Below are 70,526 nucleotides of genomic sequence, written 5' to 3' on the forward strand. Positions count from 1 at the left end.
GGTTCATTCACGAACCGAAATTCGGTGATTTTATTTAATTGAGAAATTGTGGAAATTGTTTTATGAAAATAAATATTTGTTTTAAATTATATGGACTTGATCGACTACGGTCCATAGGTAAGTAAAATGTATTTAACTATAAAAAAATGAATTTCTAGATTTTATTGCATGTGAACTATAGTTGGTATTAGTGGTCACTCTTGTGTGGGTGACTACGTATATATATATTTACGTGGAATATATATTGGATGGTGTAATTTACTGAGTTATATTTTGAGCATTACCCTTTGGAATATGTGATTTATCTTAGATGTTGTGTTGTCTATGATAATGGGTAATTGAGTAAAGTGCGATAGTTGAGTCGTTGAGATGAATTAAATGAGGAGTCGAGTGAATTGAGAAAAGCAGTCATTCGTAAGGTGAACCTTGGCCCAGGTGACACTTTACGATACAGTTAGAGCTCTAGTCTGTCTGCCATCATACTGCTTGGGGGATAAACGAGTTATCATATGCCCTTGGGTATGACATGACATACTGAATGGGGTGATTAATATAATTAATCATAAGCCTGTAAGTATGATATACTGAATGGGGTGATTAATCTAATTAATCATAAGCCTGTAAGTATAATATACTGCATGGGATGATTTATATAAATAAATCATAAGCCTGTGAGTATATATTGAGTAAACAGTTGTTTGTTTTTGAGTAGTCATGTTGAGATGTGAGTTGATTGATGCTTGAAGTGACGTTGTACACTTCAATTATTATGCAAAGAAAATACTTGAGTTAAATTTATGCTTGAGTCGATTTGGTTACTTTAAATCGTGCAATCCTTTCATTTACTCATACGAGCTGTCAAAAGCTTACCAGGTTTGTGTTGTTGCAATCCCGGTACACTATTCAAATTGTGTAGCGGGTAATCCTACAGGTCAGGAGAATCAGGACGGTGATCGTGCGGGTTAGAGAATTTGTTATAGTTTTACAGCATTTGTAATAGTGAGGTGAGTTAAGCTCATTGAGCCTTAGAATTTGATTTGGTGAGAGTGTGTTGTAATAATTAACTTGAGGATTTGATTTATTGTAATATTGAGAGGTGTGAAGTGTGGTTGTTTGTGAGAAAAAAATTCAGGACGTTAATTGTAATTGTTATTATTCATGTTTCGGATTTGAATTGATTATTCAAAATTCGGGGCGTGACAGATGGAACCTTCAGCCATTGGTGATTGAACTAAGCTTGCTTCACCCTGATGGAGATCAACTCGGTCACATTTGCAGTGTGTTCAAAGGAGGTGTGGAAAGCTCCATATGGCCGCTGGCCAAAGCTTATGTTGCCGTAAATGACTCTGGAGTTCATCAACTTATCAGTCACTGGTATTACTCTCTCAAACAGTCCTTAGGGAAGAAGTTCATCCTTTCAAAATTTGACACAAGTTCTATCCAACTGTAGAAACCAGCAGTTCACCTACTGTAAGCAATTGCTTAGTGAACATTATGTGGTTTTAACCTTGAGGGCTATTATTAGTGAAGGACCAAGAGAATCAAAGTTGAAAGTCTGAACTGAAGAATAAAGGGCAGAAGAAGACATTGTTCATTTGAAATTTATGAATGTATATTTCGCAGTCAGCAGAAGAAAACATTTTTCATTTGAGTGCTACCAAATCATGACTTAATTGTCAGATAAACATATCTTGAATCATCTGACACAAAATATATATGCAGGAGCTTATCGCTTATGATGAAGAAGAATCCGCAGCAAGAGCGTATGATTTGGCAGCATTCAAGTACTGGGGAACATCAACTTTTACAAATTTTTCAGTGTCCGATTAGAAGAATGAAATTGATCTAGTGACCACTCTAACAAAAGAAGAATACTTGGCCTCTCTAAGAAGGTATTTATTCATCTTCAAATTAATGAGCATTGAGCAATCTACCTTAACTGTTGTAAAAATTATTTAGTTAGTATCCCTTTTATTTTTGTTTATTTACAGAAGAAACGGTGGCTTTTCAAATTTCAAGTGGTGTATCCAAGTACAGAGGAGTTGCAGGGTAAGCTTCATAATTAATCAATGCTTTTGTTGGCTCTGTATTATAATATTCATGTGTGTCTTGAAAATTCTTATTATCATCCATGTTGAGTTTCTTCCCTTCCTGTTCAAAGCCATATTATAAAATGGCATATATAGAACTCTTAGATCTCATTGTGACAGAGTTCCGCCAGAACCATACATCATTTTCTTTTATCATTTTTGCTATGTTTTGTTGACTTTTCATGATGTATTGTGCGATGATTTCTTAACTGTTAATTAAGCTTTAACTCAATTAGTTCAGCTTCCCTGTGGCTATGTTTTGTAAATCAATTTTTTTTTGCTTTCTATCATATTTCAGGCTAAGCAAATGGAATCATACAGAAACTAATGATAATCCGGGCAGCTTGGTATTTGGAAAAAGAGTTGTATGGTTAATGACTAATTTGGGCAGCAAAATTAAGCTGCAAGCAATGCGTGTGTTTATGAGCAGGTATATGCTTGGCAGTTCTTTTGTTTACATCTATTGGCGTTTACTCTCAGAAAAAAAAATGTTTAGCTTTTTATATAGAACAATTCTTATCTCTTTAACGATCGAGTATCAATTGTGCGCTATTCCTTTGTAAATTATTCCTTTGTAAATTTTCATTTCGATTGTGATTTTTGAATTCTGATACAAGCTTTGTGCTTTCAGTACTGTTTAATTGAATAGTGTATTACAATGTAAGTGCAGTTTTAATTAATTGTGCTGAAGTGCTACTTATCATCATGTTGCATGCCTGTTAGACCATAAGTGGAGCAGATAGGAAACATGGTTATGTGTAGGATAGAACCACTCATTCGATATCAAGTCTCATTTATTTAAGCCAAGCCTACAAACTATGAAAAAACCACAGCGAGTGGACAAAGTTTAGAGAAAACAAAAACTTGTTAAATTTTCTCCTTGCCCTTAGTGTTTAAAGACGACGAGACTTAGGCGGATAGGTCTTCCTCAAGGGAACGTTCCATAGTTGCCATCTTGTTCTAACCGTTATACACCTCTGGATAACAAAAGGTGAATAACACCCTCAACCTTGCAAACCTTCCGTTTTCCATTGACAACTTTTGAATCAGAAATATTAAAGCTTAAACCAAATACAGGGAAAAGTTGTTATTCTTTCAACCCATGAGATCGAGCACCTCTCAGCCAGCTGGAAAGAGCATGACATCGTTACCCACATATTCTGATCAAAATGCATGCACTTAACTAGCTATATATGGTAGAATGAGTGAATCAGACTTTAATTCCTCACCTTTATGTGGGTGTGAGGGTCGGACTTTAATTTGTTTCTTTATCACCTATCCCAGAAGCAGTGAGGCTTTTGCTTCCAAATTGTCGCTTTTTCATCACAAATTGATGAAAATTCCATGACAGATACCGATTTTTGTCGAAATTCTGCAACACAGTTTAGTACAAATATATCTACTCGATTAGAGGAATAAGGAAAAAACACACACCAAAAAAATTGGTTAAATAAAGGATTCAACACAATTTAAACTGCTAGTTAATTAGCTAGATAGAATTGATCTCACCTCAAGAACATCTTTAACATATGCATCCCTGATCGTTTTTCTTGTAATCGCCCCAGTTCTCACCCCCTCCAATATATTTTGTGTAATCGCTCCAGTTGTTACCCCCACCAATGTCTCCTGATCCAACAATTCGGCCTTTCGTGCATCAGACTGAAATTTTACTGCTTCCATTTTCTTTATTTCCATCACCTGCAAATAAAACTTATATGCCTTCTTAGCCATTTTATTGGCCCAGCTGCAAAATTAGATAATCATATTTGTCATGAATTTGTGAAGGCTGATCAAGACTGAAAACTATATAGAGATGGAGGTAGATGATTATATTTACGAGTTTAATTTCTTCATGATCTTCCGCCAACGTTTCTTCTGCCTGGCAAACTGGGAGAGAGATTAATCGTTGTTATATATACACACAGTAGTTAACAAAACAGATAGGAGCCTAGGGTGATAATAACTAGAGCAACTAAATTCACATTGATTGTTGAAGTTTTGCCAGACCTCAACACTAAATACTAATGTAAAATTGGGTTAAAAAAGAGTTCTAAAGGCAGAACCCGAGAACCGCAAAACTTAAAATAGACCTTGGTAATAGAACTTCACACAACCAAATAACGAAACAAGCTACGAATCACCTGTAGTAAACAAAACTGGATAATTTACGAATTTTGAAATCAACAGCTAGCATATGAGCCAAAATGTCAAATTTTAACGAACAGATAGTGCATCAATATTAAAATGCAACTAAGTTAGTATTGATTGTTGAAGTTTGCCCAGAATAAAGTGTAATGCATTGCCAAGGCTCAGTGCATATTTTGGTTCAATAAGAAACTGAAAAGTAAACATCACAACTAAAGTTGAGATGGTAACGAATAAACATACACAAAAGTATCCTAACCCATATGATTGAAGAACATTTCCAAATTCATCAGATTTATCAAAATGAACCTCCATTATTGACCCGAAAGGAAAAGAGGAGAGCAAAGAGAGACACGAACTCAAAGAAAAGAGTGAAAGAACCATACATCGCTGAGTTTCTTGAATTCCGAATATTTGACTTTACGTTCTCCCTGATAGAAGAATCCTGTTTTCTGGATTCTAATTGCGTTTAGAGAATAATCAATATCCATTGATCTTACCCAAGCTCACAAAAGATTTCAGGGTGGGTGAACAAGAGAGGAACAGAAATTAGGGTTTATTCGAGGAAGAGAGAACGTGGACTATATATGATTCCTTTATTTTATTTTATTTTGAGAAAAAGTACTATATATGCTTAAACAACTGAAGATTTTTATGATTTCTTTCCAATTTTAATAATAGTAGATTATTAATAGTAATTTGGAAAGAAATAATAAAAATCTTAAGATTGGAAAGAAAATTTAATATAATTAAAATATTAATATTTTTTTTTAAACAACTGAAGATTTTTTTTTTTTAGCTTTCCATTGACAACTTTTGAATCAGAAATATTAAGTAATACAGGGAATTTTTTTTTTCTTTCAACCCATGAGAGCACCTCTCAGCTGGAAAGAGCATGGGATTGAGATTGATACCTACATTTTGTGATCAAAATAAATGCACTTAACTATAGACCAAAATTTTCTAATTCCTTACCTTTGTGTGGGTATGAGGGTCAGACTTTATTTTGTTCCTTTATCTACTATCCCAGAAGTAGATAGGCAAGCGAATATAAGATTACTCTAACAATAATAATGTCATTTCAAGAGCTGAGTCAATTTTTCGTCAAGCATCATGGGCAAAGCAACTTCAGCCAAATATTCAAGGTCGTCATAATAGAGAGCTTCGATTTGTATCTTTTTATTTTCCTCAATCATGGATTTCAAGTCATGGTGATAATCCTTCAAATGTCGTCGACCCATCAATCTCATTGCAGTTTCTTTATCCTTCTCAGTCAACTCCTCGAGAAGTTCTGCAGGTATTTTAAACTTGTCAATATCCGAGTACCGTATGCCCAACAACTGAATATAGGGTGTGGTTAAATTGTCACGGTCATAGGACATTTTCTTAGACCCGTAACGATAAACAGAATAAATCCGCAGTCCATACGGATTGCAGTCCATGAGTGCAAACACAGGAAGCTGTAGCTCAATGCTTATTTTATGTAAAAAGATTCTGGTATCCACACCTGGCATACCCTTTCCGGTTATTATTATGCAATGGTATTTCTCGCAAAACCCATCCTCCGCCAACCGTTCAAAAACTGTATCTTTCTCTACGACTATTACAAAGTAGAGTCGATCCTTACTTCTTATATCACTAATCGAACTAGTGTTTGACGGGATAGTTATTCCTCGACTCCCTCCGGAACGACCGTCAAAATCCAATTCACCCAACTTGAAAGAAATGTCACCATAAACGAGACCTTTTTCACCCGCAGAAACATAGAGACTGTTTCTGGTGCAGCCGATCATACAACATACATCATTAACAGCTTCAGCCACTCTTTCCACATCTTTGTAGAGCTTAGTATTTGAGTAGTAGATTTCACGAAGCAGCATGTGTTTTTTCTTCGTACAGAGCTTATATATCCGAGTGAGCAGAGCGTGAGTAATATTGTATTGTTCACCATCATGTGTGTCTTTGCGCTTGAATTCTCTATTACGTTTTAGAACCCATGATTCGAGAGTGTCGCTGAACCTCTGACTGCTCTCGGCCCTTGATGGCACTGGGAAGCCACGTTCAGGAGCTAAAGCTGTTAATTTACCAATTTTCGACTTTACATCCTCTGGACTCATGTCTACGACCTGAAGGATATTTTGGTGATCTTCTACAGGGTCGTCGGACTTTACATCCTCTGCACTCATGTCTACGACCTGAAGGATATCGTCGTTCTCTGAGGCGGGGTCGTCGTCATTCTTGAAATAGGTGTCACGGTACTTGTTTCGGTATTTCTCGAGTTTTTGGAGTATGGTTTCTGTTTTGACGGACTCCGCATACAGCCAGAATGCGGGAGAGAGTTCTTTTTGGAGTGTTTCGTGCTCCATTTGAAGTTGACATTCGTCTATCTGCTGCTCCTCCTCATCCTTGAAGATTGGTTTTTGTGGTGCGTCTGGTGTTCTTTGTACCAAAGACCGTGTAAAAGGTCGTCTAGCAGGTGTCTTGAAAATATCCTTGCCTGGCCCCATTAATTCGTTCTTGCGGATAAGATGCAAAACGCGCCGATCGAATCGAGAGATAGGTAAGTTGTGTTATGCTAGCTGAGTAGCTGGTGTTATATGTTCACTACATCCTTCTTTTATATTGATATAAAAGTCCTTCTGATGTTACTAGGAAAACATGGAAATTACCTATTTCTGAAAGGACTAAAAATAACCTGTTACAATAGGAAATTAATAATTAAACAACAAAAACCTCTTCTTCTTTTTTTTGAGAATAACAAAACCTCTTTCTTATTCCTTACCTTTGTAAGAAAATATTAACCCCTATTTCTAAAAGGACTAAGAAAAACCTGTCACGGACAATAGGAAAAAATTAAACAACAATCACCTACTTCTTATTCCTCACAAAGGTAAGAAAACATTAACCCCTATTTCTGAAAGGACTACAAACAACCTGTTTACAATAGGAAATAATTAAACAACAAGACCTATTTCCTATTCCTTACAAAGGTAAGAAAACATTAACGAACTTCAATAGGAAATTAAAGAACTGAAACATGAAAGATAATTAGCAAATTCGGAAGGAAAAAAAAAACGAAAAGTAAGGCGTCCAAAACTAGAAGTCTGAGGTATTGAAGCACCCTGTCATCATTTAGAAATGGTAGGAGCAATTATGCAACTTCTCACCAAGTACATTAGCCCCCGCCACTTTACAAGAAATTAATGAAAACTACACTGCTGAAATTTCTTGACGCAAAAGACGATCGCAAAAATATAGGTAAAGGTTATTGCTCCAGACCTGTAGTATCTCAATTTCCTCCGCCTTCAGCCTTGAATATTGTAGTAATTATCCAGGTGCTGGAACCCAAATCCTTATCTATACTATTATTAAGAGAAGAGGGTTTGTTAGCCAAAATCTAAAATTTTGACAGAATTAACCCTAGAAGATTAATAAACTTTGAAAATTAATTAAATCACAAGGATAATTAAGACATTTACAAAATATATTTTTATTAAAAAAATTTGAAAAAAAATATCCACAACCCACTTTTCTCTCTCCCATTTTCTTTTCTCTGCAATAACCAACTTTTTTCTTTTTTATTTTCTGAAGAAAAAAAATTAATAACTTGCACATGCAGAGCATGTGTGGAAAAATGCTAGTGTAAAATTACTGGAAGAGAACCTAAAAGTTAAGCGGCAGTTTGCCCTAATTGCTAAGAGGTGAGTTTGATCGAGATAGGCCTAACGTCCTATTGGTGCGTTTGTACTTGGCAGGCCCAACAAAGGAGGCCCAAGTCCTAACCCATCCTTTCTTAGACAATTCCATGTAAGTTCTATCATCACGACATTGTTTATTGAACCTGCTCATTATGCTACACAACGATTGTTGTAATAACCTCATCTTCCACTTACTAGTTATTGAATTTTCTGGTTTTATCACAAATTTATAGTGGCAAATACTTTGTTTAAAAAAATCGAGGTGTGCTCTTTGTGTTTCAAGCATTAAGAGAGGTAGTGCGACACTAGTTGTATTTTACTCTACATGTTGATAGATGGTGGTGTACCAGCTCCAGAAGAAAAGAAAGAAAATCTCTCACTCTCTCCCTCTCTGCCGAAACCAGCAACCAAAACAGAGCATTCCTTCTCCAAGCTTGTTCTCGCTCCACAGGCCTTTGAATCGACCCAGACCACGTTCCACAGCTTCGCCTCTTCCTTTCGCAGCTGCCGGTAACAGCCTTTCGCCGTCTCGTGGGCCGTACACGGCGGTGGAGCACGAGGCCGGTTTACCCCCGTTTTGATTTCAAGCTTGATATCTCAAGTTACCATTCACCACTCCTCACCAAACTCCATCCACAAGCTCACCTCAACGTCCTGAAGCTCCCAGAAGTGGCCTTGCACGGCGGCGCTACTCGTGGTGGCGGCTGGAAGCCAGACCCGATCAAATCGAAAACCAAAGCTTCGATCGACATATCTCGCGCTACAGGATGTTGTTTTGAGTGTTTCTTGAACTGGTGAACTCAGAGTGAGGATCTGAACAACTTTCCAGAAGGTATCGAGGCCTGAAGTTGCAGTTTTTACGTCGAACTAGGAGCTCACCGGTTTCTGGGTTTTTTCCGGCCAACCCGACTGGTTTGAGGTAATTTCTATCCCTTCCGGTCATCTTCAGCTTACATGCTAGTTAAGAAAATCATTAGGCATGATGAGACGAAGCGGAGCAGCCTGGCCCCGACACCATTGGCGGTGGTCGGCGGCGGCTCTGTCCCTAACTCCGGCGGCCCTTTCCGGCCACCTCCGGGGGTCAAAAATATGGTTTCTGTACATTTTCAGATTCTATATTTCAATACGATCATTTTGATATATTATACGCAATTTTTGGATATCATATGATTAAGTTATGAATTTTTACGTTTCGATCGATTTCGATCGTTTGATTCATGATATGTGAAGTTAGGACCGTCAGATGGACTTGTAGTTTTGATATGATGATCTTATGACTGTCCCAGCGGCTTTGTGTGGTCATGGGCGAAGATCCGACCGTTGGATCTTCGTATAAATGCAAAACAGTGATTAGGAAGGCGATCCGTGAGGATCCGACCGTTGGATCATCATTTAATTTCAATCCGACCGTTGGATTGTCGTTTGATTATGTTTTTGAGTTATTGGCTAAGTTAAGGTCATGTTTGATTAGGTGATCGACAGTTTGATTTGGTGGACGATTCGTGAAAGTGTATTTTGAGCTGTTAAGAAGACGCAGCGGGAATTTAGAGGTGAGTAAACCTCACGTGGTTCATATTACGAACCGAATAAATTTAATTACCTTATTTTGTCGTCATTGTGTGAAAATATTTATGGAATAAATATTTGTTTTAAAATCATATGGACTTGATCAATTACGGTCCATAGGTAAGTAAAATGATTTTAATTATACAAAATGAATTTCACGATTTTCTTGTGTGAACTATAGTTGGTATTAGTGATTATCCCTGAGCGGATAATTACGTATATATATATTTACGTGATTATATGTGAATGGCGTGACATTGAAGAGTGTGAAATTGAGATGATTAAATTATTATAAATTGACATGTGACTTACCATATTTATATGTGATGAACATGATTGATGAGTTCTTGTTAATATTCATGATTTACATTGGAGGATGTATAGAGTCAGAGAATGTAGGGTTCTGAGGATGAGGTGTCCGAAGTTCGACGGTTAAGGATAACCGGAGTGTTTGTGTACTGAGGACGGGGATGTCCAAGGTGCGACGGTTTATTATTAACCGAAGTTGTGTGCTGAGGACGGGGATGTCCAAAGCGCGACGGTTTATTATTAACCGAAGTATATGGTGCTGAGGACGGGGATGTCCAAAGCGCGACGGTTATAGTGTTAACCGAAGTATTTTTGCCGTTGCTTGACCCTAGGCCAAGGTGTCAGAGGTAACGAGGCAGTTAGAGCTCTAACGTGTTATGGGATGGGACCCAAGTGGTGATAGTGTTGTGAGATAGGACCAAAGTGGTGATATTGAATGGGTTTGACGTTTGCGTCGTGGATGTTGAGATTGTTGGTTGTGTTGTTGAGTTATAAGAATTGTAATTTAAAATCAACAGTTCTTTCTTGTTTACTCATACTGGCTGTAAAAAGCTTACCGGGTTTTGTGTTGTTGCAACTCCCGGTACACTATTCAAATTGTGTAGCGGGAAATCCTACAGGTCAGGAGAACCAGGACGGTGATCGGGCTGCTTAGAGTAGTGTTATGTGAATTACAGCATTATATTGTGAGGTTTGTTATGCTCATTTAGAGCTTTGCAATTTTACTTTGTAAGAGTGAATTGTAATAATTAACTCGAGGTTTTCGAGTTTTTGTGTTGAGTGGCGAGTGGTGTGTTTGTTTGAGAGAAAAAAATTCAGAACGTTATTTGTATTAATTGTTTATTCATGTTTCGGATTTGAATTGGTTATTCAAAATTCGGGGCGTGACAGTTTGGTATCAGAGCGTAAGGTGCATATTTGGTGATGTGTCAATACTTTCCGAGTGATGGCCCGTCTGCAGCGGATCCCCATCGTGTGCTCTTCGGTATTGGCTAAGTCATTGGGTATGTGTGAGTGTTAGGAGTCGTTTAGGCCGCTAAGTAGTCTTAGGAACGTGAATACTTTTCTTGTAGTATCGACTTGGTTAATATGGACTAGTATTGACTTATACTATGTTGAGTGTTATACATGTATTAACCAAACATACTATGCTTCCTAGGTAATGGAAATTCCGAGGGGTGGGCCTAGACGTCGTGGTGGGGGTGTAAGAGAAGGTAGAACTGGTGATAGGGACAGGTTCCGTCCCATAGAGGAGCTTTATGATGATGATGTAGAGTCTTCTATCGGTGTACAACCTACTCCGCCCATGGGTGAAATGGCTGACCCTGGTCGTCTGTTGAGATTGGCTAGAGACATTAATCATCTGGGAGCAGCCAAGTTTCATGGAAGCATGGATTACATGGTGGCTGATCAATGGGTCGAGGATATGGAGAATTATTTCGAGATGATGGACTGTAATGAGATCGAAAAGAGGAAGTTAGCCACTTTCATGCTAAAGGGTGAGGCTAGGGTGTGGTGGAATTGTATGCAAAAGACCATTGATGTGACCACCTTGACTTGGGATGGTTTTGTGAGACTATTCCGAGAGAAGTACTTTCCAGCTTCAGTGAGAGAAAAATTGGAACGGGAGTTCCTCTCACTAACACAAGGGAAGATGACGGTGACAGAGTATGAGGCAGAGTTCTCTAGGCTATATAGGTTTGTGAAATCAATGGATGCTGAGGATTTGGCCAAGAAGTTTCAGCGGGGGTTGAATGCTTCCATTGAGCGTGATGTGGCCATTTTGGAACTGAAGGTCATGAAGGAAATTCTAGCAAAGGCTCTGATCATTGAGCAACAGAACTTGATTCATAAGGAGAAGGAAACAGCTGAGAGGGATTTTCAGGGAAAGGGAAAGGCAGTGGCAGGTAACAGTGGATCCAGAGACTTTAGGGGTGGATACTGGAAGAGACAAAAGACTCAGTTCCACCATCAGGCCCCAGCTAGAGTAGCAGCAGCTCCTCTTCCTCCTATTCGGGCTGTACCTGTCAGACAAGTTGCAGCTGCAGCGCCTGTGAGATGTTATAACTGCGATGAGTTGGGTCATCTCTCTAGGGCTTGCACTAAACCCAGGGCTAAGGGATGCTTTCGTTGCGGACAGACTGGACACCTTGCCAAGGACTGTACTCGACCCCGTGTTGGAGGACAGGGTAATCAGCAAAGGCTCTTACCTCCAGTACCAGCTAGAGTCTTTGCAATCGGTCAGAGAGGCACTGGGGTGGAAGGTACTTTATCTGTTTATAACTATCTTGCTAGAGTATTGTTTGATACGGGAGCCTCCCACTCTTTCATATCTAGTTCAGTAGTGGATGTGTTGGGATTGATTGTCATGCCTCTTACTAGATCATTATGTGTTACATCACCTCTGGGTGTGTCTCTTGAGCTGGATATGTTTTGTGATGATTGCCCTATTGGGATAGGTGGTAGAGAGTTCTCTGCATCATTGATTGTGATTCCGGATCACACATATGATGTGATTTTGGGTATGGATTGGTTGAGCCCGAACCATGCATTGATTGATTGCTTTAGGATGATTGTATCCTTCCGTATTCCTGGACAACCGGTGTTTCATTACCGTTGTCTGAGGTCCGACGTTGCCATGAGGGCAGGGATTTTGGCTCATATTGAGTCAGGGAGTAGTATTTCTGAGATTACAGGGATTCCTGTAGTTTCAGAATATGCTGATGTGTTTAAGGAGATACCAGGGTTACCTCCAAAAAGGGTAATGGACTTCTCCATTGATGTGATACCAGGTACTGCCCCTGTATCGAAAGCACCCTATCGGATGGCTCCAGCTGAACTTCAGGAGTTGAAGGTTCAGATTGATGGATTACTGACTCAAGGGTTCATACAGGCTAGTGTATCTCCTTGGGGTGCACCAGTGTTGTTTGTGAAGAAGAAGGATAATTCACTTCGATTATGTGTGGATTATCGGCAGCTGAACAAGGTGACCATCAAGAACAGGTATCCTTTACCTAGGATTGATGACTTGTTCGATCAGCTTAGAGAGGCTACTGTGTTCTCAAAGATTGATTTGAGATCTGGATATCACCAGTTAAGGGTGAAGGATGAGGATATTCCAAAGACGGCGTTCAGAACTAGGTATGGACATTATGAGTTCCTTGTCATGCCTTTTGGTCTAACTAATGCACCAGCAGCATTCATGGACTTGATGAACCGCACGTTCAGTCCCTACTTGGACCAGTTTGTAGTAGTTTTCGTGGACGACATTTTGATTTATTCAAAGTCGTCTGGTGACCATGAGAAGCATTTGCGAATTGTACTACAGACATTAAGAGAAAAGAAATTGTTTGCCAAACTCGAGAAGTGCGATTTTTGGCAGAAGGAAGTCAAGTTCCTTGGTCACGTAGTTTCGAAGGATGGAGTTTCTGTGGACCCTTCGAAGGTTGAAGCGGTGATGAGTTGGAGTCGCCCCACTACTGTTACAGAGATCCGTAGCTTCCTCGGATTAGCAGGTTACTACAGGCGCTTCATTGAGGGGTTTTCTAGTATCGCTTCAGCTTTGACTAAGTTGACACGGAAGGACACTCAGTTTGTATGGACGGATGAGTGTGAGAAGGCTTTCAACGAGCTGAAAACCCGGTTGACTACGGCACCAGTGTTGACTATTCCTACTAGCAGAGGTGGTTTAGTTATCTACAGTGATGCATCTCATCAGGGTTTGGGGTGTGTGTTGATGCAGAATGGTTGTGTTGTTGCTTATGGCTCTAGACAACTGAAGGTTCATGAGCGGAATTACCCCACTCATGATCTAGAGCTAGCTGCAGTGGTGTTTGCCTTGAAAATTTGGAGACACTATCTGTATGGTGAGAAGTTTGAACTCTTTTCAGATCATAAGAGTCTGAAATATCTATTCTCCCAAAAGGAGTTGAACATGAGGCAGAGGAGATGGATGGAGCTCATCAAAGACTATGATTTCACTTTGGAGTATCATCCTGGAAAGGCCAATGTAGTGGCAGATGCTTTGAGTAGGAAGCCCCGAGTAATCATGGCATCGCTTATGGTACAGGAGTGGCTCATGTTGGAAGCTGCATCCGAATTTGATCTTATGCCCACAAGAGGTGGACATGAAATCTTTCTCGGTAGTATGACCTTACAGTCTACCTTGATTTCCAGGATCATTCAGGGGCAGACACTTGATGAGTTTGCCCAGGCGAGGATTGCAGAGATGACTGCTAATCCTGATGTGGAGGGCCCTTCTGAGTGGGCTACTAGAGCAGATGGGGGGTTGAGATTTCGAGGAAGATTGTATGTTCCAAGTGTTGATAACCTCAAGGAGGAGGTCATGCGGGAAGCTCATAGATCTCGATACACGATACATCCAGGTGGTACTAAAATGTATATGGACCTACGAAGACAATTTTGGTGGTATGGAATGAAGAGGGATGTGGCGGAACATGTGTCGAAGTGTCTTACATGTCAGCGAGTGAAGGCAGAACATCAGAGGCCTGCAGGGATGCTACAACCATTACCGATTCCGGTGTGGAAATGGGAAGATATCTCCATGGACTTTGTGACTGGATTGCCTAGGTCCAGGCAAGGTTATGACTCAATTTGGGTGATTGTGGACCGATTGACGAAGTCTGCACACTTCCTTCCTGTGGCAAAAACTTACTCAGGGGATGCGTTGTGTAAGTTGTACGTGAATGAGATAGTAAGGCTGCATGGTGTGCCTGTTACAATTGTTTCTGATCGGGATGCTCGTTTCACTTCAGAATTTTGGCGTAGATTCCATAAGGCATTGGGCACAGCTTTAGCTATGAGCACCGCATTTCATCCACAGACAGATGGGCAAACTGAGAGAGTGAATCAGGTGATGGAGGATATGCTTAGAGCTTGTGTGATGGACTTTAAGGGAAGTTGGGCGGATCACCTACTATTGATAGAGTTTGCCTACAACAACAGTTATCACGCCAGCATCGGCATGGCCCCGTATGAGGCTCTTTATGGTAGGCCATGTAGAACTCCTATCTGTTGGACAGAAGTAGGGGAGAAGGGACTCTTTGGTCCTGCACTTGTTCTGGAGACTACAGAGAAGATCACTACTATTCGGGATAGGATCCAAATAGCACAAAGTAGACAGAAGAGTTATGCAGACTTAAAGAGAAGACCAGTTGAGTTCAAGACGGGTGATTACGTGTTCTTGAAGGTCTCACCTATGAAAGGCGTAATGAGATTTGGCAAGAAGGGAAAACTCGCACCAAGGTATGTTGGACCCTTTGAGATTCTAGAAAGGGTTGGGAAAGTGGCATATCGTCTTGCCTTACCAGTTAGCATGTCTGGTGTACACAATGTCTTTCATGTGTCTATGCTCAGGAAGTACGTCCGAGATGAGTCCCATGTAATTGATCATGGTACGATTGAGGTAAACACGGATGTAACCTTTGTGGTTGAACCTGTTCGTATCTTAGATAGGTCTACGAAGAAGCTTCGTAGGAAGGAGGTTAATCTTGTGAAGGTGCTGTGGAGTCATCATGACGAGGGCGATGCATCATGGGAGTTAGAGTCTGACATGAGAGTGAAGTATCCACAGCTCTTTGGGGAGTTGAGTACTTGAATTTCGGGACGAAATTCCTTTAAGGGGGGTAGATTGTAATAACCTCATCTTCCACTTACTAGTTATTGAATTTTCTGGTTTTATCACAAATTTATAGTGGCAAATACTTTGTTTAAAAAAATCGAGGTGTGCTCTTTGTGTTTCAAGCATTAAGAGAGGTAGTGCGACACTAGTTGTATTTTACTCTACATGTTGATAGATGGTGGTGTACCAGCTCCAGAAGAAAAGAAAGAAAATCTCTCACTCTCTCCCTCTCTGCCGAAACCAGCAACCAAAACAGAGCATTCCTTCTCCAAGCTTGTTCTCGCTCCACAGGCCTTTGAATCGACCCAGACCACGTTCCACAGCTTCGCCTCTTCCTTTCGCAGCTGCCGGTAACAGCCTTTCGCCGTCTCGTGGGCCGTACACGGCGGTGGAGCACGAGGCCGGTTTACCCCCGTTTTGATTTCAAGCTTGATATCTCAAGTTACCATTCACCACTCCTCACCAAACTCCATCCACAAGCTCACCTCAACGTCCTGAAGCTCCCAGAAGTGGCCTTGCACGGCGGCGCTACTCGTGGTGGCGGCTGGAAGCCAGACCCGATCAAATCGAAAACCAAAGCTTCGATCGACATATCTCGCGCTACAGGATGTTGTTTTGAGTGTTTCTTGAACTGGTGAACTCAGAGTGAGGATCTGAACAACTTTCCAGAAGGTATCGAGGCCTGAAGTTGCAGTTTTTACGTCGAACTAGGAGCTCACCGGTTTCTGGGTTTTTTCCGGCCAACCCGACTGGTTTGAGGTAATTTCTATCCCTTCCGGTCATCTTCAGCTTACATGCTAGTTAAGAAAATCATTAGGCATGATGAGACGAAGCGGAGCAGCCTGGCCCCGACACCATTGGCGGTGGTCGGCGGCGGCTCTGTCCCTAACTCCGGCGGCCCTTTCCGGCCACCTCCGGGGGTCAAAAATATGGTTTCTGTACATTTTCAGATTCTATATTTCAATACGATCATTTTGATATATTATACGCAATTTTTGGATATCATATGATTAAGTTATGAATTTTTACGTTTCGATCGATTTCGATCGTTTGATTCATGATATGTGAAGTTAGGACCGTCAGATGGACTTGTAGTTTTGATATGATGATCTTATGACTGTCCCAGCGGCTTTGTGTGGTCATGGGCGAAGATCCGACCGTTGGATCTTCGTATAAATGCAAAACAGTGATTAGGAAGGCGATCCGTGAGGATCCGACCGTTGGATCATCATTTAATTTCAATCCGACCGTTGGATTGTCGTTTGATTATGTTTTTGAGTTATTGGCTAAGTTAAGGTCATGTTTGATTAGGTGATCGACAGTTTGATTTGGTGGACGATTCGTGAAAGTGTATTTTGAGCTGTTAAGAAGACGCAGCGGGAATTTAGAGGTGAGTAAACCTCACGTGGTTCATATTACGAACCGAATAAATTTAATTACCTTATTTTGTCGTCATTGTGTGAAAATATTTATGGAATAAATATTTGTTTTAAAATCATATGGACTTGATCAATTACGGTCCATAGGTAAGTAAAATGATTTTAATTATACAAAATGAATTTCACGATTTTCTTGTGTGAACTATAGTTGGTATTAGTGATTATCCCTGAGCGGATAATTACGTATATATATATTTACGTGATTATATGTGAATGGCGTGACATTGAAGAGTGTGAAATTGAGATGATTAAATTATTATAAATTGACATGTGACTTACCATATTTATATGTGATGAACATGATTGATGAGTTCTTGTTAATATTCATGATTTACATTGGAGGATGTATAGAGTCAGAGAATGTAGGGTTCTGAGGATGAGGTGTCCGAAGTTCGACGGTTAAGGATAACCGGAGTGTTTGTGTACTGAGGACGGGGATGTCCAAGGTGCGACGGTTTATTATTAACCGAAGTTGTGTGCTGAGGACGGGGATGTCCAAAGCGCGACGGTTTATTATTAACCGAAGTATATGGTGCTGAGGACGGGGATGTCCAAAGCGCGACGGTTATAGTGTTAACCGAAGTATTTTTGCCGTTGCTTGACCCTAGGCCAAGGTGTCAGAGGTAACGAGGCAGTTAGAGCTCTAACGTGTTATGGGATGGGACCCAAGTGGTGATAGTGTTGTGAGATAGGACCAAAGTGGTGATATTGAATGGGTTTGACGTTTGCGTCGTGGATGTTGAGATTGTTGGTTGTGTTGTTGAGTTATAAGAATTGTAATTTAAAATCAACAGTTCTTTCTTGTTTACTCATACTGGCTGTAAAAAGCTTACCGGGTTTTGTGTTGTTGCAACTCCCGGTACACTATTCAAATTGTGTAGCGGGAAATCCTACAGGTCAGGAGAACCAGGACGGTGATCGGGCTGCTTAGAGTAGTGTTATGTGAATTACAGCATTATATTGTGAGGTTTGTTATGCTCATTTAGAGCTTTGCAATTTTACTTTGTAAGAGTGAATTGTAATAATTAACTCGAGGTTTTCGAGTTTTTGTGTTGAGTGGCGAGTGGTGTGTTTGTTTGAGAGAAAAAAATTCAGAACGTTATTTGTATTAATTGTTTATTCATGTTTCGGATTTGAATTGGTTATTCAAAATTCGGGGCGTGACAATTGTCACGCCCCGAATTTTGAATAACAAATTCAAATCCGAAACATGAATTAAACAACTTAAACAAATAAACGTTCTGAATTTTTTTTTTTCTCAGAAACAACCTCGCCACTCACGCTCAAATTCAAAACTCGAAGACCTCGAGTTAATTATTACAACTCACTCGTACAAAGTAAATTGTAAAGCTCTAATGAGCATAACAAACCTCACAACTGAAAATCAGAGTATTACAAAGCAGCTACTCTACACGGTTCGATCACCTTCCTGAATTCTCCAGTCCTGTAGGATTATCCGCTACACCGTTTGAATAGTGTACCGGGATTGCAACAACACAAAACCCGGTAAGCTTTTGACAGCCAGTATGAGTAAAAGAAAGAATGGTTGATTTATTATAACACAGTACTTTTAACTCAAGTAACAACCAACAATTTCAACATCCACAAAGAAAACCACAATCTCGATAATCGATCACCAAAATCATTAACTCCAAATCATTTGAAATCACACACAAAGAAATCAAATGAATCACTCATCTCTACTCTTAACAAGATGTCTTTATCCCCACAATACGGAATAATATTTCTCAACTTTCTACAAGTCTCATCCATCACTGCACTTCCCAATTAAACTAATAAGAACATTAATCATGCATAGAAAATTAATTCAGGAAATAACCAACACGCATAAAATCAGAAGTCATAGTAATCCCTGCATATAATTTAGTTCAGGAGATTACATTAAAATTAAACAATAAAATGAAAACGAGAAATAAACGGGAAATCGAACCATAGAAATGATCAAGGAAATAAATAGAGATAATAAACAATATAACCGAAAAAGAAGAAAAGAGAAAAAGAATAGAAATTTAAACAAAAGAATTAACAAGGAAATTAATTAAAAACATCATCAACTCACACTAATAAATCCATCCAAAACTCAACACCTTTTACCAAAAGGACTCTTACAAGTCACATCGTGACAAAATCATAGGAAATGTTAACCTAACAAATCATTATGAAAATCCGGTCCAACCTGGACACGTTGGCAGACAGACTAGAGCTCTAACTGATCGAAATCACTAACCGGGCCAAAGGCGTAATTACGATATATTGCCTGAGGATGCAACCTGCAAACCCCGGATCTTTAGGCCAACCTGACCCTTAGATCAAAACATTTAAGCGAGTCGCACTGGACCCAAAATGTTAAAACAAATCAAACGGAGAAATCACAACCTGTGACTCTCAAATCCTCAGACCACCGGTCGTCAGATTAAAACATTTAAAATGGTCATACCGGACCTGAAAATGTTTCCCAACCCAAAAGGAGAAATCACAACCTGCAACTCCCCAAATCCTCAGACACTTTTCAAAACAATAGAAATACCATTTCCCACGACATATTGTTTCCCGAAAAGTCATACCCAAAAACAATATATGAACTCACTCACAAATATTGTTTGCATCACAACAATTCTACCAATACATATATGTTTCCGACATATGTAAATATTCAATTCAATAATCCACATACCACAATGCCACACCATCCATATATATATTCCACATAAATATATATATACGTAATTATCCGCTCAGGGATAATCACTAATACCAACTATAGTCCACACAATAAAATCGTGAAATTCATTTTTATAGTTTAAATACATTTTACTTACCTATGGACCGTAGTTGATCAAGCCCATATGATTTAAAACAAATATTTATTTCATAAATATTTTCACACAATTACGACAAAATAAAGTAATTAAATTTATTCGGTTCGTAATATGAACCACGTGAGGTTTACTCACCTCTGATCCAGCTGCGTCTTCTTAACAGCTCAATTAACAATCTCACGAATCGTCCGCCAAATAAATCCATCGATCACCTAATCCAATAATGATCTTAACTTAGCCAACAACTCAAAAGCACACATATACGGGAATCTGACGGTCGGATTCTAACTTATATAAAAATCCGACGGATGGATTCTCACAAATCGCCTCCCGAATCACCATTTCTCAATTATACGAAGATCCAACGGTCGGATCTTCGTCCGTGACCACACAAAGTCATCGGGACAGTCATACGATCAACATATCAAATCTACAATTCCATCAGACGGTCTGACCTTCACAGATCACAAATCGAACGATCGAAATCGATCGAAACTTAAAAATTCATAACTTAATCATACGATATCCAAAAATTACGTGTAATATACCAAAATGATCGTATTGAAATATAGAATCTGAAAATGTACAGAAACCATATTTTTGATCCCCGGAGGTGGCCGGAAAGGGCCGCCGGAGTTAGTGGCAGAGCCGCCACCGACCACCGCCAATGGTGTCGGGGCCGGGCTGCTCTTCTTCCTCTCATCATGCTTAACAATTTTCATAACTACCATGTAAGCTGAAAATGACCGGAAGTGGTTGAAATTACCTAAAACAGTCGAGGTGGCCGGAATTTTTCCAGAAACCGGCGAGAATTTGCAGAAACTGGCGAAGCTCCGATCAACGTAAAAATGTCCTCCTTTCGCTTCGATTCCTTCAGGAGACTTGTTCAGAACTTAAAGACGAACTCACTGGTTCAAGAATCACTCAAAACGAAGCTCTACAGCTCGAGATATCTTGATCGAAAGCGTCGGTGGCCGGAAAATTTCCAGAATCCGGCGAGCTTGAATTCCGAAGTAAAAAATTCAATTTCTCGCTTCGATCCCTTCATGAAAGTTGTTCAAAACTTCAATCTGAGTTCACCAGCTCAAGAATCACAAGAAATGATGGTCTGTAGCTCGAGATATCCGGATCGATAGCTCCGGTTTCGTTCTTGGTTGGGTTTGACTTGCAGCCACTGCTACGGGCCACGCCACCGTGTGAGGCTGCTTCTGGGAGCTTCAGAAAGTTGAGGCGAGCTTGTGGATGGATTTTGGTGAGGATTGGTGACCGGTAGCTTGAGATATCAAGCTTGGTTCCAAAACGAGCTCAAACCGGGCGGAGCTTCCCGCCGCCGCTGGTGGCCGTGTCACGGTGCAAGTCTGCCTCTGGCAGCTGCGCAAGGCTGAGACGAAGCAAAAGGAAGTGGTTCGACGCCGTTTGGTGGCCGGTGGAGGTAGAGAGAGACCGAAGAGCCTTTGCTCTGTTTTTCGGTTTCGGTCGAGCGAGAGAGAGAGAGAGAGAATTGTCTGCTTCTTTCAATTATGCAGACATGTATGATGATTAGAACAACCGGCCTTGAATCAAGGTACACCTTACCTTTTAACAAAGGTGTTTGCCACCAAATTGTTTTGAATAAAAAAAACAGGTTATTACAACGATAGATACTTCTAACCACATATAAAGAATGATAAATCGAAGCAGATATTTCATAGCCAAAATTAGAAGGAAGAAGACAAGACATGCATTTTCTGCAGTTCATTGATGAAAGCATTATTAATACAACGAAGCCAAAATCCAAAGTCTTCTCACGGGGTCCCCGGACAAACACTTACCATCCAAATTTCAACGACGACGTTCCATCGTCGACAAGGACCTTTCTGAGATGATGGACATACATAGGCTAGGGCACACAAACACTGATTGAGCACAAGCACAGTAGCTAGCGCCTAGCACATAGTACACAATCTTATGAATCACAAATCCAATCCGACCCGGATTACTACAACAATTTTCAGTTGAACAAGCAAACGAGACCTGGTCTCCATCACTCAACTCCACCGCCTCACCTCCCCTAACCCTAATCCCATTCACAAAAACCCCATTCAACGAAGCCCTACCTACACCAACACCACTCTGACTCCTAAATTGACGAATCAAATCCAACGCTCCATCAACAACAAACAATTTCCGATTCAAAGAATCATAAAAACCTGGCAATACGAACCGACTCCCGACGCGGCGGTCGGCGAAGACGAAATCGCAGCGGTGAGGGCTCCGGGCGATGGTGTAAGGGTTTGGGGTCTCTTCTTCTTAATACTAGGATTAGAGTCATGGCTATGGGGCAATGAATCTTTCATGAAAGCGAATCTGTGATGGAATTTACAGTTTGTGAAAATAATGTGGGTGGGATGTAGGAGGAGGAGGCTTTGCCAGTTTTAATTTCCCTCCAAATTTTTCTTTCCGTTTTTGCGCGGTTCGGCTTTTGGAAAGGCAGAGCGAGGCCCATTCTTTCTTGGACAATCTCATATATCAGGCCCATTTTTATTCTTGTTTTTTATATTATTCTCATTATATAAACTAGATGGCTCCACACACTATGGCCGCGTTTGTTTGCCCGGTTAAGCGGCGTGATAAGGATTAAAAATTTCCTGTCTAGCAGCTGTTTCACCTGTTTGGCAATTTGGATTTGTATAGATTGGAAATTTCAATTCCTATCAGAGTAGGATATCCGATATCTAATCTTATTGAATAGGTGGGATAAGAAGTGGATATAAAATTTGACAGACATTGACCTTATCGCGAAACGCACACACGCCAACAACAACTACTAGCCTTCATCTTCATCACATCTTCATCGACCAATTCCAGTTAATTCCGGCCATATCCGGCAGAACCCAGACATCTGCGGCCAAGTCCGGTGACGTCTTCCTCCTCTTGCATCTCAACTATTGGTTCCTAAACATCATCACGTCCTCATTAGGGCTGTCAATGGGTCGTGTCGGGTTGGATTCGTGTCTGGTCAAGATATTTGTCGTGTCGCAAGATACAAATTCAAACCCAACCCATTTAATAATCGTGTCAAAAATTTAAACCCAAACCCAACCTATTTATTAAACGGGTTACCCGTTTCCAACCCACATAACCCATTTAATAAATAGGTCGTGTCGTGTTAGACAAAATGACTCATTTAAGGGTTAACAATGCAACCTATTTAACTAAAAAAATGCATAAATTGATTAAATTCACTAAAAACTCTACAAGACGAGAATATAAATAATTACATGTAATTCATAACTAATTAAATCCAATAATTATAAAGCAAAATATTTCAAATGATCTAATCCTATGATCAAATACTCCTAACGTCCAATATTTCAAGAAGAAGTATAACATAATCGGGTTATACAGGTTCACTTCGTGTTGTCGGGTTGACCCGTGGCCGACCCATTTATTAAATGGGTCATGGTGGGTTGACCCATGGCCGACCCGCTTATTAATCGTGCGGGTTCAACCCGCTTTATTTCATGCGGGTTTCGAGTCGTGTTATCAGGTCGTGTCGGAATTGACAACCCTAGTCCTCATAGGGAACCTCAGAATGATTGGTCGATTGTGAATTCGATCTCTGCAATTTTTGTTTCCAACAAGAACTCTTCAGCTAAAAATTGGCAATCTCCGCGCAATTTTCGGCCATCTCCGACCTCCATTATAGCTGATTATAGTTGTGTTCTTCTTCTCCGGCCATCTCTGGTTGCCGATGCAAAGCTTAAGCTCATGCTCCATTAACGAATAGGGTCTTTCTAAATGTACCCAGCAAATCTCTTAACACACCCAGCAACTAATTTATTTTAAATATTTTTATATTTTTCTAGCTAACTTCCCCATAATACCCTCATCCTTGTACCCAGCAAATTTGGGTGTTCTTAAAAAAAAACACACCCAACTCATTTATTAACACCAATCTCGCAATCTCACAATCGTGCTCTCCAAGGTGAGTTGGCTAGGGCGAGTGGTTTAGTGAATTTTGCCATCAATTACTGCCACCCTTTCTTTGATCCATCGTTTTTTGTTGGGTGACAATTCTTATTGGTAGAAGGAAACTATTCAAGTACGATCATGAATATTAATCTATAAAACTTTACATGTTTAAGATGTTGTGTGTACTGTTGAGTTTGCAATGTTAATATTATTTTTGTTTGCTGATCAAAACCTTTGTTATCCATCATCTCCCATAACACATGAACTCTGGCCTTTACTCATAAGAGGAGTGTAAGACCATATTCACAAGCTTTCTTTATGAATATGGAGTATAATCATGTCGCATTTCAGTATGTGTTGAATACTAGACCCAAATCACTTAATGAAGTTGTTGTACACCGTGGGTTTGCTTCAGTTGGGTACGCAAATCTGAAATAGGCTTTATTTTCTTTGTAGTGAAGGTGAGGGCATTTTGGGGAAGGTAATTGCTATATATAAATAGTATTTAGAATAAATTAATTGCTGGGTGTATTAAGAGATTTGCTGGGTACATTTAGAAAGACCCTAACGAATATATGCAATCTCCTTTCCTTCGTCTCTGTTTTTTTTTTTTTTCCTTCTTCTAAAATGGATAGAGTTTCAGTTCCAATCCAATTCAAAATCTAGTGTAACAAACGAAGTATAAGGTTAAGGATTTCTTCTCCAATCTAATCTTATTCCAATCTAATCCGTTTATGTATCCTAATCCATTCCTATCTTAATTGGTTGCCAAACGTGGCCTATGTGTGGATATTATTCTCGTTATCCACAGGCTTTCTCTTAAGTCTTAACACCCAGCACCGAGTTAGGACCCGACTCCACCACCATCGTGTCCACCCTACCCTCCATCCTAGAAGGCTTGATAACAGTCAGAGGAAGCATGCTTACCCCATTCATATGACCGGTTTGTTTTGGCATCTGAGAATTCCAATTCTCCAAAAAAGCAGACAAGTTGAAACCTACAAACAAAGCCTAGCTCCCTAGTCCCTATGCACTGCATCCCCCATCACCGGAAGGAAGCGGTGGTAAATTCCTCTCCACCAAAGCCTGCACTCCCTCGATCCCAGGTGGAGCTGGTTCAATCATCTTCAGCAGCCCCGGGTCGGCCTGCTGCGCAACCTCCTCATTCCTAAGCTGTTGCTGATTATCCGACAGAGACAAGCCGGCCAGAACCGCCGATTGCATCTGTGCAAGTATATCATCTTTCTCTTTCGTCAATAGGCTATCACACCCTGCCTCACCATGCTCAAAGAAACCACAGCTTCGACAAAAACCATTCACCTTTTCATAGATAAACGACAGCTCCGGCACCACCACTGGCGCAAACTCAAACAGTTTCCAAACCCATCACGCCGCCGGACGTCAAAAACCAGTCGAATCCTTTGTTCTTCTTCCTTCAGATGTAAGGCTGTTTGATCGAACCTAATTACTCGACCAAGAGTAGAACCTACCAGATTCAACACCAACTTATTTCGAAGCCCCACTGGCAATCCTTTAACTGCCACCCAAGTCTCCACCAGGTTCAATGGGATGTCAGCCACTAAACCAATTCCATCATACGTGCCAAGCACCAGCATGGTACGTATTACTATAAAACCAAGGCCCTGCAATATCTTGATCCGCTCAGCTTCGCGCTCGAATTGAAAAACAAAGCGATCCCCGATGTCCTGAATCGATAAACCAGATTTGATTCTCCGAATTGTGGAGATAGTCCCTTTGAACCTTGGATATTAGGCTTTGGGACCCAGAAGTCTGCCCACCATATACCACCGGTCAACTTGCAGCGCTGCAAGTCCCGCCGTACCAAGAGAAACGCTCCCGAGTCCAGATGTTGAAGCCCTGCCGGATCTCCAGCCTCCATGTTCGCCATGACGCAGTGAGATTTGGTAGTTTTTGTCGAAGGCAAGCAACGAGCAAACCCTAGCAGAGACGGCTATGTCAGTTTTTTTACCTGAACCACAAGAAGTGAAATTACTACTTGGAATGCATTTATGAGGATTAATTTGTTTCCTGTTGAAATTCATCTACTGCAGAGGAAAGCAAAAAAAAAAAATGATTCCAAATTTTTAAGACTATCTTCAAATTAACCCAGCCGTAGGCCCTCTAAAGATTCATAAGATTTATTCATGAAGAAAGGAAGACACTGCAGAATATTTTGTACGCAGAAGAGGAATAGTTGATCAAATAATTGTTCTTCAATTCAATGGAATAGTTGATCAAGTAACTTTTTTTTTTTTTTCCCTTCATCTCGCTGCTTTCAAGAAAATTAATTTTGGTTCTTCAGCAGCTTTTTCCGTCTACGAAATTCAGAAAGATTTTCAGTATGCTTTGCTCAATCATGTTTTAATTCTAGTGGGATTCTTTTGTTGATTGATATATTAGTGATGTCAAATAGACTTACATATGCTAAGCATGGACTGAATAGTTTTTTTGTTATCCTAGAGTGGTAATTTCAGTTCTACTTGCTCTGCTGCATATCCCTCTTTCCTTTTTCTTTCTTTTTGAAAAGACTACATATCCCTCTTCTTTGTGCTGCTAGTACGTACTAGAATAAACATTTCCCAAGAGGTCAGGTCTTTTTTTTCTCTCTCTCTCTCTTGAAAAAGAAGAAGAAGAAGAAAGAGTTTGCATGCAATTCACTGCAATTATATATTGACTGATATTGTTCTATATTTATCACAAAGCAATTAAACATAATAATTGACCATTGGTTAAACATTTATTGGATTTTTGATAGGGTGTTAAATTTTTAAGGAGATGTGAGCAAGGGTTTAAAAGTACTCTAGTTTGCCGCCTTCTACCACTCTCTCGCTCTATCCCTCTCCCTCTCCGTGCAATCAGAATGAGCAACAACATGAACATGTCCGATCTCGGCTCTTGTGGTACTCTCCTCTTCCCCTCTTGTGCTTCTGATACGATATTTTATTCTGAAATTGGTTTTTCACATTCTTGTTTGAATCCTATTGCACATGTTGGGAACGGAGATGATTGACCAGCCCTTAATCCAAGCAAGGTGAGTAGCCTTTACCCCCAGTAAAACTGTAAATAAATTTCACCTGCACGCCCTGCTTTGTTCTGCTTTCTTTCTTGTTTTCATTTCTGTGCAGCTCCACAGGTTCTCACCGGATACCCGAAAGCGCATTGAGCATCTTATACAGATACAGGTAATAGTATTATTGTTATCAGTTCATGAATATATGAATATAGCATTTTATTTCCAAATGAAACGCCTTGAAGCTTTCTCAACTTGCAGAAAGACCGTGATGGATTAAAGGCACAGTTTTACAACGATCGAGGAGCACTTGAAGCTAAATATGAGAAACTCTATCAGCCTCTGTACAACAAGGTATCACTCTAACTAGTTTTTTTTTAGGTTTGGACGACAGTAGTAACCACACACACACTCTCATGCAGTGTATCCCAGCGTAGCCGGACTAATCACTGCACCACAGACGCACGAACCTTGGTGTTTAATCAACCTAGGTCCCTCAAATCTGCTGGCCACGGGGTGGAGCTGAGATTCGAACGCTAGACTTGGGGGTTCCAGACTAGGCCGCTCGACCAACACACCACACCACGTGGTTTCACTCTAACTAGTTTGGATTATGCAAAAAAAATAGTTTACAAAAAAACAAAACAAGTTGAATTCTTTGCAGAGATACGATATCGTGAACGGAATTGGAGTTACTACTGATTCTGAATGAGCAACAACAAATCAAGAGGGTAATGATCACTCTTTCCCCTGACCTTGTTATGCATGTTTTATTTTGTGAATAATTGTTTTATATATTTCTGCAGAAAAAGGGATTCCTGATTTTTGGCTTTATGCTTTGAGAGCCTTCCATGAGATAAGCAAACGGGTGAGACCATAATATAATTTGTATTTGTAATGGTCGTAGTCTTAATTTGTATGTGGAATCAATAGTTTCTCTTCTTTTTTTTTAATTAGATTAAAGACTATGATGAAGGAGCTCTCAAACATCTTGAAAACATCAAGTGGCTTAGGACAGAATGACAGATAACCTTAAGGTTTTCAAACTAGAGTTCTACTTTCGTCCCAACCCCTTCATCAAAAACTCTGTTTTGACAGTGACGTATCATATGATTGATGAAGATGAATCCATTATAGAGAAAATAATAGGGTAAATTTGGTTCATATATACCTTCCTATAATGCTAAACAGTCTATTTATGTTTAGGGCAAATTGCTGGTCACTCCCTCAACTTTTGGGGAGTCGACAGTTCAGTCCCTCGTATCATAATTTTAACAAATAACTCCCTATACATTCAAATCTCACACAATTTGGTCCAAAATGACCATTTTACCCTCACTTTTTTTTTTTTTTTTTTTTTTTTTCTATCCTCTCTCTCACTTCCTCTTCGACTCAGATCAAATAGCAGAGAAGCAGTGAGTGAGGAAATGACCTGAGAAACAAGCCTGTTGAGATTGGTGTAGGTAGGTCGCTCAATGTCAAGCAATCTGCGGTAGATATCATTGATGACTTCATTGTCCAGAAGCACAGCCACATCAGTGTGCTCCCAGAGCGAGCGAGTGGACAAAACACTGTTATAAGGCTCAACAACAGAGGTTGAGACCTGAGGAGATGGGTAAACAGTGAATCCAAGCTTAGATTTCTTCCCATAGTCCACAGAGAGCCTCTCCAAGAGCAGAGATCCAAGCCCAGATCCAGTCCCACCTCCGACGGCATGGGACACCAGAAACCCTTGAAGCCCAGTTCAGTTGTCCGCAAGCTTCCGGATCCGATCCACAATCTCCTTCCCAATTGTGTAATGGCCTCTGGCAAAGTTATTGGCGGCGTCCTCTTTGCCGCTGATGAGCTGCTCGGGGTGGAACAGCCGGTAAGTTCCGGTCCTCCTCGTTGATGACGGTGGGCTCCAGATCCAGGAACACGGCGCGGGGGACGTGCAATCCGGCTCCGGTTTCATTGAAGAAAGTGTTGAAGGCGTCGTCTCCACCGCCGACGGTCTTGTCACTCTGCATTTGGCCAAGCGGAATACCGTTTTCCTTACGGCGTATCTTCTCGAGCCCGTCCATGATGGCGGAGACGGGGAGCGTGGAATGGAAAACCTCCATTTTCTCCGGAACACTTGAAATTGGCGTTGGAGAAGTTGGATTTGTAGGGTCTGAATCACACTTGAAATTATGGCAGATGTGATTCACACTTGATTAATGCAGATGTGATTTCAACTTGATTAATGCAGATGTGATTTCAACTTACGGCAGGTGTGATTCACACTTGATTAATGACCTGAGTCGAAGAGGAAGTGAGAGAGAGGATAGAAAAAAAAAAGAGGAAGTGAGAGAGAGGATAGAAAAAAAAAGAAAAGAAAAAAAAGAAGTGAGGGTAAAATGGTCATTTTGGACCAAATTGTGTGAGATTTGAATGTATAGGGAGTTATTTGTTAAAATTATGATACGAGGGACTGAACTGTTGACTCCCCAAAAGTTGAGGGAGTGACCAGTAATTTGCCCTTATGTTTATGTGCATGGTTGTTTGTATTTAAATCGACTACATATTGACTGGTACCTCACGCTTTGTAGGACTGAAATTGAGTGGACTTCCAAAACTCATTTGAAGAAACGTAGAACAGGTATTTGTAGAAGTTTCTTCGATCTTTTTAGTCCACCTGAAGTCCATAATGACTGTAAAGTAAGACAGCCTTTTTTTAAAGGGTTTATTTCATTTTATTTTAACTATTTGTATGAATTTAGCTATCAGACTGTTGGGATGAAAATGAAAGGAAATTGTGATTCTATTGTTAACCACGTCCAAGCAAGATCGATCACTTAAATTGCAAGCAAAGATTTCCTCTTAATGGACTTATTCTAGCTTCTCGTAACGTAGCTTATAGAGCTTCAGACATAGTAGAGTCAATTTTAAGTCCGGAAGAGTCAAATCCTCTTAAACACTAAAGCCACAACGTCTGTCACAAATTAGTCGCAAACAAAATTTTTCTTACTAATGTATCTAGTTTGTTTTTGTTTACTAACTCTATGATTAAGCTCATACCCTATTTTTTTTTTTTTTTTTTAGAATAGCTCATACCCTATTAAAAGAAGAGAAATTTTGAAAAATGACCTTTTTTTGGTCACCAAGTTGATTTCTAACCTTGTTTTATAATTTAGTTAAAAATGACCATATGAAAGTAAAAGAAGTCTTTATTACCCTTAATGAACCACTCCCTGTCTCGTGGCATGGGAATTTCTTGTTCCTTCTACTTCTACAGTTCTACCACAACAACCAACTTCTAATATAGTCAAAACTTAAACATCTGATGTGGAACAAAATCAAAATTCTTGTTTGTTCAAGATATGTAGATGGATAATCTCTTTATTTTTCTTTTCTAGAATCAGATTATAATTTATTCGTCAAATAAAGGTCCAATACTTGCGATTTTTATTATGGTCTTGAAGATTTAGGATGTAATTTAGGGTTCTTCAAGAGTCTTCAGATTGTTATGCGTCCTTTAGATTGAGATTTCATATTGTTTTCGTCTCCTGAGATGGATAGCTTGTAGAAATAAATTATTTTCTCTAGACTTCTCAAATGTTGGAAAATTTGGTTGATGGATGCTACTTCCGTCACCAGATTTCACCTCCTACAAGATCTCAAAAATACAATATATTAATAACAAATAATAATCATAATATTATTGTCATAATAGATTAAATAACAAGGATTATAGAACTTATCTATTGGATTTATAGGCTTCCGAATGACACATTACTCGAAAAGAGTTTAAGGTTGAGGCATGTAAACACTGCCCTTAAGAGTATATTTCGCCCCTTAGAGACAATGTCTCGGTGTAGCAGGTTTGTGGCGCCTTACCCTCCAGGGTACAACAACCTCGATCCTTGTAGGTGTACACTCACAATACTCAGATCGTATCGAACAGCTTGAAACTTTCTTTTGGAGGAATAGATAAACCAAAGGAAACACATGAATACTTTGAGCTCGGAAAGGAAACAAGGAGATTGAATTTCAATTATTTTGATTTGGAAAGCTAGAGATTATATAGGGCAAGAATGATTAATGCAATAATAATTTGCCAATAGTAATTAAGTTTTGTAACTTATGTAACATAAATGAATATAATGACATTGATTAGGAAGAATCAAAATGGATTTTTCTATTGATCGAGTCTTCTCTGAATTGAAAGTTGAATCCCATCACTTTCTCTCTTCTTAATATTAATTACTCCTTTACACCGACGCCCACGCCTCCCTCATCTCATCTATTACAGCCCCTCCCCCATTAAATAGAGCCGAAACCCATCTCCTCTCTCCTCATCCACCTTCCTTCCATATCTTTTTACTTATTACTATCGTGTCCATCAGTTGATGTATCTGTTAGTTTGAATACGTTGATCTGCAATTCCTTACTCTGGTACTTAAACACCCATCGATGATGTTAAATTATATCGGTGGAAGTATTGGTAGCGTAGACCTGCCAAGTTATCCGAGAGCGATGATGTTCACGCCTCTCTGTTGTTAATTCACATATGTTTAATGAAGCTTTTGGCTGAGTCTTGATGTCATTGCAGTCTTTTCGATTGTACTAGAAATTATACCCGCGCATTGCTGCGGGATTTGTTGTCGTTAACAATTTTGTATGCAAGACTTGTTGATGAGTTCATTCATCCAGTTGAAGCATGGCAATAAATTGAATGCATTCATTTGTCAAGATCAAGACTGGTAATAATGATAACAAATGGCACTCCATTGTACTGTTTTACATGTGACACTGTGCTTCAATATTACAGACCAGATCCAACGATATCATAACAGAAGCTTAAGAACACTACTAAACAGTAATGGTATCCCACTAATACAAAAAATCTTGGATCTGAATCATCTACATGTTCCTTATTTGGTTAAACATTATTGACTAATTTGCAACACAAAGGCAAATTGATCAAGGGAGCTTAAGAAATGAGACATGAGAAATGGAGGTGTGGAGCTGAAATGAAATGGCATTTCCATCAAGCTTAACTTACATGAGAACTTTTATTTAATTACATTTCATACAAAAATGGTACATGAAGCGATGAAACACTACAGAACCGCAATTCCTTGATAAGATTACAAATGGGGCAAGCACGGCCATTTTTCTCTTTCAACTGAAACCTAAACCCACCACCACATCTGGATCGGGGTGCCATTGATGCTGCTTGGATTCATTACTTATTCTCACTTATATGCCATACTATCAAATAAGAACACTATAACGCAGGAATTGTATATACCAAAGAAATCCTAGTCAGACCAGGACCAAAAGGCATGATCTTCCACTGGGAACCCGAAATTATATGAATTTGCAGGAGGGTCTGTATAAACAACATCTTCAAGCTTTGGAAAGATGTATGGTGGCAATAGGGTTTTGCTCAAGTTTTCTTCCTCATCTTGGGAAAGATCAGACTGATCAGGTTCAAAAATATATGAAGAATCACCACGCTCTAAGAGAGGAGTGAACCCCATCAGTGTAATATGGGCTTTCCTTCATCATTTCCTTTTTCAAAACGCATAATATTCTAATGCAGAATCAATAATCTTATGGGTTGGAGAAAGTACAGTAGTATCTTGCTTATTTGTCTTTAATACATAACTTTGAATTGGCAGAAGCATTTCCATGCCAAGGCTTAAAACCAAAACAGAGTTCCACTTCTTGGCAACTCTTACCTTCTAAGTAACATAGTCCAATGTCCATATTCACAACATATTTACTATCAGTAGCCCCATCAAAGTAACAATCTTTAAAAATGATTTTCAAAAGAATGGACTAATTTAGATAAACAAAACATGTGTGTTAAGGAAAAGGACTTTTCACTATAAGTACTCAGTTACAGTCACTTCAAGTGGAAATCACAATGTTCAAGATTCAAAGGAATAAATTATTTTTGCATTATATAAGACCACCGCACCTGGATAATAACTGAGGTCGTAGTGTTTGGATTGAGAGTCAGCATACAGATGCTTTCAAGGTCCTTTTCAATATCAACTCATATTTTCTTTATGTTTTTCCTATATCATGCACAAAAAATCTAGCAAAACTTTGATAGCAATAACATAACTCACCAAAATTAGTTAGCAAACTTAGCTACTGTATGCAAATTACCACAAAGAACAAATATAGTTGCAGAAACTCACCACTCTGGGATTTTTTAGGCTTCCAAATAACCTCAATGCAAGCCTTTCAGGATTTTCATTCTTCTTTGTCCCTGCTTTGGGTCCATAAACTAAGAACTTTGGTATCCCCTATAAAAATCAAAGAACCAATTAGAAAACAAACTCAAATTCAGAGCACCAAGCCCATAAAGAGAGAAAGAAAGAAAATGTTGAACAGAGCGAGAGAAAGAGAGAGGGACAATTTCTGGTGTAAGTCTGCAATGTTATCAAAGTATAATAACAGAGACCAATAGCTGCAGTGATTATTCATTTTATCAATCAAGGAGAAAAACCTTACAAAAATTTCATTGATCTCATATCTGGTGCCAAACTGCAACAAAACATATATCTGGAATATTAACTTTCATAACTGTATCTCCTGATCTTCTGCTTGCTTTTCGTCACCTTTGGTGACCTGCTGAAGGGATTTAGATAGGGTTTAGGTGGGCACGTAATTTTTCTTTTCTTAATACACACACTAAATAAATGAAGAATTATGAATCAATATAAAGAATTACCTGTTGAAGCCCTTCATTGTTCAAAATAAATTGTGATCATAGCCAATCACTATGACATGCAATTGGTTTCCGTACTGGTCGTACAGTAAGATATCCGACTTTAAGATATGGCAGAGGAAGCTGTAGAAAAGGTAACAACATAAAAACAGTTGAGAAATAAACATATACTAATAACAAAAAATATCGAAATCAGCTAACAAATAATCAAAATTCGAAAGGAATTAGGGGAAAAAAAGAAAAGGAAAAAGGTTGAAAATAGAGAAATTAGTATGTCTTTACCTTAGTAGTATCTTCACTAAAAATCAGAACTTAAAACCTGCATATACTGCAGAAAACCCCAAAAGCATTCAAAGTCATAGTCCTCAGTTGATAGTCTGATGAAGAACCTATTATAAAGAGAAAGACAAAGAAAAGTTCAACTTAAAAATGAATGAAAGTTATAACAACGCCTCAGAGCAGGAACAAATGTTTGTCTAGTGATGAAATCAGATATTGAAGATGAACCAACCTTTGTGTTCTATCAATCGCTTGATCAGTCTCATCCATCATTTGGTGTCCATGATCAATAAGTTGCTGATTTGTCATACCTGCAAAATTTGAAAATAGTATTCAGTTCCGAATAATAAATGAACCTGAAATACCCACAATTTCAGTTAACCCTAAATGAATTTTGAGGAGGCTAACCTGAGAGGAAGTTCCAATAACATGCATGAGAGCCATTGGATTGATCAATATCTTGACGGCTTTATCCTGAACCAACTCATCGAACAAAACGATTCAAAGGCTCTGTTCCCAGTCCCCACAATAGAAAGACATCGTCATTGAGCTAGCTAGGTTCCTTTGGGGCATTGTTTATGCCATTTATGCTCTTATTCAATTCCAATTACAAATCTAATAATTTTTGTTGGAGAGAAATAATATAAGATTCTTAAAAGCAAACAAATAATTCTGTCTAAGTAATAAAGAAATTGAACTTTGTGAGATCCCCCAACCTTACCCATTTAATTATTAAACACCTAGAATGCAGATAATTTCTTTCTTATATCTAAATTTTGGGCATAAAGGTTATCACTATTTGTTGTTGTTGAAGGAATAATTTGAAATCAATTCTCATTAAAAGTAAACAACTTTTATCCAAACTCATAACATTATGCTGTTCTTGTTTCCTATGATCACAATTTACATTAATTACTAAGCAACTGTATGTCCAATTATCACTAAACACTATGAATATACTCATTCATTTCAGTTCAAGAGGCAAGGAAGTTGAAACCTTTAATCAAAAACCAAACTTTGATGAATTCCCAAGTGCTGTGAAATCCAAATTACAGTTATTTCAGTTTCTGAGCAGCCAAACAGAGCAATAGAACAAAAGCACATACCTTGAAATGTAAATAAAGAAAGGGAAAAATGGGTATTTACCTCAGAGGGGGAGTTTTAGCTTGGGGAGACTGAAGCAATGGAAATGGAGAGGCCTCTCTTCCATTGCCTGCAAAAACAAAAATATGAAAACCCTTTCAATGACCTATCGAAATCAATAAAATCTCAATCTTGATCAAAATCAAAATCAATTGTGGTCAAAATTTTGATGCTTTATTGATAATTTTGAACCAAATACCCAGTTCTAAAACGGAAACAAAAACACAGCTTCATACCTCAATCAATTTGTTTTAATACCGTGTTCGTCCTCCTCCAATTCCCAAAAGAGCTCAAAAAGAGAAATACATCAAGCCTATCTTGGATCAGATAGGACAGAGAGTAATAATCCCTTATAAAAATAAATAAAAAGAAGAAGATCAGAAACAGACGCGAGAGTTGAAAGTCTAACCCATCACTCACATCGCCGACTCAGTTCTTGATCTCTATAATTAAAGTCGGTGTAAATGGAGGTTTCCCGAACAATTGAAAACAGATATTCGTACAATCATGGCAGCGCCGTAAGTTGAGGGAAAACAGAGGGCAAAAGCGTCATTTCTCAACCCCAAGATGAACAGTGGAATGAATAGTGCAGCCGCTTTAGTATATAGTAAGATATGTTTCTGATTTTTGTCCTCTTTACAATTTTTATAATGTCACTGTATGTTTGACTTAGTTTTGCTATTAAATCTCTTGGTTAATGTAATTATGCTCAATTGTATAATCAAGGGTAATAAAGACTTTTTCTACTTTTATATGGTCGTTTTTCAACTAAATTAGAAAACAAGGATAGAAATTAACTTGATGACCCAAAAAATGTCATTTTTCAAAATTTCTCTTGGAACATGTGACCATATGATTGGAACAAGAGCAAAATGTCACATTGACTTGATTTGAATCCTGTCACATCAGCCTCGTTTGAATCTTCCTATTGAACTTGAAAGATGAAGAATGGTATAATTAAAAAACCAAATTGCTTTTTGGCTCTGTTTCATGTTCTATCTTCTTCAAGAACCGAAGGGTACAAATTTGAAGTATAAACCTTGAAGTGCAAGGAAAGCAAGGAAGAAGAAAGAGGAGTAGCACGACACGTCAACGCCAAGAATCAACAAAGTCAAAACTTCAGTCCAATCACAACGCTGCGATTTGTACTCATCGCATATGTCTGTTTTTCTATTCTACATTCTACAACTGTGTCTTTTGTCTTCTTCAGAAAATAACAAGATTTTTTTTTGAACGTGTGACTCGGCAGAGAGTAATTTGACATGTGATGGGTTCAATTTGATACCCAACTTACTTCTGTTAATTATCAATTTGAGCTTCTAACCCAAAAGAAAATATCAATTTGAGCCCTATGAAAAAGTTTGGTTCGGCATGCAACCTATAACCTAAAGATATCTTCAGAGATCATACTCATAAAATGTGATGCAGAAGGGCAAAGGGGATACCAGTAATTCAAGAAGCAGGACCATTTTCGGCTGACTTTCCAGGACCTGCTTACGTGGCAGGCTAGCAGCTCTTAATCAAAGGTGAAACGACTAAAGGAGCAATGACAGTACCACTCTGCCCGAACATTCTTTCATTTTAGCCTATAATGATCCGACAACTTCAAAGTAGAGGTAGACATTAAGCACTTGCCTTATTCTTTGAAGAGATTCCATTCACTCACAGAAGCAAATCTCATAGACGATTGTCCACCTAAAATGGGCCATTCTCTCACCTCAAGCCAATCCTGGGAAGATTCCTAGTGCAGTGTCCCACGCTAATGATCTGATGAGTTCTGAAACACTACCTACTTCTTGCATAGCACACATCTTCCTGAGAGATGCACTTCTTATAGTATCAAGCATTTCACTTCAGACAGGACTTCAACAGCTCTGAGATGATTGGCTCCAAAAAATCTCAGCGTAAGCCTTCTCATCTTCTTTCTCTTCATCAACATAATCCGTTGCCTCAACAACTTCATCTTCATCTAGAATCTCTTCCATAGCTTCCGCCTCCATCTCTTCCTGTCTATGTTTTTCTCTCTCTTTTTCAGAAAGTTCAGATAGTGCCTGCCACATAGCCAGCCTTGTTGCTGGCCTGTCTCCTCGCTTGTATTTTGGAGCAGGCACCACAAATGGCAAAACAATATCATCCAAGTTTGTGCTCTTTTGATAAGCACTATTGTCTGTCTCTGTTTGGGGAAAGGTGAAAATGATCCCGAGTTCATAATTGCAAATATGAAGCATCTGATCCAGAGAAGAATTGTCATTCCCTCTTCCATTCGTTTTTAAACCAGATGGACTAGAAATTGAACGTCCCCAGGCAGCTGCACTGAAGTTATGTGACCCGCAATAAACCCAACCACATGAAGATGCATCTGTCCTAGACTGGAACCGTCTTCTTGCCACCTGCTTACAGATTAGATAATACTGTTATAATCATATGGCAGTGTATGACAAGATGTCAGATCCTTCAAAATACAGATTAGCCCACAGATGAAAACATATGCAATAACTACGCATAAAAGTTAAGATGAGGGTACTAGATTCTAGTAGTATGAATATACTTATATATGTCCTCGGTGGAAAAGGAAAAGAAAAGGAGCATGTGAAAAAGAAAATATATGAATGGGGTATTTCTTAAGACGAAAGATTATAATTCTAATCTTCTATTATCAGTAAATACGCAGCATAAAGAAGAGGGTTTTGTGATCATGGTTAAAGAGTACTAAGCTTCAGGATTGTCTCATTCAAAACTCTCAGTTCTGATGTCTCTAAGCTCTTTCTATCTCAAACATCCTCTCATTCTCTACTTTTGATTGCTCTAACCTGTTTGGTTTTACTTTCCAGTTTCCACCGACCTTTTCTGCCGCTAACACAAACAAAAATCTGTTTCTCATTGATAAAACATGAAAGCATATAAACTTTCTTCATTGAAAGTGGTCTAAAATCTTTATCTTCTTCGCAGTTTGACATGTATCAGATAAAAATTACTGATAATACCTTGGTATGCATTGGATGTCCTACTCTATCACAGGGATGAGGAATTGCATCATGATACTTCGTCCTCAGCCTTTGCCATGTTTTCTGCAAATCAACAAATAATAAGACGTCGAAAGTAAACTATCCAAATGAAAGAAACTATTGAAAGAAGAAAATATTGTCAATTGCAGACTTGAGACAGCATGAATTTACATTTTACAATCAGTAGGAAGATTCTGTAATATTGATTTATTTATTTTGTTACTATTTAAAATAGGTTTTAATTTGAAATATGGAAAAGGAATCAGATAGGCAAATGCAATTCAAGTACTTTCCGTATGAGCCTACTAACGAAAGCATGTGCTGTACAGTACCATAGCATATACCACAATCTAATGTGTCTGCATCCTAACCAAGAAACTGGAAATGTCTCTTAACCTGTGGTGAACAGGGAAAGACTTTTCCTGTCATCCATGAATAAAGGCAAAAACTGTAATGGAATTCTTTTGAAACTCTATTTACACCTATCAGGTTGAACTGTAAATCCATTTGTAGAAAACGGCAATTTAGCGTTGGGGAAGGAAGCAGAATCAATTATCTCTACCTCCAGAATTCTTTACCAACATCGAAATAGCTCATTTAGTTCTACAGACTCCACCAACTTCCACTTAAGTAATGCATAACCACTGCAGAATTGCAGATAATAATCCACCATAGAGAAATATTATATTTACGCTGAGAAAGATCATACCTCAGAGAAGCAAAGAACACGCTTTGAAGGAAAGATTCCACAACGTGCATTCTTCACTCTTTCAATGGTTGGAAAAATGATTCTAATGGATGGATCTTTTGATTCATGACGAGCATTCCAACATCCCCACTGTTAAAAGCATTCACTACTTGATGAATCAGCATGATATAAATTTTTTTCAAAATTTTTTATAAAACTAACAAAGTGTGTTTAATCACCTCAGGATCAGACTCCTCAGAATCAAACTGAAATGATTTCTTTCCTGCAGCTGCTGAAAATTCGGCTAAAAATTTTGCATTGATTGACCCAATTGAAGATGCACCTTAGAATGAAAAAGAAAAAAATAATAATAAACAACATGTCTTTGAAGTTCCTCGTTGTAACTAACAAAGAATCTGTATTTACGAAATTTCTTGCAAATAGATTGAAAATTACACTCACCATAAACAAACTCAGAGTCAAGCGATTCAGGCCATTTATATTGACCTAAAACCTAATCAGAATAAAAGATTCATTAGACACTGAAAGTGACATCGAGAATAAGAAATTAAACTCAGTAAACAACAAGTAAGTGCTAGGTTAATTTGACTATTTATAAGAAATAGATTGATGAAGTATATGAATAATCAACGATGTAAAAATATGTTACAGAAATTTGATGGCAAAGAGTTTCACTGACATTACCTCCTGCAGGCGCCAGAGGCCTGTACACCTTTCAATTGCCGCAACCAAAGAGCATAATGCAATAATATGTTGAGGTTGCATCATCTTTGATATATCTTGAAATTTTGGTCCCTGCAAAAATTCAGCTCTGCATCTTTATATATGACTCCAAATCTAAAACATCATGTTATTTTTTTGAGTCTTAGGCTATGCTCCAATCTACGCATCCTCAAATCATGTAGTAATAACCAATAAATCCAGGATATAATTGTACCTCTAACACATGTAGTATCAGCCGTACTTTCTTGTTGTTTCCTCCTAAAGCTGCTCCAAGGGCTTCCTTAGGACAGACATAACCAGAGAATCTAAACATTCCAATATCCCAGAGTGGAGAGACCCATCTTGCAATGTTTCTAGGCAAAAACCCAAGTTGAACACGATCTACCACAAGAAACAAGGACTTTAGCTAGCAGCATAGATGGTCACAAGACTAACAACTTAGAATCACATTTAGAGGAGTTGGGACAAATGAATAGACTAATTGTGATACATGAAGCAAGATCGAAAGCAATTTGCACAATTGTATGATTATATTCTGCCAAATACCAAAAATATAGAATAATAAGAAAAATTCTATATCAGTGAGGTGTTTTGGTCCAAGAATTTTACCTCCCTCAGAGAACTCAATAGCATTTGACACATTAATGCTCACTGCATTTGCATCTGCTGGTATGTTTGTGTTTCTTGTTAAGATAATTGATAAATCTTTCGCATTTTCACAAGATTTCCTGAGAAATGAAGCCAGTTTCTTCAGCTTTGCACCATTTGCATCTGTTGCATTGTGAAAGAGGTAGCTTAGACCAACCACAGATGCTTCAACTGATCCGAGGAATTTCATACCAGATGACCCTGATGGACCACGTTCAGCCTGACAAGAAAATTAGTGAGAAAAATGTTTAATATAGTATAACAAAATAATCTAAAAACCTAGTTAATCAAGCAGCCCTGAAAGAAGCAGATGAAGTGTTCCCCATCATTACTGAAGAGATGCATCAACTAAAAAAGTGAGTTAAATCCTATCGGAAAAAAACAAAAATTTCAGTTTACACTTGACAAGTAGGCATTTACTGAACTCCATACCCAAACAGAAAATAAGAGATAAAAAAATCATGATTTAGATGGAGACAAAATGGGAAATCCAGAAACAAGGTTTGCTCACTTTGCTGGCACTCAATTTATTGGAAACTGGAGCCTTTTTCTTTTTTTTTCCTTTTGATCAGAAAGAAAAGGTAAAACTGAAACTTCAAAGAAAATACTGCAACATGTTACTATCATTTTTAGCCAATGGGTGAGTTCAATTTCTTAGCAGCCTTTGAGTCCAATGGAGCAAAGTAAGTGTTGAGGTGGTATTGACATTTGCACATCAGCTTTCAATTCAACCAAAAAGATGCAGGACTGAAAACACTTACACAGGCATAGTGTCTGGATTCCATTATATAGGGAGTTTTATATGAATGGATTCCAGGTACAGAAGCAACCAAATGTCCCATTGCCCCTCCAAAATCATACTTTGCCAACTCAACAATCCACTGGGCCTGACTTGGTACGTCAGTCAGTAGAGTTGCTATAAATCCAGCCAAATAAGAAGCAAAATCTGATTTTGAGTCTTGATTTACTTCCCTGCTGGAAAATTGAGTAAAAAGTGATGAATAATCAGGAGCACTTCTGCGAGGGAAATCTTGCCACCAGATGGTATTGGTTACTGCATTCCACTGCTTAGTTTAAGAAGCAATTAGTAATTTTATAATGGATAACATGACGGAAGCTACAACCGAATGTCAGATGAGTGAAAAGTTCGGGTCATCACCTGTGTTGGCACTAAATTTGCGGAGGTAATGATAACACGAATATTATCGTCTCTCTGTAAAACAAACAGTTTTGGATGATGGCAACCAATGCCATGTCTTTTCAGATCTTCACCAAAAGCTATGGCCTCAGGGAACAGGGGATACCTATTAGAATGAAAATGGAAGAACCATTAAAATTAAAAGAAAGATATTCTGCCTCAGTTCAACATATATTACTCTGCTGTACCCTACCATACATGCCCAATTAATGAATGAGATATATGGCAATATACTTACACTACAACTAAGTTTGGAAATTCTGGGTAAGGTGCAGATGTTCTATTTTCAGTGCTTGAACTCCAACATCTCTCTGTATTATGGCAAGCAACTGTTACTGGCAGATGGCTAGGAATCTCAAATCCTCACGGATTAAATAAATTCACCGAAATGAAACGGTGAAAATCATAACAATTCCATACGAACTCCAAAATTTGCATATTATATATCGAAACGCTCGTATCAACGAGTAGAACATATATAATACCAGAAATAGCTCCCTACATGGCCGAAACACCGCCGGAACGCCGCCACAGGCGGTGGCGCACCGCCGCCGGCCAAAACTCATTATTTCACAAAACTCCAAACATGAAAAAGCTTCATCTAAGCATGCTTGTGAATCTTCAAGAACAGCTCGAAGTCAGAAAACAAGCATAAAGGGTCGTAAACTACCTCACAAGCCGTGAACAGTAATCCAAGCTGAGTTGAACCAAGTTTTATGTGAATCGATCCAAACAACCACCAAGGATCGATCAAGGAGGCTGCTCTGAGTTCCCCAAGCCCAGCTAAAAGCCCCGCCGACGTCGGAACAAGGATTTTCGACCGGGTCCGAAATCCTCAAACTGCACAGCCTTGCAGCGCCGCCGTGGAGGAGAATCGGCGCTAGAGGACACCAGAGGGACGACCAGACGAAGGAGACGATCCCATCTGGAAAGTTTCGTCGCCGGAGACCGCCGCAGTTCGCCAGAAAATCCGGGTCGGGTTGGCCGGGTGCGGGTCGGGTCAGACGGGTTTCTTCGATTCTGAAGGTGCAGCCGAGAGAGAAGAGAGAGAAAGTGATATTTCCGGAAATGGAAATAATGAAAATAGTAAGTTTCCAACTTGGGAAACTTCTATTTATACCAAAATGGAAATTCCTTTCAATGGTCATAACTTTCTCATACGAACTCCGATTCTCGCGTTTCACATGTCCACAAACTCGTATCGACGCACTCTACAACTTTCGTGAATGAAGTTTTCAGAGAATCTCAACGCTTCAAAATTCAACCTTTGCAACCCCCCTAAAGTCATACTTTCCGAATAAAAATTCGTCCGAAACACTTCCGCTCCATCCACGAGCCACGAAACCATCCAATAACCACAATTTAAATTCCGGAAAATCCTCAGAAATAAATACGAATTTCCGAGGCATCACACTACCAATCCTATGAATAACTATCTACTGAATTCATTTTCTCTGTAGATAACTACCCACTATCTACATATAACTTTCTATGTTTTTATTTTTTTAATTTTTTACATTGATTTTCTTGTATATGCATACAGAGCAAGTGGTTGCAGACTCCCAACTAGGCACTTCAAAATAGAACGCGCCTCACGCGCCTAGGTAAAAGAGAAAAACCCGACAGAGTGTGTTCTCTCCCGGCCAAACACAGTCGGCAGTCTCGCCACTGCGTTCCGGCCCGGGAGAGGAATGATGATGTGGAGATGGAGTGGGCTTTTAGGGCGGCGGTGTGGTCCAGGGAGGGTGGCTGGTTCTCCGGTTTCGGGCGGCACGGATAGAACTCGATCTGTCTTTCTCAGATCTGGGGCGGAGGCAGGGGTGCAGCAGCGACGGACTTCGGCTTTCCAGTGGTGGTTTCTGGCGTCATCGATCCTTCGTGGGTTGTTGCTGTGGCGATTCAGATCAGATCGAGGCTGATCTCGAATGGGATCTGCCTCCGCTTTGGTCTGGGATCGTTTTGTGGCCGTTTGCCTGGTGTAGGGGCTGGCTACGGCGTGACAAGGCAGTGAAGCAGCAAAGGGATTCGGCGCAACAGCGTATTGTTGCGGGGCGGCGGTGTGGTGGCGACGGGGCTCACTGGCGGCGGGAATGGTTGCCTGCTGCGCTTGATTTTGGCTGTGGGAGGTGGTGTTTGGGCTGGGCCTTTGTTCTTGGGTCTCTCTGGTGGTCTTTGGTTTCTGGTTACTTAGGTTTTCTTTGTTTGTTTTTAGTTGTTGTCTTGGTGAAAATAAGTCCCTCCTCTTGTAAGCGAGGGTGTGGGGTTGGTTGTTTCTGTGTAGTGTCGATGCCATTGTTTTGGTGTCATGGTCGGTCTGTTGTGTCTTGGTCTGGTCTTTTGTCGATACTTTCTGGTTATCAATGTGATGGTGAATCACCCTCACACGTGTTCTGGCTGTTTTGGGACGCGGTGTCCGAACGGGTGAAAACAGTTCATCGTAATGTTGGTGGCTAGGTTGTATCGGTACAGGTTTGGTTGGTACTCATTGTAGCTCGCGAGTATGGGCGTAGAATTTGGTTAGGGGTTGGGCCTCTTTGGCTCATGGAGGTCACTTATGGTGACGGTCCCGTAACTATGGATCCAATGCTTTGTAATCTTTTTGTTTATTAATAGAATTTTCATCTTCTCAAAAAAAAAAAAAGTGGTTGCAGACTAGTTAAAATTAAGGGGCAGCTCCATGGCATAATAAATTATAGTTAAAATTATACTTCAATTATCAGCAATTAGATTAAAAAAGTATCAATGGATGATATTAAATTTGAGGAAAATTTTGCAAACAATACCCCGACTAAAGGCCACTAATAGTTTATATACATAAAGAGATTCAAACTGAGAATTTTTGTACACGAAATCTGAAGCCCAACCCACTATATCGACGGGATGTCAATGATGCCATGAGAATCTCTGCCACCGGCTGCCATAATTTGAGGGGTAAATTGGTAAATCTTTCTCTTACTCTGGCCACCCATCTCTCTCTCTCTCACACCTGCTTGCACAATGGCCGGAGAGATCTTCGTAGTCTTAGCAGCGGGGTGAGGTGTACGTACAAGGTTTGTACTTGGTGTGTTGGCATTCCCATACAAAACATTGAAGAAGCCTACAAACTGGTCTGGAGAAACTCTAAAGGTAATTGCATCTCATGAGTCAGCATATGCACCGAGTTCGTCCTAACTTTTAGGAAGTTTGCTTTAGGAAAGTATCTTTCTGTTTCTTAATTTTTTATCGTGCAAGGATATTTCCCACAAAGTAAGTCGCACCATTGAAATCCAAATTGATTTGGGATTTGTCAAATTGATTTAGGATTTGTTTATTTTAATTGGATATCTTTTATTAAAAGACCTTTCCTATTAGGAGTCCAATTAGGGTTAAGTTGTGATTGTTGAGGATTTGTTTTCTCCTCAATATATTTAGAAAGTAGACATTCATTTAGGTACGCCTTTCACGCAAGAATTAGTGTGCTTCTTGTTTGCTTAAACAAAGGTTCCATAGGAGTATATGAAACACTTGTTGCTTGTCTAAGTGTCTCATTGTTCATTCACTCATAAGCATTGGTTCTCACGAGATCAGTAGAGAAGTTGTGGTTGCAAGAAGAGCGATAATTGAAGATCATTCAAGTGAAGAAGATAGTCAAGGTTCAAGAAAAACACCTCTTTAGTTAGTCTAGAGATTGTAGCCGAGAGGAGTGCTATTTGTGTTTGTAAAGAAACATATTTTTCACCATTAGTGGATTGATATATCTTACTTTGGGTTCTCAAAAGTAAGAGTCTCGCAGTGTTTTTAATCTCGAATTTGATGTTTCCACTGAGTAACCAAAGTTGTGTTCTGTGTGATTTTTGGTTTCTGCCCAGTAGGGATTGCAACGTATCTATCAATCCTCGATACCCAGAAACACGTTTCATCATAGTATTTTCATTTGGCATCAGAGCAGGTTCTAAAGCTTTTTAGTAGATCCGAGGACATGATGGAACGTCAACATAATAGAGCCTCCATTTCGATAAACTGTCCCCCTTTGTTTGATGGTGAAGATCACTCACAATGGAAGATCACGATGAGGACATTTCTCTACTCTAAGGATGAAAACATGTGGAATATAGTTGAGATTGGATGGGAACACCCAATCAAGCAGAAGACTCAAATTAAAGAAAGTAGAAGGGACATTCGCAAGAGTTCTTAAGCCTATGAAGGAATGGACAGAAGAGAAGGTTTGTGACAGCAGTTGTGATTTCAAGGGACGGAATTCCTTATTCAAAGCTTTATCCAAGAAGGAGAGGGTGAGAATCAGCCACTATGACACCGCTAAACAGGCATGGGATCTTCTTGAGGTCACTTATGAATGCAACAAAATGGTTAGAGGCCAGAAACTTCAGAGACTTGTCTTAGAGTTTGAAAACATGCAAATGGGGGAGGATGAATCAATAGATGACTTTCATGCTCGTCTTCTGAACGTGACAAGTCAGTGTCACAGTCTTGATGATCCTTTTGAAGAGCATCGGATTGTCAAGGAAATTCTTAGGTCTCTTTCATCAAAGTTTTAATCCAAACAGACAGGTATAGAGGAGGCTCAAAACCTAGACACTTATTCTCTCGACAAACTAATAAGTAATCTCAAACCTTTGAGATGAGGATCAAGCCTGAGAAAAAGGTAAAAAGTGTTGCTTTCTCTTATGTTAATAAGAAAGATGATGTTGATGATGATTCTGTGGATTTATCATTGTTGACAAAAGAGTTCAAAAAATTTCTAAAAAACAAAAACTCCTTTGGAAACTCTTTGAAAAATTTTCCTAACAAACCTAAATGCTTTGAGTGTGGTGGTGCGGGTCATCTTGCTGCTGACTGTGACAACAAGAAATATAATACACGGAGTAACAGGGCATTGAAATCCACCTGGAGTGACAGCGATGAAGGCTCTCAATCTGAGAATGAAGAGGTAAATCTTGCTCTTACTTTCTCTCTTAATATTGATTTATCTAATGATTCTGGGGGAAGCCTTCGTGCTTATTGGAGTAAACTCTGGAAGTCAACTGTGCCTCCAAGAGTCAAGGTGTTCATTTGGCGTTTACTGCATGGTGCACTACCTACCAGGTCAGCTTTATTTTCACGTAAAATTCCCACGCATGACGTTAAGTGTGTGTTTTGTTGCAAAGAAGTGGAAACAGGGAAACATGTTTTTAGGGATTGTGAAGCCCTCCAGTGCTTTTGGGCTTTTAGTCCTTTAAAACTAAAGGTAAGGAATCATGCAGCTAGTGGCTTGAAAGAATGGGTTTTTGATGTAATGGACGTCCTAAGTTGTGAACATGTTGATTATTTTTTTATGGCACTTTGGTTGGTGTGGTGTGAGATAAACAACCTGGTGTAGAAAGGAAGGCATTTTCAACCTATGCATATGATTGAATGGTGCAAACAGAAGTTGGAGGACTTCTAAAAATATCATCCCAAGGCAATAAAAATATCATTCCAATTTTAATCAGCCGTGTCCAATTTCTCCTATTCCGTCCAAATTGGACGTTAACTTTGACATTTGAGGGCTAAAATAGTCATTTCAAGACCAAAGAAATAAAAAAAATAAAAAATTCCTTTTATTTATTTATTTATTTATTTTAATTTTGTCTTCAACCTATACACCACAAGTTATAATAGGTTTATAAAAACAAAAAAATACTCTAGGTGGTTGAAAGCCGCTCGCTGGTCTACGATATTTGTGATATATCTCCGATAAAGTGAAGAATTTTAGGATATATCCCCAATAAAGTGAAGAAATATCTGTGTAAAATCATTTTTGGTCTACGATATTTGTGATATATCTCCAATAAAGTGAAGAATTTTAGGATATATCCCCAATAAAGTGAAGAAATATCTGTAAAAAATGATTTTACACTTTATCTGTAAATATCTGTATATCCCCAATAAAGTGAAGAAATATCTGTGTAAAATCATTTTTTACAGATATTTATTTACAGATAAAGTGTAAAATTATTTTTTACAGATATTTCTTCACTTTATTGGGGATATATCCTAAAATTCTTCACTGTATCAGAGATATATCACAAATATCGTAGACCAGCGAGTGTGTAAAATCATTTTTTACAGATATTTATTTACAGATAAAGTGTAAAATTATTTTTTACAGATATTTCTTCACTTTATTAGGGATCCTAAAATTCTTCACTTTATCGGAGATATATCACAAATATCGTAAACCAGCGAGCGGCTTTCAACCACTTAGAGTTTTATTTTTTATTTTTTTATAAACCTATTATAACTTGTGGTGTATATGTTGAAGACAAAATAAAAAATAAAAAAAATAAAAAAAAACAGAAAAAAAGGAATTTATTTTATATTTTTTTTAATTTTTTAATTTATTTTTTTATCTTGAAATGACCATTTTAGCCCTCAAAGGTCAGAGTTAACGTCTAATTTGGACGGAATAGGAGAAATTGGACACGGCTGATTGAAATTGGAAAGTTCAGGGGGTAAAAAAGTGAAATTGAGAGTTTGGGGAGTGAAATGATGACACCCCCAAACCTCAGGGGGGTAAACTGAAATTAATCTAAAACAAAATATGTGCAGCAATTTTTTTCACATTTTGTGGAATAACTTCCTACGTAATTATCCACACTCATAGAGTGTGTTTGGAGTTTAGTGTAAATTACTGGAAGAGAACCTAAAAGTTAAGCGGCAGTTTGCCCTAATTGCTAAGAGGTGAGTTTGATCGAGACTTTGGTGCGTTTGTACTTGGCAGGCCCAATAATGGAGGCCGAAGTCCTAGCCATCCTTTCTTGTAGGGGTCGTCAACGGGCCGGGCCGGGCCCGGCCCGGCCCATTCATAGCGGGCTTGGGCCGGGCCGGGCCTTGCTATATTTTTAAATAATAGCGGGCCGGGCCGGGCCGGGCTTTATTAAAAATAGACGGATCCAAGCCCGTCCATATAAAGCGGGCTTTTTCGGGCCGGGCCGGGCTTGGCCTTGCGGGCTTTTTTGGGCCGGGCCTTGCGGGCTTTATGTATAAATAAATATTTAAAGACACAAATATTTTTTTTTTTTAATCAAGCTTTGGAAATTCATTGGATAATGATCAAATACAATCAAAGATAACATATCTATAATTCTATATTGTACCCAAAAAAAATCTTTATTTATATATAGATACTAATTTATTGATAAATAAATTTTTAAAGGCACTAATTTTTTATAAATCTATATTTATACATCATACACTCCAAAGAGCAACATATAGCAATTCAAAGAAAATGAGAAAACTGACCGTTGGATGTGATTATTACAATAAAATAAGAGTGTGGTTAAAAATTTAGTCAATTTCACCATAGTTTCAAACCCAATCGGATTGGTCAACTGTAGTCACTTGCATGTTTTCTTGGTTGACCGATGGCGTGATGAATGCAAAACTTGCTTATTTTTTTACATCACGTTTGTAAATATTTCATCGATGGATGTGTGTGGACATAAGATAAAAATTTCAATTTTTAATTACAAATACGTTGGCCTATACTAATTTGTCTCCTAAAGTTGTATGACTTATACATTGCATTTAAATTGTTGAGGTCCATTCTAAAACAACCGTGAAGTGGAAGATGAATTTGGAGAAACCAACCGCTCGATTGAGAGATTGTAATATTTTATGGTGGTTGTAAAAAATCTAGCCAATTTGGTTATCGTTTCGAATTCGATCAACTAGGTCAAACATAGTTACTCTTATAAACCTATATTTATATATCATACACTCCAAAGAGCAACCCCTATCAATTCAAATAAAATGAAAAAACCGACCGTTGGATGAGTTTATTACAATAAATTATGAGTGTGATAAAAAATTTAGCCAATTTCACCATATTTTCGAATTCGATTGGATTGGTCAACCGTAGTCACTTATATGTTTTCTTGGTTGACCGATGGCGTGACAACCTCGAAACGTGCTTATTTTTTCACATCACGTTTGTATATATTCCATCGATGGATGTGCATGGACATAAGATAAAAAAAAAAATTTTAATTACAAACACATTGGCCTATACCAATTTTCTTCCTAAAGTTGTATGACTTATACATTGCATTTAAATTGTTGAGGTCCATTCTAAAACAACCATGAAGTGGAAGATGAATTTGGAGAAACCAACCGCTCGATTGAGAGATTGTAATATTTTATGGTGTTTGTAAAAAATACAGCCAATTTGGTTTTCGTTTCGAATTCGATCAACTAGGTCAAACCTAGTTACTCTTCTAAACCTATATTTATATATCACACGCTCCAAAGAGCAACCCCTATCAATTCAAAGAAAATGGGAAAACCGACCGTTGGATGTGATTATTACAATAAATTATGAGTGTGGTTAAAAATTTAGTCAATTTCACCATAGTTTCGAACTCGATCGGATTGGTCAACTGTAGTCACTTGCATGTTTTCTTGGTTGACCGATGGCGTGATGAACGCAAAACTTGTTTATTTTTTTACATCACGCTTGTAAATAATTCATCGATGGATGTGTGTGGACATAAGATAAAAATTTCAATTTTTAATTACAAATACGTTGGCCTATACTAATTTGTCTCCTAAAGTTGTATGACTTATACATTGCATTTAAATTGTTGAGGTCCATTCTAAAACAACCATGAAGTGGAAGATGAATTTGGAGAAACCAACCGCTCGATTGAGAGATTGTAATATTTTATGGTGGTTGTAAAAAATCTAGCAATTTTGGTTATCGTTTCGAATTCGATCAACTAGGTCAAACGTAGTTACTCTTATAAACCTATATTTATATATCATACACTCCTAAGAGCAACCCCTATCAATTCAAAGAAAATGGAAAAACCGACCGTTGGATGAGTTTATTACAATAAATTATGAGTGTAGTAAAAAATTTAGCCAATTTCACTATATTTTCGAATCCGATCGAATTGGTCAACCGATATATAATATATATATATATATATATATGCACATATTTTATATAGAAGTATAAGAACTTTCACACACACACACATATATATATATATATATCTATATATATATATATATGTATATATATATATATATATATCTATATATATATAAACACACACACACATACATGATATATATATATATATATATATATATTTATAAACACACACATATATAGATATATCTATATAACACACACACACACACACACACACACATATATATATATATATATATATATATGTATGTATGTAGATATGTGTGTATATATATATTTATAAACACACACACACATATCTATATATATATATATATAAAATATTTTACGGGCTTTTACGGGCCGGGCCTAGAGGGCCTTTGGCGGGCCGGGCCGGGCTTTTGCGAGCTTTTTGCGGGCCGGCCCACTACCCACCCGAGGCGGGCTTTGCGGGCTTTTTAACGGGCCGGGCCGGACTTTTAGCCCTCAGGGCCGGCGGGCCTCCATCGGCCCACTTGATCCGCGGGCTTTTTGATGAGGCCTACTTTCTTGGACAACTCCATGTGCGGCCCAGTTTTATTCTCATTTTCCTAAGTTCTATCATCACGACATTGTTTATTGAACCTGCGCATTATCCTACACAATAATAGAAGTATATGTGATATTTCATAGCCAAAAATAGAAGGAAGAAGACAAGACATGCATCAATTCATTCTGCCAGTACATTGATGAAAGCATTATTAATACAACGAAGCCAAGATCCAAAGTCTTCTCACGGGGTCCCCGGACAAACACTTACCATCCAAATTTCAAACTCGACGTTCCATCGTCCACAAGGACCTTTCTGAGATGATGGACATAGACAGGCTAGGGCACACCAACACTGATCGAGCACAAGCACAGTAGCTAGCACATAGTATACATAACTTTACAGAATCACACAATGAAAAGCAAAGCATGGACTTTGCGTCACATCCTTCTATATATTGCATTGCCCCCGTGGCCTTATTATAAAGTCTAGCTCAAACCTCTCACAGCACAACATCAAATCGTATAACATACAACCACACAGTGTGGTCCACACTATGATAAAATGTTTTTTATTGGAGCCAGAAATTCTTGCATACCATCGTTGCATATCTTCTTATGAAACTCGAGGCTCGTCGCCTGGACTTGGGAGTACGAGACGGGCGGAATGCCAAAGAGGAGTTATGTACGATGTTATATATATATATATCTATACACAAGGTTTCTGGTGTTCGCCTTTGTTAACGACGAAAGCTCCTGACCTCACGAGTCGGAGCTCCTATCTCGTCGCCCTGAAGCTTCACGGCTGTGTAGGTTCCGGCCCCGGCCAGGGCACCCAGCGTGGGGGCCACCAGGTATATCCACAATGCCCTATAGTTTCCAGCGGCCACGGCAGGGCCCAGAGTTCGCACAGGGTTCATCGAACCGCCACTTGATGGTCTGTCACATAATAATTACAGATCATTTCAACGTACTAAAAACATGAAAGTAAAAGAGTAGTGGATTCATAACCATGTAGCTAAATAAGGTTCCAAATTCAGATTTCTCTTTATATAAAACTACTGTAGTACCAAAATGATAAGGTTTATCTGTCTGGAATTTTTCTTGTTTCAGTGCTGGAGTAAGAAGCAGCCAAAGCCCTAAATGCTAAAATGATAAGAAAACCAACAATACCGTGTTTTCCCTCGTCTATGTGACGTGTTTGGAGCATGCTGATTCACAACCCGTTTGATTGCCTAGCTCGCTAGGGTTCAAAGCTTGATGACAACTTGCCACTCTCCTACCCCCAACAAATCCAAATTTAAGACAAGCTATTGTTTGGTTGTATTAGGCTTTATGTATACGCCAGAAGCATGTGATTCTATTATGAACTCCCCCTAGCTTTTCAAGTACATGGTGACTGATCTACTTAATATTCCTCGAATAATATATATACTTTTGAATATGTAATTTGGTGGTGGCCAAACGAAAATTACGAATCGAAGAATATATGACAAGGAAAGTAGTCTAGGGATTTATAAAAGAATCTGTTATTTTAATGGGGTGTTCGGATTAGCTAAAAGATGATGATACTCTCATGCATAATTGGTGCATTACTGCATTACATAGCTTTTTATGACTTAAAGAAACATAAAATTTAGACTTGTCATCATAATCTTAGAATTTTAAGAAAGGGAGTTCTTTAAACACAAGATTAGTGCAGCATAATCATATTGCTTTAGTGATTGTGCAAACTATTATTACGTTTCATAAACTAAGATAAAGTACACACATCCACTGATCCACCAACCCACAATTATATTTTAACCAACATCAATTAAGAAATCCAAAATGCCCACTTTTGACATACATGTTATACATCAAGAATCCTACCATGTTCCGAGCATTACATGCTTAGTTATGTATCATTTAACTTAAATATCATTGTCAATGACAATAACTTGGAGATGAAGTTCTTATTTCAAAATTTTGGTGTTTATTTGAATAAAAACTTGAGTATATGATAATATTTGAGTGAAATGACACAATACTACGTAGGAGTACGTAGATGTAAGTTATGACTAAGATGGTGCGCTAATGAGTGTATCTAATATGACAGAAACAGAATATGTAAGAGAATTATTTAAGAATTATGTAAGAGTTATATATGATGAAATAGTAGAAAGAGATGAGACAGGTGGAGAGAGACTAACCCAGCTATAAGAATGTTTAGCATGACAGTTGCCCCAACAGCTAAACCAGCCAACTCTCCCACTGCACGTGTATCGGTAGCAACAGCAGTGACCACGAACAGGAGATTGAAAGTGATGATGAACTCAAGAGCAAAAGCCTGGCCATCGCTCACAGATGGCACCGTGACTCCGCCGGACATGTAGGGATGGTACACCCCCTTGAGGGCAAAACAAGCACAGATGGATGCCGAGACCTGGGCGGCTATGTAGGCAGGGACTTGAGTCCACGGGAAATGGCGCAGGCAGGCGAAAGCAATGGTGAGAGACGGGTTCAGGTGTGCACCGGAGATGTGGCCCGTGGAAAGAATCACGATCATCACTCCAAGTCCGGCGCATGCTGCATTTCCGATAAGGGACTCTGCTCCATTGTACTTCTGGTTCACGATAGGTCCGGCCGTAGCAGCAAACATCAGGATGAACGTTCCCACGAACTCAGCTCCAAGCTGCATACATATACACAAACAGGGATAAACACCGTGACAACCCTAGCTCCCATTGTACCATATAAAGCTAGCAGAAGATCGAATCAAGAGTTTTGGGTTTAGATGTAATTATGTAAATCATTTAATCATGATAAAAACATTTTGTCATTCTTGAATCATGCATACATGTCATATTCCATGGGAACAAAAGAGATTTTGACCAATGGTGCATAATATCTTGGGGTTGCTTTTGTTTTTTTCTTAGGTCATCATGCTCACGGCCCACCGCCCATAAAAGTATGGTAGACATTGAAGAATTCTTGAAAAGTGCTTCGCACATTGGGTGGATCTCATATGTGAGAAAAAAAAAAACAAAAACAAAAAGATTAAAGAAGAACAAAGAAGGAAAACAGAAAGAAAACTTAGGGGCAAACAAAAATTGTATATGTTAGGGTAAGATAAGAAATAAACCCAACTTCTGAGTATTTTCTATCAACCAGTATGGTAAGAGATCAATAATTTGGACTTTTGATGAGATAGATGTGCTTAACCATTAAAATTATTAAGGTTCCAAATCTACAACTGATCATGCATTCATGCTCACCTTTTTACTACTAGGGTTTTGATGGTTTAAAAGTTAACATTTCATGATAGTGGACTTTCTTTCATATGTAGTTTTCCACGATGGTCCTTTTACATTTTAGCAAGAACACAGGATGGACCAAATCTGTGCTCAACTGGTTATAGATGGAAACCTCTAACTAACCTATACATAAATCCCCCTTGACCCACAATTAAGTTAAATTCATGGAAAAAAATAATAAGAAAAATTCCCAACAGAACCTTTTCCATAACCGACCTGCATATTTTAATATGTGTGATAGGATTAGGAAGAAGGCAGTTGTATTGTGATAGAATTAGGCTGTCATGCTTATTTTCGATGAAGATAATGCAAATACCCTCATAGACGTACATGCGTGCGTTAGATATTTTATTCAAAACTATGAGTTTGTAAATATTTGACCAAGTCTGTTAGAGAAAAAGACGCTGAAGCAGGTGAAACAATAAATTTTCTTCCATGGACCTAAATTATTTTTTGGGGTTTTCTTCTTTGTTTGTATATTAGCCTATTAGAGTATGGACAAATCCAACCCAATAAACTTAATTATCTTAGGGTTAATTACAGTTTACCCCCCTGAGGTTTGGGAGTGTCATCATTTCACCCCCTCTACTTTTAATTTTGACTTTTTACCCCCTAAATTTTTCAATTTCAATAAGTCGTGTCTAATTTCTCTTATTTCGTTCAAATTGGACGTTAAATCTGACTCTTGATGGCTAAAATGGTCATTTCAACATAAAAAAATAATAAATAATAAAAAATAAATAAAAAATTTATTTTTTTTTCTTCTGTTTTTTAGTTTTTTTTTTTTTTTTTTCTATTTCTTCATTTTTTTTTAAAGAGTTTTTTTTTTTGTCTTCAACCTATACACCACAGGTTATAATAGGTTTATAAAAACAAAAAAAAATACTCTAGGTGGTTGAAAGCCGCTCGCTGGTCTACGATATTTGTGATATATCTCCAATAAAGTGAATAATTTAGAATATATCCCTAATAAAGTGAAGAAATATCTGTAAAAAATAATTTTACACTTTATCTGTAAATAAATATATGTAAAAAATGATTTTACACAGATATTTCTTCACTTTATTGGGGATATATCCTAAAATTCTTCGATTTATTGGAGATATATCACAAATATGTAGACCAAAAATGATTTTACACAGATATTTCTTCACTTTATTGGAGATATACAGATATTTATTTACAGATAAAGTGTAAAATTATTTTTTACAAATATTTCTTCACTTTATTGGGGATATATCCTAAAATTCTTCACTCTATCGGAGATATATCACAAATATCGTAGACCAGCGAGCGGCTTTCACCCACCTAGAGTATTTTTTTTGTTTTTATAAACCTATTATAACTTGTGGTGTATAGGTTGAAGACAAAAAAAAAAAAAAAAAAAACTAAAAAACAGAAGAAAAAAAATAATTTATTTTTTATGTTGAAATGACCATTTTAGCCCTCAAGGGTCAGACTTAACGTCCAATTTAGACGGAATAGGAGAAATTGGACACGGCTGATTGAAATTGGAAAGTTTAGGGGGTAAAAAGTCAAAATTAAAAGTAGAGGGGGTGAAATGATGACACCCCCAAACCTCAGGGGGGTAAACTGTAATTAACCCATTATCTTATTAATCAAAAAGGAATTATACCTTGCTAAGAAATTAACAACGTTTAAATTTTTTGTCCTTTTGTAATTCTCAACTGCATATTTCAATCAGATAGTAAAGGCTTCACTGTTATTATTCTGGGTCAACAAAACCCGCACTTTTCAACCAACAATAATGCATAAGAAAAATACATTTTTATCAAATTTTAAACACCAACGGATGTGACATGTATGTAAATAAAAATCGGGTATACAAATTTATAGTTTTCTGATGAAATGTGACATTACTAGTTCAAGAACTCTCCTAAAACCAATGATATTTCTACACAGTACTTAGAGGGTCTATTTCATATAAACTTTGAGGAATATTTATAAAGGGTTTCGTGTGTTTTAATGTTCAATGTGGCCCTCATGAACGTAGACATGAAAACGAAAAATGTAACATTGACTGGCTGTGGAGCTTATACAAATCAGTAAATCTAGGGAGGGCAAGTTTGATGAAGTAGTTTAGTTTATCCGTTACCACTATTTAGAGTCTGGCTACAGTTATACTGAAGAATGTCTTTCCTACTATTTCATATGTAAAATGTTATTTAGTTATATCATTTATCAACGATACAATTAGCAGAAGTTTTGCTCCAATGATGTTGGATAATTGCCAAACACTAATTAATAATGCTATACATGTCAACTGGGGAGCGAAAAGGAGAAATAATATAAAGTGAGGAAAGAAAATGAGTGATGTAGAGCAAAGATTTGGTTAGAAAATCATGCACCTATGCGCTTAGATACAACATTTTCAGTTGCAAACTGACACAAAATGCTTTCATCTCATTTTGAAGTTTTATTTCTCGAAAAGGTGGACACAAAAGGAAAAAAAAAAGAAAAAAATTTCAACAACCTAATATGTAAGACTGATTATCACGAGTTTCTAAATTCCTGTTCATTTTAAAACACAAATATATAAATTTGCTAAAACATGGGCAATCACAATGATCACTTTCCAAGAATTCCCAACTGACTATAGTTAAAACTCAAAAGTGGCAGGTAAATAAAGAGTAAACGAGAGTGAAGAAGTTTCTAATTTTTTGGCCGGGAAAAAGGAAGGAATTACAGTGAATTAGAGAGGAGAGAGGCGCGCGTACCTTGCGGGTGAGGGAGACATCGGGAGTCGGGAAGTCGGTGAAGCACGAGTGAGGTTGACCCCACGTGGGAGCATTCACAGGCAAGCACTTATTGCATCGCGGCATTGACTTCCGGTCATACGAGAGCGAGTCCACTCTTCCGACCAGTCCTGAAAACAGCGGAGCTGGTGTCCCCGGTGTCGCCGGCGCCGACACCGGCGGCGTTCCTGGCTCAGATTCCGGCATTTCTTGCTCGGAACTGGGTTGGCTTCTTTTCTTTTTTTTTTATTTTTTCTTTTGGATAGTTAAAAAAACAATTTTTTTTTTTTTTTTTTTTTTTGGGGTTTGAGGAACTGGGTTATAGGAATGAGAGCTTGGATTACATAATTTGAAGGTTTTTATAAAGATGTTGTTACACGAGCTCTGTGATCCAGGCCAGAGTAACTAACACCAAGTACGGATAACTGAGAATTCCTATGGATAAATATCTACAAATCTAATGAATGTTTTTTTTTTTTTTTCGGGATGAAGAAATTGGATTTTGGAAGGCTAAAGTTACATGCTGTGAATGCTTTTATAAATGTGTTTCTAAGGAATAGAAGAGAGGAAGAGAGCCAGGTTAAAACACTATGAATGAAGATAGGAAATGACTATTGATTCATAAAAAAAACAAATATTTTTTGGGTTTTTCTGGAATTGGGTTTTCTGGGATTCTCTGGGAAAGGCTTAGATTACATGCTGGGAATGCTTTTTTTTGTGGTTTTGGTCAAGGAATTATGATGGAAACGGAAAGATCCAGGTATCGAATCTGAAGCTACGGAAATACAGAGGCTGATGAAATTGAAACTGAATGGAAAGCAGAGAAAGGAAGAGAGAGAATACAACAATAGAGGTGAGCTGTAGATGGAGGATGATGAGGTCAGAGGTTTGGAGGGAAGAGAGAAACCAGAACTAGATGAACTGTGAAAGGAGGGAGTTATGAACTGCAAGTGTGTTTGATTAAATGCGAGGTTCATCGACGTTTATATATACACAAATCGAGACAGGGCAAAGTTCCAAGGCAGGCTCCAGCCACCCTCCTTCATAATATTATAAGCAAAAGTCAATGCCAAGGCTCATCATTTTTTAACAGTTCTTGCTTTTTTGCACAATGGTAAGAGTCACTGCCACCCATAAAGCGCGCTTGAAGATCTGTTTAGAAAATGTTTGAAATTGATATTGCACTTGGGGGAAATAGTTAAAAGTGTATTTACAAACAATAGAACAGTAATTTTGTAATTTTTGGTAGAGTAATTTTTTTGTAATGTTAGAGTCATCGCAACCTATGAAGTCACAAGTGTGCTTTTGATACATACCACAAGTGCTTCTAGTAGCATTTGGTAATACTGAATAAAAGTGTCTTATTTTGTAAATTCTATCATGTTTCGATTCATTTGATGTTTCTAATATCTTTAGTTTTATGTTTTTTTTAATCAAATAAGGGATTTTGGAAATTCTATTATGTTTCGATTCATTTGATGCTTCTAATATTAATCATTAGTATTATGTTTTTTTAATCAAATAAGGGATTAAGCGATCAATAAATTGTATAAATTAGTTCAATTAAATACATAATGCAAGCTCAAAGTTCTTTATAGTTGTAGAATCTATTTTTAGTACTTAATAGGCTAGAATCAATTCTCTATAATATTTACCATAAGTATATTGGAAAATTATAACATGGTTCCGGACTATGGTACACGTGGTGGTCCTGATTGAAGTGATTGATCCACATGACTTATACTTATTTCTGATTGGTTATCTTAATTTAATTTATTTTTTTCACCCATGCATGGTTCCCACCAAATTTGAATAATATAATTGGCCCGGACCACCACATGATAATGCCTCGTGGTACTTCAAGACCACAAGATAATTCCCTAAATAAATTGACACTTTTCGTTTTTATGTAAGTTTAGGCTGGCATAACTTTTTATTGCTTCATAGATTATAGAAGCTGAACGCACTTGCCGATGAAGCTTCATCAGTAGAGACTTGAAATTTCATTAAACAAAACACTATATTTCAATCAAACAAGAATTCCACTACCAAAAATGGGTGCATGAACACGAACAAAAAGAGAAAAAAAAAACAAAAAAAAGGTACTGTGTAAATAGGCTTTGGCAATAGCCGAAGACCAGAAGAGAATGCAATGCCGTGTGACTTTAGTGTCGAGCTAATTACTTAATTAGCTCGCGGGTTCAAACAGGCACAAGAAGATTTTGATGGATGGGAGATTATAATTGGCCCCAGAGTAACAGTATTGCGTAACACCCACATTTCATGCACGCTTATAATTCATTTTCATTGACTCTCACTCTCTCACGACCCACATGGCCCTCTCCATCATCCCTGTAATCAAACTGTGCAGCTACTTCAGTTTTGCTTCTGCAGTATAATAATAAAACCAGGCACCACCCTCCCAATTATGCATTAAACAAATCAGAGTGAGACTTTCTCTGTTTAAAACGAAATTGTTTAATTGTTTCTGGACGAATATTTTTCACTCATCGAGCTCAGCATGATTTCTTTCCCCTCTCGTTTCACAGATAATTTAGCTGAGTTTGAGAAAAAGTCGTGCAGATGCTTGGAGTTTCTAGTTGCCAACTTGCCATAGCTAGGCCACCAGTAATTGAGCTTGAGTCTCTCTACGTACCGCTACCCTTTGTTCTTATTATTAACACCCTAGCTACATCTTCAAAAGTCGTCTCCCATTGTCGGTATATGTTTTCGTGCTTCTGATGCGGGAAGCGTGAACACGATAGTAAGGGGCTCCGTCAAGCGTCGAAAGCCATATGAGATAAGCTAGAATCCACTAGCAATTACGGACACAACCGTAAGAAACATAGAGAAATTTCTCTAATATTTGGTTTTTTTTATTGATAGCTTTTCAAAATTACAATCTAAGAGGTGCTTTATATATAGGGCACATAACATAAACCTAATACAACTAGAAAACAAAAAGAATAATTTATTATAGACTAAAACTAGAAAACCTAATTAAAACTCATTAAATAAAAATCAAAACTAGAATAAAAATCAGAAATAGAATCCTAGATACTAAAGAATATTACGCAATCTCCCAACCAAAATTTTGTTCGAGAATCCCGATATATCCAAAAGAGTAATTTATGATTAATTTCATCATTAAGAAGCCTATTTGAATACCAATATCCAATATTCAAATCATTCTTCTTAATGTAGAGACGCTTCTTTTTTTTCGAGATTATTTGTTGAAATTGGCTAAAATCTCGTCCTACATCAGCTTCCTTCGTTTTCATTTTTTTTTTTATCTGTTTGTTTATTTATATATTCATCTAAACGTACAAGTTCGATGTTACATTCTTGCATTACGTAACAGTACTGTAGGAGTAGTGTTTAGATCCACAAGCAAATGAACGGTGATTAATTGTTTCATTCCGAAACTCATTTGCTGGAAAAGTGTGGTTGTCTTCGTTGACGAGCTCGAATGTTAGTCTCTCCAGAAATATAAATAGAAGATTTCAATAATCTCTCTCTACATAGTAGTACAGCTAGATATGGTGGCTCCGCTGTTGTTTGTATTTCACATCCATAATTAATGTATCAAAAGATAAAAAATACTTGCAACAAAATTTAAGATTGGATTTTTTTTTTTTTTTTTTCAGAAGCTAGTTAAGAGAGTATTCAATCCTCTTACTCGAAATTTTATTAAATGAAAAGATAAAGTACCAAAGAGATTGAGGAACTTGACCAAAATCTTTCTTACCATTTATACTAGGGTTGAGATACTGTGAACAAAATTCCAATAACAAATGGTGCACTACTGCACTACATATGAAAAGACACAAGGATTGCTTGCCCATAATAGTTTAGTTACCCTTACATATGATATACGGATAGGAAATTCCACTTGATGCCTAGTTAATTCTTCTCTCTTATCCTTTTGGGGATCATATAAGTAATTGGTTTCATTGGAAAGTCGCAAATTTCTATGCTTCTACCACTAGCTTAGTGAAAGGGTGTGAGTCAACTAGCTACCTCCTCTTCCTCCCCAAGTCTCATATCCAAATGCACCATTTCACATGGTCAATCTTTAACATTTTAAAACAAAATGATTACACACAAAAACCTTTGGTCATGTGTTTAGTGACTTTAGTCAAACGCTAATTTATTCCAATTAAAACTTCAATTCAAAGAATAAACTTAGATTGTATTGCAAGTAAGCTTGATAATTTACCAATACTTAAAGTTAATTAAGATAGACAGCTATGCGTTATAAGACCCTTTCATTTGTCTCCTAATTTTAAAGAACACTTTCTTAACCCTAGACGTGGTGATCGATGAGTGACTGATCTTTCATACATTCCACACCATGACAGATACTCTATTAGTCTATATACATATGGCTATTAATTATGTATCCCCGTCATCATGCTTCAGACAGATTAATAAATTAATTAGTGAAGGTAATTTTGAATCCAAGTTGTAATTAATTCGAACCATGAACGTACACATTTTTAATATTATCATATCTTACATTTCACACATAAAAACATGGTCAGAGCAGAAGTATAGACCTATAAAAAACAACCCTTTAATCATGAATATGGGGCAAAAAAAAACCACTATAATTGTTAAATTTTTATTTAATAAGTACTATTTTGCTTCTTAATTATAAGAGTTCATATGATGGCAACCTATCAATGGGAGCGCCAGCACTTTTTATTTTAATAAGTTTGCTAGCTTCTGGGTTTGAGTGGAGCTTAATTAAACTAAACACAACGCTGGTTCATGTGAAGATTCCTGATGAACCAGACTAATGGGGTATTCTACTGCTACATACTACTTTTAATTTAATTAAAAGTAATGTTTGTTTGTTTTAACAAGACAATTAGCATAATGGCAAAAGAAGAATAATCAGAGATCGAGAATACTTGATAACTAAGTTGCTAATCACCTTCTTAGGCTCTTGATTACCGAGCTCAGCTAACTTGGTAGCATCAAACAGGTATATAGATATATGAAAGGATCGATCGATCTCCAGCTCACCAGGGTGTCTGTGGTTGCATCATGCATGTGTATAATGGAATTTCGCGCCCTAGCCTACGATTTTCTATTCATTCCTTGATCGATCAGTTAGATTATTCTTTTCTCTTTTCTTTTATCAAAGTTGCATTGGTTGATGATCAGCCTAGGCTATTAGTGTATTTCATTAATATTATAATGTGACGGGTTGTACGTTTTTGGAGTTCTGATCATTTGTCGTGAGTATCGACATAATCAAATCCCACGGCTCTCCACACAGTCCCCATACAAGCAATGGGTTGGAGGTTAGGTCACGATCTGATACCGGCCATTTGTGACAATCTTCATTATCATCCAAAAGTTCAAACTGAAATTACTTTGAATTTTTAGGTCTTGCTATGAATTAATATTACTCGTGCATTACCAATATGGAACTAGGGCATATATTGGCATTGTTAATAAAAATTTTAACACAATCCAGTAGTTTTAACTGCAGCCTATTAGTACTCGCAAAATGCTAATATTCTTATGCAACGCATTAGTATTAATAACAACCGGCTATCCTTAAGTAGTGAGGGGAAACAATACCGTTCGCATAAGGTTTCCTTAATCCCACAGGAATTTGTCCAAAGGTCAAAGGAGATGAGATGCTTCTCCATGAGCTAGTGAAAGCTCCAAACAAACCCCATAAAGATACCCAAGTTGAACAAACCTTTCACATCCCACAGCTACTATAAGTATATGTACATCATGGGTTAAAATTTGGAAAGGTAGCTAGCTAGCAATGGAGAAGGACCCAGAAAAGGGAGTTCTTGATTTGTAAAATCGAATTTGGGTCATTAATCAATTATTAGTATTAGTATTTGTGTGAAGGGATTTTATGTAATATTTTCTATATTTAATTTTCTTGGTCTTCATTTGAGTAGTATTTTTAGCTCTTAATCTTCTTTTGTTTTTTGTTTTAAGGTAATACTTTTGAGTTGATATTTCTATTTTATATGCTTCTAATAACAAATAATTGATAAAATTCTCTCGCACTGTCGGGATTCTCTACTATTTTTTTTCCTTCACTTTATTAAGAAGTCCAAGCCCCACTAAACTTGAAATCTTGGATCCGCCACTAGGTTAAACTCCAATTTTCTTTTATGTTTTTTTTTTTTAGAATAAGAGACCTTTATTGAACATAACCAAATATTACATATGGGAATGACTGGTGGTGGACATGAACTCCCCACTCTCCTCCCTATAAACCGAACCAGTTACGGGTCCGTCATCAAGAATGACTTCCATGAGCCAAAAGAGCCTAACACCTAACCAACAATGTCGCCCAACCTCACAGGCTACAGATAATCCTGAGAATATCGATAACACCTCATAGACAACCGCCATAAAAACCAACGCCCTCTTCCACACTGCGTCCCAATGAAGCTAGACCACGTGCAAGGATCGCTTGTCAGCACATTGACCATAAGATAAAACCGAAACTAAAACAACTCGTCCCCAGGAAAGACACCACCTCCGTGGCACATCAATTTGACCCAACCCTCGCTCAACAGAGGGGGGACCAACTATTGACCAAAAGAACCTAGCCACCACCTAACTGAAAACAAGACTCTAACCAACCTAACCAAAAACAAGACTCTAACCAAAAATAGAGAAACGCCGCCACAATACTCCTCTTCCTTGTCATCAGAAATCTGGCCGGCAAGCCACCACCTCAATTCCATGTCTTCGAGCACCCCAAGTCGATGATACCATGCGGCAAGCCACACCAATTCTATCACCGAGAAATTGGTGAAAACATTACCGTACCGTGCCGCTGCCATGCCCACCATCTCCTAAATCCACCACAACTGCCGCCTCCGTCTAGCAACGTGGAGTAGAAATCAGTGCCATACGATCCATGGCGTACCGCTGCCATGATGTGGCCTCTGGCTCCTTCCTCCACGCCGATCGCCCACCATCAGTTTTCCCCACCAACACCGCCGCCTGATAGAAGCGAAGAGCCATACTCGATCTGAACCAGCGAATAGACTCACAGAGCAAGACCCCTGCGATCCCAAGATCGCGTCCGGCAACACCCGCCTCTCGTCGATGAGGCAGAGAGCCATGGTCGACGCGGGGACACCGCCGGACAGGCTGAAGAAATCCCTTTACTCTCTCCAAACCCTAGGTCTCCCCTATTTTGTCGGAGCTCTCTCGTCTGCTTTTATGTTAGACAATAAGTTTTATGCAGACATTACATCACAAAGGTCAAACATTGATCCGATTGGCCGGGATACCCCCAATCTTGTTCTCTCCAATTCAATCAATGGTCAATTAATTCCTTCCCAATATTGGTTTAACAAGTCCCTGAATGTTCCATTACTGATCAATCACTACTCACTCATGGGCAAAACTTTTTTTGGCTTTGTCAAGGGGAACCCAAAGGCTTCCTAGGCCCAAGATAAACCATTTCGGCGCATGTAAAATGCTCCAACTGTGCATTGCAGCACAGTGCCTGGCCACCTCGTGGGCAAAACTTAGTGGAGTGCCTTTTGGGAGGGCCTAGATAGTAGCTAGTAGCTTCCTTCAATTCAATGATATAAGTTGGGAATTTGCTAGATGGTCTTAAAGTCTCAAAAAACCCCATCATATCATTCCTTTCTGCTCCCGAATGCAAACCTCAGCCATTGTTAGAGCTGCAGGTAGGGATTTTCCTTTATCAAAAACTCATACAAAAGCAAGAAAGAATCAGACAAAATCACAAACCCCTCCCCCCCCCCGGGGCCGCGGCCTCTCCCCCTCTCCCTCTCCCTCTATATCAAACCCAAAAGTGAATGGCCACAAAAACCAACTATATAATGGTGGTTTATATATTTAATAATGACATATTCATAATTCTAATGCCCCACGTATCCCATAATTAAGATCACTTTGGACTGGTGAAGTGCAAGAGTTCCTTTAGATTTTGAACTAGAATGATTGCATGTGAGAAAGCTAGGAGTGAGTTGACTATTATATACTGATTCCCTTGGAAAAAAATCTAAGGTAGGTAGCTAGCTTCAATTCAATTCATGCTTTTCAATAATTTATTTTGTGTGGCATAAACTTTGGGATGGTGATTGTTGAGTAGAAGATACTCCAAATGATTCTCTCAACTCTTCAGAGAAGGTCCATCCTCATTTCTTCTTTTCTGCTTTTTCTGACGATCAGTAACTTTATGGGTTAATGCCAGCCATAATCAAAATGATGAACCAAGCAATAACATGCACCAACAACTAGTCGGTCACTACTGATCGATCCAGAAGTTTCTGTTGCCTTATACATTTTGAAGTCTTTGGATTATAGGAAATTATATGAATCTGGTTTGTTTCTTTTTCTCGATCACCAGTCAACAAGGACATGGATAGGCATTTGCCAAATTTGTCGGTGGATGCCAACAAAAAAGGACGTTGAAGTTTTCTGAAAACTATCTTTTTGATTGGACAAACCACTCTAGAATGCTCTTACAATTAGGGGGGAAGAACCCTCTTTGATTGAGTCATCTAATGATCCGTGTTACTGTAGTTATTAACCCCTAACATTGCATAATTTAGGTTATTCGAATCTGAGATCTATGTGCCCAATTATATGACATGTTATATTATCAAATTTTGGTCTGTTTTGCAAATAATTTAGATTGATAATATTTGACAACGTATCATATTCAACCAGATAACATATCCACATATTATTCATTGTTCTTCGTACTTTGTTAATAAAGGAGACCGAGTAGTCTGACTGGACACACAACCCTCTTTCGGTTGTTAGCAAAGCCAATCATATATAACTAGGAAGAAGATGCCAAGTTTAATATAGAGGTGTTGTGCTCTTAGGAAAAGCACTCGGTCAATATTTTCTTTCATTTTCTGTTGGAATCGTATAATAATGAAGTAGAGACACAATGCGTGTATTATTGTATATGCATTTCTTTAGATAAGCAATGTCATGAACTAGTACAAACATGCAAGAAAAGGACCATATGCAGAAATGCTTCAATTTCCGCATTGCTCAGCACCATTTGAGGGGAGCAATGTGGTCTTTTTTCTTTTTATATAAAACTGAAAAATGGTTGGGAGTGCAAGAAGGTGGGTGGAGCGAGCATGGTGGAGCGAGTATAATGGAGGTGGGAACTGAGAACAGAAGCACTCATACTAGGGGAAAAAACGTCAGCACCGATTCAAAAATTCAAATCCAGAAAAAGAGGTAGTAGTTAGAACACAAAGATTGACTTCAAAAATTGCTCACAGCTTTACTACATTAACAAGAAATGCACGAATTCTAAGTTACATTGGAGCATCTCTAAAGGACAAAACTAAAGAGTAGTGACACTATCTTGAAGGTATGCTGTTATAAAAACAGCCAGTGCACTGAGGGAAAGAGCCAAGAGAGGGCCTGCAGGAGCAAATTTCCGAGTAGCTGCTAATCGGATACCTGATACCATTTAAGGAAAAAGAACATAACAGATAGTTTAGTAACTCTGCACACAATTGTCATTCAATAAATGGATGGCATGGCAACAATCTGATAAAGTCACATCCATACCAAATACAGAAGCAAAAAGGAACGCTGATCCAAAGCCAAGGGCATCACCAAGAGCTTCTGTCTCTGGTGTTTTCATCAGATAGTAAGCCTACAAGCATACAATGTTACACATAAAATGAATTATATATGTTTTCTGTGCCAGGAGACTGAAATTTCAGAAATCAGAATCACTATTTTGCATCATGGACTTAACCCATAATTCCATAAACACAGGTGCAGCCACCCCAAAATGGTAACAGAGTGATAAAACAACATAAAGTCATTTATAGAACAGAATTTAGCACACCACTGGATTAGTTGTTGTTGTTGTTTTTTTTTTTTTTTTTTTTCTTTCCCACAAGTTTAGGACTTCCTGTAAAAGCTTTAAAATCAGCATTGCAAACGTCAAGAAGCATAACCACAACTATATGACATGGAGGAATATCTACAGTCATTTTATATCTTAATTCCTTCATGTTAGGTATAAAACCTTGCGATCCAATATGCCAAGGTCTTTGGCCTAGTCTCACCTAATCTCATGTAGTAAATAGGGGTGGATGCTAAGTTTCAAGGATCCAACAAACCGAATCAATATATTGAACGGGGGCTGCTTACGATTTAAAGTGCTTGTACATTTTTCTATGAAAAACAAGCGAGTGTTGTTCCCTTGTATTGTTCATTTGGAGAAAGGAGGATTATCTGTGAAAACAAAGCTTTATCTTTCAATATTTGGTGAAGAATGCAAACTGAACATGACCAGATAGAAATTAACTGTATTCTATATCAATGAAGCAGAGACACATCCCTGTCCTCAACAACAATAGAAGCATTACTGGTTGAAAGCAGGAAATGGAATATTTTGAAATGCATTATGGTGGATACAGGGAATTAGTGCTGTAATGTGACAGACAGCGTCCTGTTTCCTATACAAGCAGTAGTTTAGACTTTAGAGTCTAGCACTGCCGGGGTTAGAGCTGTTGCAGTTGATTGACATTGAGTTACAGTAAGTTGGCTTTGTTGCATATAGCTGAATGTGATATACTCATTATCACTCAGACTTTCTCAAACACTTGCACAACCAAGATTACCATTGCTAGTCTTTCGAGACATTATGGGCGAGGAAGTAAATACATTCAATTTATACGCAGACCTATGTCTTGAAGACTTTGCTCTACTTAGAGCTCTATCCCAGCATCGAAACATGACCCAATTTTGTTTTACGATTTTTCAAAGTCGGAAAACCAGGAAAGTCAGTAACCTCTCTTTCCGAAATTCCAAGCAGGTGAACTCAATCTTCTAAAGACAAGGAGCTCACTGACCCATTATGGGTTCTAGCACAATGACAAGGAATGATCAGAAAGCTTAGTCAAGTCTAGTAAGGAACTAGTGTAACAAAGGCAGTTAACATAAGTAAGTGATTGCGCAGATTATTGAACACAAAGCACGGTAAAACAGACAATGAAACTACCCAAAACAACAGCAAAGGATATAGTTTCTTACAGTGGCCATTACAGCTGCCCCGGAAACGCCTCCTAGAAGTGACCCTTTGCTTCCTGTCCTAGTATCTGCGCCCAAACAACAACAAAAATCGCCATTAATTGAAAAAGAAAAAAAGTTGGAGTCTTTATAGAAGAGGAGCTTACAGGCAAAGAAGCCACCGCTGAGGAGGAGGAATCCATAGACGGCAGAGGTAGTCTGGGCATACTCCGCCAGATTAGAAGTGCACGAAAACCGACGACGGGGATTGGGAGCTAACTTGGCTTTGGTTCTGAGACTAGTCGCATTATCTAGTATCAGTTTTTCATTGCCCGCGATAAAATCGCAGCGAAAAGGTTTGGAATTTGAAACTAATGCAGAAGATTTGGATCTGGGAACTGTGGAGTGGTGCTGGTACAAGTAAACCCTGGAGAAATTGAAAGTGGCCGACGCCATCATTCCTGAAATTCAGTGAGCTTCTGGACTTGTGTGGGGGTATACACACTCCCACTCCATTCTAAAATTTCAAGATAATTGAGAGAGAGAGAGAGAGAGAGAGAGGACAGGACCATTTGCAGTGTAGAACGAGGGCGCCGAATTTGCATGGGCTTGTCCAAACCTCAATAACCTTTAAGGCCCGCCCTACTAAGGTTTTCCAACTAAGATGGTGTTTTGGGCCTCAAACGTTCATTTTCCGGTGATCCGACCTCCGTTCCACACGCTGGCGCTGCCGTTATTATTGCTCTTTCATTTCTTGGTAATCCGACCTTTGTTCAATACATTGTCGCTAATGCTGTTTCTCTTTTATTTTTTGATGGCCTGACTTTTGATCGATACGTAATCATTAATGTTATAATCATTTTTTAGTGATCTAAATTTTGTTCTACCCGTTGTCGTTTTAAAACATTTCTTTTAAATCAAGAGTATTAAAAATATATGTATGAGTTTGTGGGTGTGAATACAATGAATAGAATCACCATTCTTATTTCCTAATTTGTGTAAAATTTCTATAGATTTCTTTCAAGATAATTTACCTTATTTGACCACAATTTTTGTTTAACTTCTAATTGATTTGTTGTTTTTTACTTTATAAATTCTCTATCGCAACCATCTCTTGTCCACACCTTTGTGGAGTTTAGAGTGCAAACTTTGGCTACACATTTCCTAGTGTATTGAAAAGGCAATACAAACTAGTATGGAAGAAGATGGTGACAATAGCCAATAGGCATCATAAAATATCAAATTAGAATATAAACACATGAAGCTCTTTTTCTTTTTCTTAAATCTGATATAGATATGAACTTTAAAGAATCCAAATACTAACGCTAAAAGCAAAAGAACAAGGATTCTAGCCAAAGTAGTTTTATATTCTTCACATAACATGCAAAAAGACGTTGAATCCTAATTATATTGTAAAAGAAAAACTCCGATGATTAATTTGTTTTGGCTCATGACACTCCATGGCGCATCAGATCCTTAATTAAAGACATCTGCTTAATCATTTGGCTGATGACACTCCATGACGCATATGATCCTTAGTTAAAGACATCTGCTCCCTTTCTAAGATTTTGAGAATATATTTTTTCATCATGTATTGTAAGTAAACTTTGTTACTAATGTGGTGACGTCACTTGATCACTATTACTCCTCCCTTTTTTATGGATGAAGAAATTCCCTCTCGACTTTCAACTTAAATAAGTTATTTTGGTTGTTCCAGAGGTTTCCATTTGTAATTTTTTTTTTAAATAAAAATTATTTCTGACTTATGCCAAACCTTATTAGGGGGCACTAATCTAAAGACTTAAGAGCATCTTAATCTTAGTTATTGGCAGGAATTTAGTATTGTCCACTATGACTCGCCAAAGTAAACAAACCAAAACAACAACGACATAACCTACGAGACAAAGTTGTACTTACGCAACTCAACGCTTAATTAATCTACTTCACCAAGACTCGGAAATTGTTTTCTACTGAGAACTTTTGTGTGTAATTCGTCAATCAAATTTACATCGGAAACATTATTAAAAATTTCTTGTAAAAAAGGAAAAAGTTGATCAATTTCAACATTTGTCTAGCCCTGAATTCAAGTGTGTGATTTCACTGATTTATGGCGCGACTCTTCTTCTTCTAGTATGAATGCGATGGAGGAAATTCTGTCGGTGATTGTCCGCAAAATTTGAGTGACAGATGGCCTGAGCGTAGGAGACTGCCGAAGGCACGTGGCGGCGAGCGAGAGCACGGTCCTCGCTTCCTCCACGTCAAACCCGCCAGCCGATCCCAGCCTCCTGTCCACCATTCCCGCCACCTCCTCCTCCTCAATCTCGCCGCCGTCCATCAGCCTGGGCCCCACTACCGACGTCAACAGTTGACCCTTTTCAGAGCAGAAGGCCTCCATCCCCGTCACGAGCTCCAGCAGCAGCACTCCGAAGCTGTACACGTCGTTCTTCTTGGATGCGATTCCGGTCCTCATGTAGTGCGGGTCGGTGTAGCCGGGAGACCCCATCATCAGCTGCTTCTTTGTCGCCGCAGACGGCGGTTGGACGGTGGAGGAAAACCCCATTTTGGCTGAGCCGAAATCGCAGAGCTTGGAGTTTAGGCTTTTGTCGAGCAACACGTTGGAGGCTTTGATGTCCATGTGAACAATTTGTAGGTCGTATTTCTCGTGCAGGTATTCAATGGCTTGTGCGATTTGGTATGCAATTAGCATCCTATTCTTCCATGGCAGAACACTCTGTTCTTCGCCGTGAAGCTTCTCTTGTAAATTTCCGTTGGCCACATACTCGAAAATCAGAGCACCCTCCTCTGTTTTTCAAAAGAAGAAAATTAATTAGGATTTCAAATTGGTAGGATATATAT

The 70,526-nt window shown here is 38.4% G+C and overlaps 7 protein-coding genes and 4 long non-coding RNA genes across 14 annotated transcripts in view; 4 read left to right on the top strand and 7 right to left on the bottom strand.

The window, feature by feature from the left end:
* The first annotated feature begins 1,208 nt into the window (after positions 1-1,208).
* On the top strand, positions 1,209-2,796 carry LOC133744186 (uncharacterized). Of its 4 annotated transcripts, XR_009863407.1 has the most exons (5): positions 1,209-1,374; positions 1,451-1,610; positions 1,723-1,892; positions 1,992-2,049; positions 2,389-2,796. It is a non-coding gene; the product is annotated as an uncharacterized LOC133744186 (long non-coding RNA). The 4 variants fall into 4 exon arrangements; XR_009863405.1 differs by having other exon boundaries at positions 1,209-1,610; XR_009863408.1 differs by having other exon boundaries at positions 1,209-1,470.
* Positions 2,797-2,871: 75 nt separating this feature from the next.
* On the bottom strand, positions 2,872-4,864 carry LOC133742200 (uncharacterized). The gene is made up of 5 exons (XM_062169876.1): positions 4,622-4,864; positions 3,928-3,977; positions 3,600-3,834; positions 3,320-3,462; positions 2,872-3,217 (listed from the first exon to the last, which is right to left on the bottom strand). The coding sequence occupies exons 1-4, from the start codon at positions 4,724-4,726 to the stop codon at positions 3,346-3,348; spliced, it is 507 nt and encodes a 168-aa protein (XP_062025860.1). The 5' UTR covers positions 4,727-4,864; the 3' UTR covers positions 2,872-3,217; positions 3,320-3,345.
* Positions 4,865-5,311: 447 nt separating this feature from the next.
* Positions 5,312-6,742, bottom strand: LOC133744990 (DNA topoisomerase 6 subunit A-like). Its single transcript, XM_062173000.1, has one exon. It carries the CDS (start codon positions 6,740-6,742, stop codon positions 5,312-5,314), a length of 1,431 nt encoding a protein of 476 aa, XP_062028984.1.
* Positions 6,743-8,202: 1,460 nt separating this feature from the next.
* Positions 8,203-10,604, top strand: LOC133742383 (uncharacterized). Its single transcript, XR_009862536.1, has 3 exons — positions 8,203-8,852; positions 9,405-9,483; positions 10,414-10,604. It is a non-coding gene; the product is annotated as an uncharacterized LOC133742383 (long non-coding RNA).
* A 366-nt stretch (positions 10,605-10,970) lies between these two features.
* On the top strand, positions 10,971-11,794 carry LOC133744991 (uncharacterized). The gene is made up of 2 exons (XM_062173001.1): positions 10,971-11,715; positions 11,757-11,794. Exons 1-2 carry the CDS (start codon positions 10,971-10,973, stop codon positions 11,792-11,794), a joined length of 783 nt encoding a protein of 260 aa, XP_062028985.1.
* A 3,764-nt stretch (positions 11,795-15,558) lies between these two features.
* Positions 15,559-17,960, top strand: LOC133741759 (uncharacterized). Its single transcript, XR_009862104.1, has 3 exons — positions 15,559-16,208; positions 16,761-16,839; positions 17,770-17,960. It is a non-coding gene; the product is annotated as an uncharacterized LOC133741759 (long non-coding RNA).
* A 138-nt stretch (positions 17,961-18,098) lies between these two features.
* On the bottom strand, positions 18,099-20,729 carry LOC133741946 (uncharacterized). The gene is made up of 3 exons (XR_009862251.1): positions 20,495-20,729; positions 19,864-19,940; positions 18,099-18,347 (listed from the first exon to the last, which is right to left on the bottom strand). It is a non-coding gene; the product is annotated as an uncharacterized LOC133741946 (long non-coding RNA).
* Positions 20,730-31,697: 10,968 nt separating this feature from the next.
* On the bottom strand, positions 31,698-43,420 carry LOC133744993 (uncharacterized). Its single transcript, XM_062173002.1, has 20 exons — positions 42,961-43,420; positions 41,366-41,489; positions 41,089-41,233; positions 40,691-40,993; positions 39,891-40,149; positions 39,496-39,662; positions 39,243-39,353; positions 39,000-39,051; positions 38,777-38,880; positions 38,559-38,687; positions 37,829-37,912; positions 36,290-37,234; positions 35,081-35,287; positions 34,848-34,914; positions 34,110-34,211; positions 33,934-34,012; positions 33,705-33,811; positions 33,426-33,545; positions 33,206-33,325; positions 31,698-32,997 (listed from the first exon to the last, which is right to left on the bottom strand). Exons 1-12 carry the CDS (start codon positions 43,418-43,420, stop codon positions 36,710-36,712), a joined length of 2,463 nt encoding a protein of 820 aa, XP_062028986.1. The 3' UTR covers positions 31,698-32,997; positions 33,206-33,325; positions 33,426-33,545; positions 33,705-33,811; positions 33,934-34,012; positions 34,110-34,211; positions 34,848-34,914; positions 35,081-35,287; positions 36,290-36,709.
* Positions 43,421-50,762: 7,342 nt separating this feature from the next.
* LOC133743055 (probable aquaporin NIP5-1) lies at positions 50,763-57,661 on the bottom strand. Its single transcript, XM_062170793.1, has 3 exons — positions 56,625-57,661; positions 52,783-53,264; positions 50,763-51,529 (listed from the first exon to the last, which is right to left on the bottom strand). The coding sequence occupies exons 1-3, from the start codon at positions 56,847-56,849 to the stop codon at positions 51,331-51,333; spliced, it is 906 nt and encodes a 301-aa protein (XP_062026777.1). The 5' UTR covers positions 56,850-57,661; the 3' UTR covers positions 50,763-51,330.
* An 8,188-nt stretch (positions 57,662-65,849) lies between these two features.
* Positions 65,850-68,229, bottom strand: LOC133744048 (protein FATTY ACID EXPORT 4, chloroplastic). Its single transcript, XM_062172173.1, has 4 exons — positions 67,838-68,229; positions 67,695-67,759; positions 66,216-66,303; positions 65,850-66,104 (listed from the first exon to the last, which is right to left on the bottom strand). The coding sequence occupies exons 1-4, from the start codon at positions 68,127-68,129 to the stop codon at positions 65,986-65,988; spliced, it is 564 nt and encodes a 187-aa protein (XP_062028157.1). The 5' UTR covers positions 68,130-68,229; the 3' UTR covers positions 65,850-65,985.
* A 1,401-nt stretch (positions 68,230-69,630) lies between these two features.
* The window catches only part of LOC133744047 (probable receptor-like protein kinase At1g33260), a 1,762-nt gene continuing 866 nt past the window's right edge, over positions 69,631-70,526 (bottom strand). The window contains exon 2 of the mRNA XM_062172172.1: positions 69,631-70,472. Within this exon, the coding sequence (XP_062028156.1) occupies positions 69,754-70,472 (719 nt within the window). The 3' untranslated portion in view covers positions 69,631-69,753. The remainder of the gene's footprint in view (positions 70,473-70,526) is intronic.

This window comes from Rosa rugosa, chromosome 4, assembly GCF_958449725.1.
Source record: "Rosa rugosa chromosome 4, drRosRugo1.1, whole genome shotgun sequence".
NCBI lineage: Eukaryota > Viridiplantae > Streptophyta > Magnoliopsida > Rosales > Rosaceae > Rosa > Rosa rugosa.

Bases quoted from the DNA above. Each gene is read 5' to 3' on its own strand.
- LOC133742200 (XM_062169876.1), bottom strand. From the start codon at position 4,726: ATGGATATTGATTATTCTCTAAACGCAATTAGAATCCAGAAAACAGGA. The intron at 3,978-4,621 runs GTATGGTTCTTT...TCTCTCTCCCAG, and splicing joins AATTCAAGAAACTCAGCGAT to TTTGCCAGGCAGAAGAAACG. The intron at 3,835-3,927 runs GTAAATATAATC...CTAATTTTGCAG, and splicing joins ATCATGAAGAAATTAAACTC to CTGGGCCAATAAAATGGCTA.
- LOC133744990 (XM_062173000.1), bottom strand. From the start codon at position 6,742: ATGGGGCCAGGCAAGGATATTTTCAAGACACCTGCTAGACGACCTTTT.
- LOC133744991 (XM_062173001.1), top strand. From the start codon at position 10,971: ATGGAAATTCCGAGGGGTGGGCCTAGACGTCGTGGTGGGGGTGTAAGA. The intron at 11,716-11,756 runs GTAACAGTGGAT...GGATACTGGAAG, and splicing joins AAAGGGAAAGGCAGTGGCAG to AGACAAAAGACTCAGTTCCA.
- LOC133744993 (XM_062173002.1), bottom strand. From the start codon at position 43,420: ATGGCATCGACACTACACAGAAACAACCAACCCCACACCCTCGCTTAC. The intron at 39,052-39,242 runs GTAATGTCAGTG...TATTCTGATTAG, and splicing joins GCCTCTGGCGCCTGCAGGAG to GTTTTAGGTCAATATAAATG. The intron at 38,881-38,999 runs GTGAGTGTAATT...TTTCATTCTAAG, and splicing joins TGACTCTGAGTTTGTTTATG to GTGCATCTTCAATTGGGTCA.
- LOC133743055 (XM_062170793.1), bottom strand. From the start codon at position 56,849: ATGCCGGAATCTGAGCCAGGAACGCCGCCGGTGTCGGCGCCGGCGACA. The intron at 53,265-56,624 runs GTACGCGCGCCT...ATATGTATGCAG, and splicing joins ATGTCTCCCTCACCCGCAAG to CTTGGAGCTGAGTTCGTGGG. The intron at 51,530-52,782 runs GTTAGTCTCTCT...ATTATGTGACAG, and splicing joins CTAAACATTCTTATAGCTGG to ACCATCAAGTGGCGGTTCGA.
- LOC133744048 (XM_062172173.1), bottom strand. From the start codon at position 68,129: ATGATGGCGTCGGCCACTTTCAATTTCTCCAGGGTTTACTTGTACCAG. The intron at 66,304-67,694 runs GTAAGAAACTAT...GTATGCTTGTAG, and splicing joins GGGCAGCTGTAATGGCCACT to GCTTACTATCTGATGAAAAC. The intron at 66,105-66,215 runs GTATGGATGTGA...AAATGGTATCAG, and splicing joins CCTTTTTGCTTCTGTATTTG to GTATCCGATTAGCAGCTACT.